This window comes from Taudactylus pleione, unplaced genomic scaffold, assembly GCF_031769625.1.
Source record: "Taudactylus pleione unplaced genomic scaffold, aTauple2 ptg000717l, whole genome shotgun sequence".
Taxonomy (NCBI): Eukaryota; Metazoa; Chordata; class Amphibia; order Anura; family Myobatrachidae; genus Taudactylus; species Taudactylus pleione.
This window is the reverse complement of record NW_028285119.1, coordinates 406,325-478,413: the sequence shown is the minus strand read 5'-3', so window position 1 is coordinate 478,413 and position 72,089 is coordinate 406,325. Positions and strand designations below refer to the sequence as shown.

The window sequence follows — 72,089 nt, the reverse complement described above, 5'->3', positions numbered from 1 at the left end:
TATCCGTCTCTTGCCGTTAGGCTTGTTTAAAAACTGAATGCCTGTGGCTGAGGGTGGGGTATATATGGAGGAGGACCAGTGCATGCTGGGAGCTCCAAAACTGTAGCTGCTAGTGCATTGGATCGCTCCAACTACATACCCCAAGGTAGTTCCTGTGGACCCTATGGACATAGAAGAAAAAGAGTTAACAAAGGTATGTTATACCATAATTCTTATTTTTCCCTACAGCTGTATGTACCTGAAATACAGCTCCACTACTGATAGCTGCTGCTGTACTTGTCCCCTGATCAGTGCTTACCACCTCCATCACACTACTTTGTCTCTGTGAAATTTTCCTGCTGCCTGGCCACTATTGTGATGTTAGGTGCTGGTTTGATAGAGTTTACCCAACAACTTATGTGAATTGGACAGGGAGCCCAGTCTCTGGCTATCACATGGCCTCCTTTAGCCTGTATGGCCCTCCAGCTGGCTGTTCTGCCCACCACTTCTGTTCCACCTACCACCTGCTGTCAATCACTGCCACTGGGTAATCTGCCGCTTAAAGCTGTCTGGCCACCAGACTATCCAGCGCCATCGGGCACGACCACTAGCAGCCATTCAAGCAGAGTGAGTGCCGGCTCCCATCATCTTCACAGCTCTTGCTGTGATAGGCTCCCTCACAGGCTCCACCCACCTGTGCTTGACAGCCTCTCCAGTACAGCCTCTCTGGCGTTTTACTCACAAACCCTATTACCTCCCACAAATGCTTCCTGTCTGTTAATCAATCTGCAACTTAAGTCCCCACTATGACTGCCATGTGTAATCTAAGTTGGCGCATGCGGTGTCAGAAAAAAAAAAATCGCTCAACTGCGCAAACCTTGGCGATGCGTCTGCCTCTGAATCAGACGTTTATTTTCCTAGTGGTTGTTCATTTTATGCCCACTAAGCTCCTGGGCCCCATTATAGTTATGTCCCTGGTCATCCCTTAGTTCATTGCATTATACACAGGCCCCCCTGTACATATAGCACCCATATTACATTGCATTATACACAGGCCCCCTCCCCATATTACCCCCAGTACACACAGCACCCATATTATAGTGCATTATACACAGGCCCCCTCCCCCATATTACCCCCTGTACATACAGCACCCATATTACATTGCATTATACACAGGCCCCTCCCCCATATTACCCCCTGTACATACAGCACCCATTGTACATTGCATTATACGCAGGCCCCCTCCCCCATATTACCTCCAGTACACACAGCACCCATATTACATTGCATTACACACAGGCCCCCCATCCCCATATTAACCCCAGTACACACAGCACCCATATTATATTGCATTATACACAGCCCCCCATATTACCTCCAGTACACACTGCATTACCATATTAGATTGCATTATACACTGCCCCCCATATTACCTCCAGTACACACTGCATTACCATATTAGATTGCATTATACACTGGCCTCCCTCCCCCATATTACCACCCAGTAAATACAGCCCCCATCTGGCTTTCTTGTTTCTTCCTGTGAAGGGCAGGGAGCTGGCCCGGACAGTGTGATGAAAGGAACTTATCAACAAATAAATATATAATCACCTGCACCCTCACACTGAAGGAAGGCTGCTCGTTCCTGAGTGATAAACACCAAAACACATAAACAGATATAGCAATAATAGAGGGTCCAAGCGCTCTATCTCAAAAAGGTACAATAAAACCCAATTTAATGGGTGAGAATCATAAATTTAGTGCGTCCAAAATTCCTAATACACAATAATATCAAATAAAAAGAAGATTAATATAAATAATAATAGTTGTTAAATAGTCACATGATTTGAAGAAAAACATTTTCTCTGGATGGTCTTCACGATGATGATTTAAACAATAGTCCAATAATAATAACAATAAAGAAGTCCAATAATAATCCAATCCTGAATCCTTCAATGTAAATAAAGTTTTTTCAACACTATGGCCCGTATTCAATTTGAGGCAAAAAGTCCAGACTTTTCGCCTGCTCAACTTTTCGCCTCCTTCGCCTGTTTTCCAGGCGGAAAAGTATCACGCGCGTGCCCCCGCTATTCCCCATATTAATTTCCAAAGTAGGCAAAAACGGGAACAGGCGGAACTTGGATCAGCAAAAAAATACAGGAATTTTTGGGAAATAATTGTAGGACCCCCCTAAAGATGTCCTGATCTGGGGGATCACTATGGGTACCACTGTTTTTGCCTGCAGTAGAAAGTCGGGTTTTTAAATAGCTGCAGCAGGTGTTTTTTTCCGGACTTTGAAGAAGTGATGCAGAGGAGCTCTTAGCTTTCTTTTTTGTTTTTAAAAGTGGTCCCATCAAATTTGGGCTACTTGAAAATGGGTACTAGCATATTTTTAAGTCCCTAAACTAATTTTTTTAACATTCTGCAAAAATGCACCTGCTGCTACTCTGTGCAATGAAGAAAACACCTGCCGCATGTAAGGGAACCCCTGTGGATTTAATTTGTCTATTTGTCTATTTTAGAAATGTTTTTTTTTTTCTTTGCACATTTCATTTTAAGGGGGCATTCCCAAAGGTGCAGGCTATTTTTTTAAGCCTGCACCCCTAAACCGCAAATCTGCACTTCTTTTCCCCTGCTGAAGGCAATTGAAAAATTATCTCTGTTTTATTTAAATTGACTGTTTGCACTATCTACGAACAAAATGGGAATTTTCGGGAAATATGCCTGGGACCCCCCTAAAGATGTCCAGACCTCAGGGATCACGATGGGTACCCCCGTTTTTGCCTGCCGAAGAAAGTCGGCTTTTTAAATAGATGCGGCGGGTGGTTATTTTTCCCGACATTGAAGAAGTGATGCAGAAGAGCACTTAGGTTTTTTTTTTCGTTTTTAAAAGTGGTCCCATCAAATTTGGGGTACATGAAAATGGGGGTAAGCATATTTTAAAGTCCCTAAAGGTAATTTTAAAAATTCTTCAAAAATACAGCTGACGCTACTTTGCCCAATGAAAAAAAAACACCTGCCACATACATGTTCTATTCCTGGACTTCCCTTTTAATTTATGATTGCCGTCACCTGTGGTGAAACACCTTTATTATCAGTTACTGTAACTTGCTCAACATAGGTGATGGCATTCATAGATTCAGAGGGATGTCCAAGAATAGAGCTTGTAATCCCTACTGGAATGGGTCATGTTGTTATATTAAGTACTGTATACTGTAACTACAGTAATACCCCTATCCTGGGCTATTTTTCTTGAAAAATAGGTTCAGGAATTGTGGGTGGAGCAACTGGGGGTGCAGCTATAGAAAAACCATTATACAGTATATACAATATATACATAAGCAAAACTAAGGGGTGGTCCTGGTGTGCACCAGACCACCCATTAGCCAGATCGCCATAAATTCTAATCAACCTCCGCCATTGCTGCCCGCCCTGGTCAGGACCGGGAGAACTAGCAGATCCCATCCTGACCTGAACTCCATCTCCCCTGCCTATGCCAGGCCAGTCTAAATCAATGGGCTTTTCACTATGTACACGCACGGCGTGACATGCTTCAATAGCAGCTGACAGCTCTGTGACTGCCACATTTATGGCACTGCTCTGAGCTGTGCCTGTGCGGCAGCAGAGTGGGACCATGTCTGTTGACTGGGCTGTGCAGCAGCACAGCACAGCCTCTGTGGCCTCAGCGCACAGCCCTTACCTCTCCTCACTGATGGCTCCTCCTCACAGTACAGTAGAAGCGGGACCCACTCCTCCTCCATGACGGCCACCCTGTGACTGTGGGAGCAGTGAGCACTAAGGGCTCTATTTATTAACATTATTTTTACTAAAATAAAGTGAAAAAGAGTGTTTTCAAACCCTTTTCACATTATTTTAGTTTCACCTAAATTTACTAAAGGGCAATTGGAGTAGAATTCACAAAATTCTACTCCAAGCCCTAATTATCACACATTTTTAGTAAGCAGATCACAATTCTCACAATTGTAAAGGGAAATGTGATCTGCCTAAGATTTACTAAGAATAAAATGTAAAAAAATACCGGGGAAAGCCCTGTGGTAATAACACCACCTGGAGGTGGCATTATCCAGGGTCTCCCCTGGTTACCGGACTCCTGCTCTGCTCTAACAGGCAGAGCAGAGATGGGAGCTGGGCTCCAGTGATCAGCTGTGTGGTCTAAACAGACCACAAGCTGATCACTGCTAACAAAATATAGCAATAAAAATAAAAGCTGATCACTGCAGAAAAAATATAGTAAAAAAAATAGAAAACTTACCTGAGTTCAGGGCCGGTGATCGGGGCTCTGGTGATCTCCTCCGGGGCTCCAGGCTCCTGCACTGCGACCCTGGTCAGCTGCTGCATAGAACAGCTGACCGGATCACAGTGCAGGATGGGAGACCAGCTGACCGGAGCCCCGGAGGGAGGACATCATGGAGCAGCCATGACCAGAGCTAAGTGAAATTAAGGGGGGGGGTTGGCGGTGGCCGGGTGGCGCATCCGTGGATCCTTGTAACTGTATTTTCTCCAAAATATACAGTGATAAGGCTGCGGAGGGGATGCGCAGCTTTATCGCAAGCTCTGTCCCTGCAAGGGATTTTTAATAAATCCCTGTGATATTGCCTGAATTTGCAATGTGAATTCAGTCATAAATATCACACTACAATCTGCATTCTAAATGCAGATTGTAGTAAATAGTGCCCTTAATGAGCACCAGCATGAAAAAGCTGGCTGGTAAGTGATCCTCTGGGGAGACTGCAGACTAGCAGTGTTAATAGGCAGGCAATGTTAATTTAATTATCCACTCTGAAAACACTGAAATGGGGTTATTTTTTTATTATTTTCAGTATAGGGTACTGTAGAGTGATAATTGAGGAGGAATAACACAGCTCCCAGCACACACTGATATGTAGAGAGGGGACTGTACACTGATATGTAGAGAGGGGACTGTACACTGATATGTAGAGAGGGGACTGTACACTGATATGTAGAGAGGGGACTGTACACTGATATGTAGAGAGGGGACTGTACACTGATATGTAGAGAGGGGACTGTACACTGATATGTAGAGAGGGGACTGTACACTGATATGTAGAGAGGGGACTGTACACTGATATGTAGAGAGGGGACTGTACACTGATATGTAGAGAGGGGACTGTACACTGATATGTAGAGAGGGGACTGTACACTGATATGTAGAGAGGGGACTGTACACTGATATGTAGAGAGGGGACTGTACACTGATATGTAGAGAGGGGACTGTACACTGATATGCAGAGAGGGGACTGTACACTGATAAATGAGGAGGAATAACACAGCTCTGATATGTGGGATTATTAGTATATTAGTATCTTGGACCCATCATTTGCTGGGTCACTAGATATTACAGGTTGTTTTCCTCTCTGCCCCTTCTCTCCATGCCTTGTTTCCCCTCCCATGACTCGCTCTCTCTCCTCGCCTCGATCTCCCCCCCATGCCTCGCTCTCTCTCCCCCCATGCCTCGCTCTCTCTCCCACCCATGCCTCGCTCTCCCCCCCCCACACCTTGCTTTTTCCCCCCAAGGCTCATGCTCTCTCCCCCCATGTCTTGCTCTCTCTCCCCCCACATCTTGCCCCTTCTCTTCTCTTCCCCCACGTCTCACTCTCTCTCACCTCCACATCTCCTGCTCTCTTCTATGTCTCTTTCACCCTGTCTTTCTCTCTGTAACCACATCTTTCTTTCCTCCATGTGTCTCCCCCAAATGTCTCTCTCTCCCCAATATCTTCCTTTCCCTGCCCCCCCTTCACAGCAGCAATCATGGCGACAGCACCCTGATCCTCTGTTAAGACTTTGTATCTTAGCCCCCTCTGAGTCTGTCACACAATCAGAGCAGGGTACTGAGTAAACGCACTGAGGTAACTTCAGTCACAACTCTCCTCAACTGAGGCTGCCAGGCAGAGGGTGGGAATTTACTGCATGGAGGTTAGATGATGGGGAATTAGAACCTGCGCTTAGAGATGCAGCTTTAGCATCTTGTGTTCCGGATTCTTTATGTCTCAGTGAGCGGCTGTCAGAAACTCCTATCCTGTTGTGTCAGCAGCACTGTGTGTAGGTAGTGCAAAATCAGTACTATTGTATTGAATTAATGCACATTGCCACTATGCAGTCACACTCAAAATCTTAATGGCATCTATTTCTGTGCAGGAGTGGCCACACAACTGTGCTTTGTCACTTCCACTCAATAGCAACTTGCAAGACCTGCAAGATTTCTCAGCAGCCCTAGGAGTTACACCTGGGACCACCCATTAGCAAAAGTCTAGTTTCACCTATGAATATATATACAGTACTTGTATATCTAATATATATAATATATATATATATATATATTATATAATATATATATCCGTATATAATAATATAACAATGAACATATAGTTAGAGAAAAAGGCACTGAAAACAACCTTTAAACTAAAACTTACAGTATCTTATGAAAAATAAATTTTGGCCTGTCATACTGTACTTACTGAGTGGTTCAGGAACTAAGTTCTTGCTGAAAAATAGCCCTGCCCCTTTCACACAGAAAATAGCAAAAAACCCTGTTTCTATCCTGCTTTTGAAGCACAGGTTTATTTGATGGTCCCACTTGGTACCCCATTTTCACACAGACATTCAAATTACTGGGTATACAGTAGCACTTTCACCAAGTGATTTGCAGATTAACACGAGAATTTATTCTGTGTGAAAAGGTCAACCCAAGTCGAAATTACTGGGTCTCCGACCCTGGTAAAAAGTAAGGTCGAAGTCTCAGGGTGACCCTTAAACATAGTAAAAATCTCTGTGTTCATCAGCAAGTTACCAGGTACAGTACAGTAAAGGTGCTTTACCCACTAATTTGCTTTTCTGTGTAAAAGGGGTATTACTGTAGCTGTATAGAGTAGCAGCACATTCTTGAAAGTTCAGCATATATAAGTACTGTAATTATTTACAGTGCTGTAATGTGAAAAATGTATATTTCCACTATTTTGCTTAATATTTACAGTGTCTTTATACTTGTGTATTTCAGAGCGCACTGAACAGTGAACATGGTGAAGAGTGGAGCTTTTTACATAGGGGGCCTCATCTCACCCACTTCCACTGAGCAAGAGACTGAGTGCACTAGTGTCATAAAAGTCTACAAGAAAACCACCCAAGAAGAAAGCAGGGAAGGAAAATGTATCTGTACCTGTCAATGAAAGGAAGAATGCAAAGGCAAAGTGCCTGGCTTTGCATCAGACAGAAGGAGATAATGAAATGGAGCATCCAATGATTGTGGAGACCCAGGAGGAAAGCTCAGTGATCGATGCACCAAACCACTGAATGAAGAATTGGACACCTTGGTGCCTCTGGAGTGTACACCCATGAAAGATGCATCCTATTCACCAACCCATTGAAAACTGGCATTTAAAGATCAGAATGCATACACATATGGTTGTGCTCAGATGGTGAGAGACCTCGTGGGAAAAGTGTGTCATCTGGAGGCAAAAATTTACACTTTGAAAGAAGGGCTGAAGGACACGCGTGCAGAAGCAATGAAGGAAGCCATCCGCAAACTAAAGAAGAATGGCAAGATGCTGCTGCCCAGCCTACCAGGAACAAACATGACCAGGCAGTACAGTATGATCTGGAAATGGTCACGCCTGATGAAATTGACTTTAAGGATTACAACTTGGAGATTGCACCATCATTCCATTTGCTAGACTTGGACAGTGGCAGCATCACACCACTTGAAAATTACATCCAGCCTGCCTTATTTGAGAGTACATCTGTTGTATTGTATCACCTGTCCAAACTGTCAGGTGATACAATGCAAGCTTACAACAATGCAAGCTTACCTGTACTTTCACCAGGAACACCTGTCATGTCTAGCACCCCAGCCACACAGACTGTATTTGGGACACCTTTGCCAGATATACCATTGGCTATAATCCGCACTGAGATGACAATAACTTTTACAAAGCATGCAATGGTGAGATGCATCATTATGCCCAATTCATCTTTCAAGACCATGTGCCCTGTGACCATTACTGTAATTGGGCCAAGTGTGTGAACTTTGATGGCAGTTGAAAGAAAGTACCAATCCCCAAGAATTTAAAAGATGTCCTCTCTAGATGTTGGGCAAGATACAGGATTGGAAAAGAGGAAATTAACCAGATAAAGGACACATTGAACGGGGTGCTGCGCATGCCAAGAAAACATGCATGGAGGACAGTCACATACCTACCAAGTGCAGATCATCAAGCAACAAACACGACTTGAGACTGGAAGGTGCATTGATGTGAGTATTGTACTGTGGTGGGTAATACTGTATAATGTGCTTACTGTGTAAAAATTTATATTGTACAGTAAGTCTTAAGCCGCATATCCACTACGCGACTAGGGAAAGACCGTATGATTACGACATCGCAATCATACCGTCATTCCCCATCCTCTGCAGTGCCTACACTGAATTATTAGTCATTCAGTGCAGACACCCTCCCTCATCCCCGAACATGGCCAATGTGTTGTTATCGGCAGATTGACCTGCATGTTCGGGTGATGATTGATGTTGGAAGCAGCCAGCGGGAGCACGCATCGCTGGTCGTTTCCGACATTATAGAGCATGATTTGTGCATGATTAATCAGAGATTGCATGATTACAATGTCGTAATCGTGCAATCGCTCATTAATATCACCTAGTGAATGTGCGCCTTTACAGATTGAATAACAGTAATGTTACTTAAAATGCATAGAAAAGTATCTCTCAAAATCATCAATTACAGTACTGTAATATTTACTTTGCTGTTAAAGTATTAAATCTACAGTATAACATCTGTCATCAATTAAAGTTTGCTTTACTATTATTAAATACTGGATGTACAATATTGTACAGTAATACTGTACAGCATGGTTACATTACTGTTATTCAATCTATCATATTTATAATGCAAGTCAGTTACAGAATTAATGTGTACTGTACTGTATGACAGTATTTTATACAGTATTCTGTCCTCAGAACACTTAACATTTCATTTCATGCTAGGGGTCCTAAGGACCAAGGACCTGATTCAGACCCTCTAGCGAGCCGCCGCTTGCTCGTTCCTGGCCGATGTTATGCAATAGCGCATGTGTATGCATCGTAGTGCGAGTGCGCGAACTAGTCTGAGCGATCGGGAAGTGCTCGCTCGCCCAGCAGAGACAGCCCAGCTGAATGATTCCTTGACAAAGGCCTTAACAGGCCGAAATGCATTGGAACCAGCACAGCCCACAATCATTTGCAACTTCAGCATTAAGCTATTTCTAAGTCTCCTTGGAATTTACACTGAGTGGAGCCGCTGCCAGCTTGCTGAGCCCGGGCACCGCGTGATCTCGTGAGATCACGACACCCGGAAGTCTCACCAACAGGCAGTGTGTACTACCAACTAGTCAGAGCTGCTGCCAGAACGCTGAGCCCGGGCGCCGTGAGATCGCGGCACCCAGAAGTCTTACACTCTGTAGGTGGTTCTATTGTAACTACTGTATACTGTAAATAATTATTTATGGGGGCGTGGCCTGGATGGGTTGGATGTAGGAGGCTGACTTCATAGCTCCTAGGCCCCAATATCTGGAAATTATCATCCTGTACCCCATGCCCGGTCCCTTACTTATAAGCATTCTCTTTCTACATTATTCTGGTTTGTGATAAAATGTCTCTGGACAATACTAGTTTCATGTTTATTTGCACCTAGGCACTCTCCAATTGCTAATATTGAGGTATCTATTTTATATTGTGATTTTTCTGGTCTGTTGTGTTGGGTGCCAGGGTGGGTAATTCTGCCTTGGGCCTGGAAGTTACTCCACCTTACGGTTTAGGTAAGACTAGCTCCCTTTCTCTTACCCCTTACATTAACGAGGGTTTGTAAGTTAATTAGCTATTTGGTTCCGGGTTTGTAGTTGGTAGGTTAGGGATCTAGGTATTCCGGGTTGGGATGGTTATATTGGGTTGGGGGCAGGGTATTTTTGGGGTTATTGTATGGGATTTTATTTTATGTTTCTATTTTATGCCATTGCCACGTTTTACTCAATACTGCCATGTCTTAATTTTTTTAATTCTCTTTTTCTATTGTGCTTTTTCTCTGCTGTGTCTGCCATAGCTTACTGGGTGCCTCCATCTGTGCTGTTCCAGGTGTCTGTATCTACTCTTCCCCCTGGTGTGTGGTTGACCCCATGATGTCTACTAGCTTGGCTCCCGCTCTTCAAGTTCTCTCCTGGAATGTCCAGGGCCTCAATGATTGGGTCAAGTGCTCTTTAGTTTTGAGTCAGGTGAAAAAGGCTCAGGCAGATATTATATGTTTGATGGAGATACACTTGGTGGGTCAGAAAGTCTTGTCATTGCGTAAGCCTTGGATAGGCTGGGCCTATCACTCCAGGCATTCCTCGTATTCCAGGGGAGTGTCAGTACTTGTCCGTAGATCCCTCAGTTTTGTGCTTGATGATGTTAGGATTGACCCCTTGGGTAGATATGTTTTTATTCAGGCATCTATTCACTCCTCCCCCCTTCATATTTTTGCTGTTTATAATCCCCCACCTTATACTAGGGAGGTTCTGAAAAAGTCTGCTGAATTTATTTCTTTGTCCCCTGATGCCCCAGTAATTTTTGTGTGGGGGTTTTTAATAATGTGTTACACCCTACACCCTAGGTGGCAAGAGAGTTCGGTTGTGTCTGGTCCCTCCCCCCATTCTTTTGCCAATTTAGTGGAGGAACTGGGTTTGGTGGATATTTGATGCGTTTGGCATGCTCCGATGGCTCGGTACTCTTGCTTCTTGGCCTCTCATCATTCCTTTTCTAGGATTGATATCACTCTGATATCTGGGAGGCTGGTCCCTCAGGTTGTTGAGGTGGAGTACCAGTCTCGTGGTGTGTCAGATCATACCCCTCTATTGATATTTCTGCCCCTCAAGGTCACTCTTTTTGGAAGTTCAATCCTTTTTGGCTCACATTGATGGGTGCTGGTTCGGAATTGGAATCCCATTGGTGTGATTTTTTTCTTTGAGAATACTGGTTCTGTTTCTTTTGATATTTTGTGTGGTGCCTTTAAGTCTGTTTTACGTGGTTCTTTAATTGGAAGTGTGATAAGTATCAAAACCTTTCATAGGAAAAAGGAAGTAGAACTTGAAAATCATTATAAAGTGCTTGAACAGCAATATCTGTCCTATGGTTCTACTATTGCTAGATCCTCATATATGGAGTCAGCTAAACAATTATCTGATTTCCTTTTAGATAAGTCCAGAAGACGCCTGCTATTTGTTAAGCATAGTCATTATTCAGATTCAGATAAATCTAGAGCTTTTTTGGCTTATCTTTCCAGGGAGGTTCGACCTGTTACAGTTGAAGCTCAAATTGGGACTCTTTAGGTAATTTGCACTCCTCTACCCCTGCTATTGTGAATGTGTTTTTTGAGTAGTTTGCTAGTCTTTATTGTTCCCAGGCTCACTATACTTTGGAAAAGTTACTTCAATTTTTGGGACATATTTCCCTCCCATCCATTTCCCTGGACAGTAGGGTATTCCTTGACTCCCCATTTACCATAGAGGAAATTGGGGTGGCTATTTCTTCATTTCTGGGGGGTAAGGCCCCAGGGATGGATGGGATTCTGATTGAGCTTTATAGGAAGCTGCACATTAATTGGGATAAGTCTTGAATTCTTCCTGTTTGTGGTCCCTCCTCTCCTGTTGGGGCTGTGAATACTCCCTTGGAATGGACCTCCAGGTTTAAATATTTGGGAATTTGGATAACATCATCTATGATGAAATTTATACCACGTAAAGTCCAGCCACAAGTTGACTTCTTGAAATCTAAGCTACACGTCTGGAGCAAACTTCCCTTGACCGTCACATGTTGGGTGAAATTGGTTAAAATTATATTTCTCCCTAAATTTTTGTATGTTTTTCAGCAGGCCCCTGTTTATATTTATTCTCATATTTTTCTACTAATAGATAGCTATCTTTCCTCCTTAGTCTGAGCAAATAAACAATCTCAAGTTAAGCTTAAGACTCTATGTAGGCCAACAGTGTTGGGTGGCCGGGCACTGCCAAATTTCCACCTTTATTATTTGGCCTCTCAGCTAGTACATCTGCAGGGTGGGTTTTGGGTGAGGAGAGCCAGGATTTGCCAACTCTCTTGGTACATACTGTTTCTATAAAATGTACCCCTTTACAGCTTTTACTTGACAACAGTTGTCCCAGGGGTGAGCTCCGCTGGTCACACAGGCATTGTGGAAACAGGCCCGTGCTTTAGTGGGGGTGGAAGGTTTTGACTCTGACCTGTCCTTATGGCATTCTTCCGCTCTTGGAGAACTGTCCCTATTTGATGCTAGGTCTTTATGGTCCAGGAGGGGGGGTCTTCTCCCTTGGGCATTTGAATAGTGATGGGGTTTTTATAACCTTTTACACTCTTAAGACTTAATTTGGGGATCCGAATTCTATGTTTTTTCGCTATTTACAGCTTCGTCATGCCCTATCCGTCCAGTTTCCTTCTGGCCCTCCACAATTTGTTCCTGATCCTGTTAAAGCTTTGTTGCAAGTAACTAGTGGTAGGAGATTGATTTCCAGAATTTACTCCTACCTCCTTACTGTTAACTCAGATGATGCCCTAGCACCGTTTAGACTTAAATGGGTGGAGAATTTGGGCCCATTAGAGGATGGAGAGTGGTCTTTAATGTTGAATAGCCCTCTATCTGCCACCTCTGCAATGCAGTACAGAAGCTTCTGATGAAGTACCTATTAAGGTCAGAAACGCGTTAAGCTTGGCTATAAGTCGTATGTGGTATCTGTGGTTATCGCTACTTGTCACCATTGGTAACTGGGAAGACAGACCTGTACCAGCATTTCCAGCCCTTACTTCCATCTGGGGAATCCAAAGAGGACATTGGATGCGGCGCTGCTTTGCCACAAATGATTTGTGTTACATGCTGTTTTTACTCCTTGATCTTGTAAGTGCGATGTGTTATTAAAATGTACCTTTTATCTTAAGGTTTTTCACTATCTTTTGTCTTTTTTTTTTGTGCCCCCCCATCCCTTTGCACGTGTTGCATATATGGGAGCCACACCTGTTGTCTCAGGATAAGGATACACCTGCCTGTGGAACAAATCCTTATTAGTGGTGGACTGACCAATAAAGAAGGACATTAACTGGATTATATGTAATGTGAACTTAATATTTTTTGTGAAGTTCAAACCTAGGCATAATCCTAATTCTGGGTCAAACTACGCCACCATGCAAAATTTGGTGGAGCTAGGTCCAAAAGTCTGGCCGTGCATAAAGTACAGACAGTCACGCTTTCTCGCTTATTATATTGATTTGTTGTTTTATTTTTCCTATTTTTTCTTACCACACATCTACGATGAGCATCTACTGAGGATCTAACCTTTTATTATTGTTCATGTGTACAATGCTGGGTGACGTATGTCAGATCCATATTGAAGTGTGCGGTCTGGGTTGCGCATGAGTGTATTTCCATTATTTGTTTAGTGTTTGTTTTGGTTTTTTAAGTTCAGTTGTACACTTAAACTTTGAAAAATAGTGCGATAGTAGTAGGGATCTTTTGTCTCTGTATATACTGTACATGTGTTGGATATCAATGGATAACCACTTTCGAGGTCCACGACTTGGCAATAATCTGGATAGTTAGAAGGTAATGTGGTAAATTTTTATATTTTTTCTTCTACTTGCATTTCTTGTTTTTTGTTTTTGCTTCTTGTTTTTGTGTTGTTAAATCCTAGTTTTCTTAATCGAAACCAGTTCTCCATACTTATATATAACATCCAGCGCTGTGTAATTTGGGTATATACTTTGCCTTATTAAAGTACTTTTTACTTCCCTCCCATTTAACTTTGTCTCTGAAGAATCGCAGAATAGGCATGAGACACATCACTGCTGGTGTTGAGTGCACACTCCATTTATCATCTATATGTGTTTTGTGTGGCTTTCAGCAATAAGGGCTCTATTCAGTAATAGTGACGATGTTGCCCAGAATATTATCGGGCAACATCAACACAATTTTTTATCAATTATTCAATTTTAAATCTGCTATCCAGCATTTTTTTATGCAGGGACAGCGGTTGTGTTAACACGCTGTCCCTGCGATGTTGCAGAAGGCAATGTTTTCGAGATTCCGAAAACAATACCTTCTGTTTCTTCCTCTGTGCATGCTCAGTCATGCGTTTGCGAATAGTGTCCGTCTCTGCTTTGTGGTGACCGCCAAAAGTAAGTCCAACTAGAGCTTGTCGAAACTATCCAAATTGATTGAAATGTATGCACAGGCTCTATATTAGTTTGTATACATTTATATTTATGTGCTTTTATATTTACATATTATATATATATTTTAAATATAAAAGCACATAAATATAGATGTATATACAGACTAATATAATTCCTGTGTAAACATTTCAATCAATTTATGTAGTATTGACAGGCTGGAGATGTAGTTCACAGTCAGCGGTCACCAGAAAGCAGGCACGGAGACTGGGTGGAGTTTCAAGATCCTGCAGGGATTTATGGGAAAATTTTCCTCTGTCCCTACAGTTTTCGGGACATTTAAGTATTTTCTTCATATAACGCGGTTCTGAGATGGTGTTATATAAAGTAAATATTTTTTGAGAAATTTAACGCTTTTTGCTTTCCTGAATAGCAATAGCGTTAAAGCACTGTAGAGCTCAATGGCTGATCCATACAGTGCGTTACTCTGCGAGAAGGGAATTAATGGAGAAGATAATTGCGTTATCTTCTCCATTAACCCATTGCTGAATAGTGGATTTACTTAAAAATTGTGGAAATGATAGTTTCCGCTTTTTTATGTTACAAAATCATTGCTGAATAGACCCCTAAATCATTTATCTGCTCTTCCAAATGCTGACATTCTTCCTTTCAAATCCAGCAATATAACCTTGAAAGTTCAGCTGTGTGCAATCTAATATCTTTTCCGAAGAATGTGAATTGTACTTGTATTGTGACTAGGGCCCTGATTCAGAGCCGGACGCTCGGACCAGAGCGCTCGCTCTGAATCAGGGCCCACCTCCATAACTATGGAGCGTCCTCCTGGACGCTCGTATAGCTGTGGGTCACCACCCACAGCCTATACGTGCGTGCAGGATGATGGTCGCGATGGTCTTGACCATCGCGACCATCGCCAGTGCGAGCAGAAGCCTGCGGTTGAGTTTCTCAACCGCAAGGCCAGGAGTGATTTTGGCTCTATCAGAGCCAAAATCACTCCCACTGACATCACTAGTGATGTCAGTGGGGCCGGCTTCTGACGGTAGGCGTTCCCTTGGGAACGCCTCCGTCTGGCAGGCATGCCCCCGGCACGCCCACCAAAGGGGGCGTGCTGTCAATCAACATCGACAGCACGCCCCCTTTGATCAGACACAACGAGCGAAGGAAAGTCCTTCGCTCGTCGCGTCTCGTGCATGCGCACGACGGAGCTCCCTCCGTCGTGCGCATGCGCAGTGCACACCATCGACCCACTTGCGAGCGGACAGCCGCTCGCGAGTGGGTCTGAATCAGGCCCTAGGAGCATTGTATATAGCAAATACTACTGTAGCAGTAAAAATTGTTAAATCATTGTGACTATAGACTTTTAAACTAGTTATACAAGTACTCCTGTAACCATAGCAGAATGAGTCATTGAGGAGAGGAGTGCCACATTCTTTAAATGATAAACTCTCACAGCCTTTTCCACAAGACGCAGAGATTATAGTAACAAAGCAACATGGCTCCTCAAACAGTCCTAATTACAGGATGCAACAGAGGAATTGGATTGGAACTTGTCTGTCGGCTCCTGGAGCAGCCGAATCCTCCTAAACAAATCTTTGCAACATGTCGTAATCCTGATTCTCCTCAGAATAAGGTAAAACTATATTTACATTTTAAAACTTACTGTATATTAATCAATGTAGGGGCATATTTACCAAGCAGTGGATTTTCAAAACCTCGGATCATGCAGATTCCTGCAATATTTAGAAAGGCAATAATAGTAAATGCAAAATCATGCTTGTTTGGCATTAAGTATTATTGCCCTTTTACTGTAAATATGACAGGAAAAATCTGTAATACTCAACAGTTTTAAAAATCCACTGCTTAGTAAATACAGTATGCCCTTAAATCTCTATTGTTTTTGGAAGCATCATAATTTTATATTTTGGCATATTTAAAACAAAAGTTCAGATTTGGGATTGCATGAAATATTGATTTTTAAGAACCAAGATGGTTAAATATTGATGGTTTTCACCATTAATGACAGAGATTAATAGTTCTCCCAAAATAACCTTGGCGCCTGATGGGGACCTGTGGTGAATAAACTCAGAAGGTACAGCTGCCAATTTGCAGAATTGGAGATTGCCTGTCTCCAATACAAAAAGAGAGCTAAACAGGGGAATACTGCAAAGGCGCTTATACCATCATAAAAAACACCAAATTAGTGCAAAATGTATAAAATTTAATGTAATATTAATACATATAAACAAAAACAAAACTAGTTGCTCCCGGGAGTAAATAAATAATAACACATAACAATCAATAATAAAAGCAGTTGTATGAGAGCTTGATAATTGGTAATAGCTAATAGCAAAAAAACCGGAGCAAGCAGATACAGCTGAACAGAGATCCTGCTTATAGAGACCCAGCGTGGCCCAGGACTCACTCGGGAGACCGGCGGTCAGCTGACCATGACCGTCTGGAGCTGACTTCCAGGACCCTCCACTTACGGCTCGGCAGTTACATCGCATCCTTTAGCCGTTGGAGCCAACACATTTAAACACTCAGACTGGAGCTGTTAAAGAGGACTATACTGGAGTGAGTATTTCTCCTATACATCACTACTTCAATTTTACTCCCAAAAAGGATTACCATCTCAGTGCATTTGCACTCTATTTAAACAGCTGTGGAACTCATAGTATATCTTTTCTATTACCATTAACACTGGAGACTTTGTTTCTATTTGAGACTATCATTTACCATCTAGTTTTGCCATCAGCATTACTGAGGTTTCAATACAAGTTTTTTTTTGCTATTAGCAATTATCAAGCTCTCATACAACTGCTTTAATTATTGATTGTTATGTGTTATTAGCAACTAGTTTTGTTTTTGTTTATATGTATTAATATTACAATAAATATTATACATTTTGCACTAATTTGGTGGGGGTTTTTTTATCATGGTATAAGCGCCTTTGCAGTATTCCCCTGTTTAATGGTTCTCTGCCTTCGATGACTGACTGGGAACCGATGGGTGTCTCTAATTCCTGACAGCACAGAGTTTAGCCCTGCCCACATTGGCCCACTAAGCCTTGTCCTCAAAGCTGATACGACCACAGAGGCCATTTTGGGTTGCAAACCCTCGATGGTTCACCGTAAATACTTTTTGTCTTTTATGCTCGATGGGCAGGCCACCAATGGCCATCCCTAGTTCAGATCATATGAATTTCCCCCATCCGCATAAAACTTTGTCCAGAGATAACTTGTAGAAAAAACATACAGCTATGGCCAAAAGTTTTGAGAATGACACAAGTATTGGTTTTCACAGTTTACTGCTTCAGTGTCTTTAGACCTTTTTGTCAGATGTTACTATGCTATACTGAAGTAAAATTACAAGCATTTCATAAGTGTCAAAGGCTTTTATTGACAATTACATTAAGTTTATGCAAAGAGTCAATATTTGCAGTGTTGACCCTTCTTTTTCAAGACCTCTGCAATTTGTCCTAGCATGCTGTCAATCAACTTCTGAGCCACATACTGACTGATGGCCACCCATTCTTGCCTAATCAATGCTTGGAGTTTGTCAGAATTTGTGGGTTTTTGTTTGCCCACCAGCCTCTAGAGCACAGGTTCTCAAACTCGGTCCTCAGGACCCCAAACAGTGCATGTTTTGCAGGTCTCCTCTCATAATTACTTGTGAAATAGTTAGCTGCACCTGTGGATCTTTTAAAACGTGTCAGTGAGTAATGAATACACCTGTGCACCTGCTGGGAGCCCTGGAAAACGTTAACTGTGTGGGGTCCTGAGGACCGAGTTTGAAAACCACTGCTCTAGAGGATTGACCACAAGTTATCAATGGGATTAAGGTCTGGGGGTTTCCTGGCCATGGACCCAAAATTTTGATGTTTTGTTCCCCGAGTCACTTAGTTATCACTTTTGCCTTATGGCAAGGTGCTCCCTCATCAGGGCCAGATTAAGGCTTGTGGGGGCCTCAGGGCAATTTAGCTGTGGGGGTCCCCTTCAAGCCACACAGAGCCGAGCCTACCCCCCCTCCCGAAAACCAAACGCAGAGACACCACTCACACATACACATAAACAGTATGCACACACTAACACATATATACACATGAACACATACATACACAGTATGCAGACCAACACATATGCACAATATCACATACATACATACTGTACATAAATATTGTACATACATACACACACTAAAACAGTACACTTACACTTGAAGCAGCAGCAGGTTGCAAAAGGACCCCGCCGGCACCTCCTCAAATTGTTAGGCTCCGCCCCCACGATTAATGACCCAATTCGCGTGAATATGGGGGCGGGACTTGATGATTGGCTCCGCCCCCAGTGCGGCCAGCTGAGGCTTCGGTGGGGGTCGGAGGATTTAATCACAGTAAGCTGGCCCTCTCTCTCTCCATTAGACAGCTGATGCAGCAGCACTGACTGTGCTGCTGCATGCAGTCTGTTGAACAGCGTGGCTCCAGAGCCTCTACCTGGGAACAGGTGCCGCTGGACACCTGTTCTTGGCAGGGTCACATTGACCCTGTGTGGGGGCCCCTCTGTATGTGGGAGCCCAGGGATGACCGCCCCTGATGCCCTCCCCTTAATCCGGCCCTGTCCGTCATGCTGGAAAAGGCATTGTTAGTCACCAAACTGTTCTTGGATGGTTGGGAGTAGTTGCTCTTGGAGGATGTTTTGGTACCATTCTTTATTCATGGCTGTGTTCTTAGGCAAAATTGTGAGTCAGCCCACTCCCTTTGCTGAGAAGTAACCCCACAGGATGCTTTACTGTTGGCATGACACAGGACTGATGGTAGCGCTCACCTTTCCTTCTCCGGACAAGTGTTTTTCCAGATGCCCCAAACAATCTAAAAGGTGATTCATCAGAGAAATTCACTTTACCCCAGTTCTCAGCAGTCCAATCCCTGTACCTTTTGCAGAATATCAGTCTGTCCCCGATGTTTTTCCTGGAGAGAAGTGGCTTCTTTGCTGTCCTTCTTGACACCAGGCCATCCTCCAAAAGTCTTCATCCACATTTTTCAGCTCCATACAGTAGTGTATAAAAACAACCCATTGCTAACCATATTTTATACGTCTACACTTATTGCCAGTTTATAGCACATAAATATCCAGTTTTGGATTTGAAATGTTTGTCCCTCAGGCTACTTATTCTGTGCTGCTGCACCTCGTATTACATTTATGCTCTATTGTTCGGTCTCCTACAGTGTCCCATATGTCTGACTATTGTATGAAAATAATTTAGAAGCCCTTTTATCAAACATTTTTTTTCATAAAATGATGTAGAAACAGCAGTTTCTGCATAAATATAGGCAACAGCCTACTGCAGATTTCACACAAATCTTCTGCAAAAGGATCATTAGCGCTGCAGGTTGCAGTCCCCATTATTATCAATGGTAACTACGATCTGACCCCTCGTTACCAAACTTTGGCAAGCTGGTTACACTATCCTCAGAAGGTGTTAACCGCTTTATGCCTATGGATGATATATTGCAAGAGAAGGATCACATCAACACTACTGCCATATTGACATGATTCACATTTCTCAATCACTTACGTCACTAATTTCTGATGCTGGAATTATGCCATTCAAATTGACTGACCATGCGGGGGTTTATATTTTGCTGGATTTATATAGGGCTCCACGGGGACTCATAAAATGGCGCTTAGATGATTCTCTTTTATTACATCCCTCTATGGTTCTGGAAACCAAAAATGCTTTGTCAAACTACTTTAAAGAAAATATTACCCCTGATATTTCTCCTGGAATCATTTGGGAGGCCCATAAGGCCACCATCCGAGGCCATCTAATTGCAAAGGCTTCTGCAGTCCGCAAAAAAGCAGCCCAAGAAATTCTTTCTTTAGAGTCCCAAATCTCCGCTCTTTTGGATCAACACAAACGCTCCCCTAGGGCTTCTCTCCTTGCCCATATTGAATGCCTAAAAGGGCAACTGAATACCCTTTTGTCCAACTGAGCTGCCGCTATTTTGTAGAAACTACATCAACAGTTTTATGACAAAGCTGATAAAATTGATACTCTTAGCAAATAAGCTGAGGCATAAGCAAGCCTCGAATACAATAGATAAATCGTTTTCTCACAGATTAGGTGCCCTTACATATGACCCTGAAGTGATCATGGAGGAGTTTAGGGACTTTTATAATTATCTCTATAATTTATCAGACCCTCCCCTTTCTTCTTCCACTGGTCCCGAGGGAGTACGCTGTCCAATATTTCTTTACCGAGTCTGTCGGAATCCCAACTTTCTGAACTTAATACAGAAATTTAATTAGAGGAGACGATAGCTGCTATCAAATCCATGAGGTCCTTTGCTGCCCCAGGTCCTGATGGCTTCACAGCTCAGTATTATAAGTAATTTGTGAAGTAGCTTGCCCTACACCTTACCTACCTTTTCAACAACGTTCTGGATGGTGCATCGTTTGCACCTGCCTCCACATTGGCTGATATCATGGTAATTCCAAAACCTGATAGAGACCCTACACAGTGCTCTAACTATAGACCAATTTCACTGCTCAATGTAGATATTAAAATATATACAAAAATTCTAGCCAACCGCCTAGCCCCACTTCTTACCCATCTACAGTAATACACCCAGATCAGGTAGGCTTTATCCCAGGACGTCAAGCATCTGACAATACTAGGAGAGCCATAGATTTAATTCATTCTATCCACACTCGAAAATTGCCATCAATAATTATGGCACTAGATGCTGAGAAGGCATTTGACCGTATTTCTTGGAATTTTGCTTTTGGGGTACATCAGAAAATGGGGTTTTCTGGAAATTATCTAGATAGTATTCTAGCCCTATACTGATCCCCAACTGCTACAGTTTCTGTCAATCGCATTACTTCGCTCCCTTTTGGAATTGCCAACGGTACCAGGCAGGAATGCCCGCTTTCTCCTATGATCTTTGCTCTGGTCATGAAACCCCTGGCGGGTTTTCTGCCATTATAAGTATAAAAGCTGGTTCCTCCAAACATAAAATTGCATTATATGCAGATGACATTATTATATCCCTTGGGAACCCTGCTCATTCACTGCAGCCACTCCCCTCTGAAATTGACCTTTATTCCGATTACTCGGGCTACAAAATTAATATGAGTAAAACAGAAGTGCTTGACTTCTATGTTCCTGGGCCAACAAAACTCCATTTGGAGGCATCTTTTCCATTTAATTGGCATAAACAAAAAGTGTAATATCTAGGTATATTCCTAACACATCGCCATCACCAGTTATTTCTGGCAAATTTTCCCCGCATTTTAGATCAAATAAAGTCGGATCTGAATTTTTGGTCTTGTTTCTTTATATCTTGGATAGGCAGAGTAAACTCTGTTAAAATGAATGTGCTCCCTCGGATACTTTACCTTTTTCAGACTCTCACGGTTTTTATTCCTCCCTATGTTTTTAAATTTCTACAGTTTCATACTTCACGATTCATATGGGCAAATAGACATCCCTGGATACTTTTGAAATTGTTACAACACCCTACACATAGTGGAGGGTTGGGTATCCATGACTTTAAAAGATACTATTTAGCTGCGCACCTTGCTCACTGTGTGCAGTGGTGTAATCCTGATGCTAGGAAGGTCTGGGTCGCTATTGAGGCTGCTGAGTTGGGTCTCTCTACGGTTTCCTCTCTGGTTTCCAAGGTCTCACAGACCTAAAAATTTAACTTCTCACCCAATTGTTTCCCGCTCATTATTGATATGGGATTATACTAATAGAAAATTTGAGCTGGCTCCTAGTCCTTCTCCCGTTATTCCAATTTTTCATAACCCTAGCTTCCCTCCAGCAAAAATAAAACATTTTTCTCCCCATGGAGAAAAAGGAAAAAAATTTATTTAAACGATATCACTAAAGATTAGAGTTTTCCCCAATTTTCTCAGATTCAGGAGACTATAGCTCATCCCTCTAATACTTTTTTCCAATATTTGCAACTTAGGCACTTCCACTCTAAAATGAAACACCTTTTAACTAATAGACCCCCTTCCAGCTTCGAGGCTTTATATTTAAGATGCTCCCCAACCAGAGGTTTCATTTCTTCTCTCTATACAATGCTCGTTGAGGGGTCATATCTGCAACGTGATTCTTATGAAAAGGCCTGGGAGGTGGATTTGGGTACCTCTTTAGATGATGAGGAATGGACAGAGTTTTGGGATAATGCTGCCTCTAGCTCAATCTGTGTTAAGATTAAAGAAAATACATACAAGCTACTATATAAGTGGTATTATGGCCCTCATTCAGCGCTCGCAAAATGCAAGCGCTCGTTCTGAATGTGGGTGGCCGCTTCTCTTTTGAAGTGTGGCCTCCAGGTCGCTAGCTAAGCTGTGGGTTACCACCCACAGCTTTAGCGACCGACCAGGTTGATGGCCGCGATGGTCAAGACCATCGCGACCATCGGGGCTTGCGACGAAACCCTAAGGTTGGGTCTCGGCAACCGCAAGCCCCAGGGAGCTTCCTCTGATCGAGCAGGAAGCTCCCCACTGACATCACTGCTGATGTCAATGCGGCCGCCCACAAAACGGCATGCGTTCCTTAAGGAACGCCTCCGTTTGTGAAACCACCTCCCTTATGCAGTGCCCCATGTAGTTGCCCCTCGTATGAAGTGCCCCCCCAGTATTGGTCCCCCTTATGCAGTGCCCCCAGCAGTAGTCCCCCCCGCAAGCAGTGCCCCCAGTAGTGGTCCCCCTTATGCAGGCCCCCAGCAGTAATCCCCCTATCCAGTGCCCCTTTTACAGTGCCCCCTGTAGTGGTCCTCCCTATTTAGTGCCCCCAGTAGTGGTCCCTCCAGTGCAGTTGCCCTAGTAGTAAGCCCTTTATATAGTGCCCCCAGCAGTAGTCCTCTCCCATGCAGTGCCCCCAGTAGTGGTCCCCCTTATGCAGGCCCTCAGTAGTGATCCCCCCTATCCAGTTAATATGGAAGCAACAGGAGGAAGGTGTTTCGGGAGTTTATCCAGTGCTATTTCTGTACATTGAATATAGAGAAATGGTCATGGGGATGAATGACCCCAGAGTGGGTCAGTGAGTGACAACAAACATAAAGTACACTTGCCACCAGTGGTTGACATTAAATGGATCCTGTAAATCTGTGTGCAGGACTCAGAAAATGTCAGCTGTTGCATAGCTTACTACTGTTAGAAATAGCTCAAGGATAAGGATATGTTATGAGGAAATACTTATCTGTATGTGTTACATAATGACAGTTATTTGTCATGCAGACAGTTATAACAAAAACAGATATGATTTAATGTAAAGAATGGTAGGAGTGACACTACTGTAGCCCTCAGGTAAGCTTTACAGCTGTTTTATTCATTCAATAATTACCTTATGCCTTTATTTTCACAGAAGCTGAATGACCTTGCAGCTAAGCATTCAAGTGTGGTGGTGATTAAATTAGGTATGTGATCCAGTGATTTCTGTTCTTATAATTTACATTTCACTAGCATTTCACTAACTTATCTTCAATAAGAATAACATGTTTAGACCTATGGTGGCCATACACCTGCACAATTTCGGGCCGATTGCCCGATTTTCGACGAGTCATATGATGGATATTGTGAAAATAGTGTATTATTTTAGTAAGATAAGATCCGATGTGCGCTCCCGCAGCTCCTTAAATTGGATCTTATGATCAGATGTGCAGATATGTTTCATTGTATCGTGTGCAGATCATGCTGTTTATTTTGTTCATGCGATCCATCATACGCTAATTCAAGTAATTTCAATGACTGTTTCCCTAATGAGTGCGTGAGATACAGGATCAATCATACGACAGATCCTGTGCTAAGAAAAACAACAGACATGCTGCCGGGACTGCCAGGGAGCTCCGGGGAGTCGGATGGTGAATTGGATCTGATGCTGGTCGTGCAGGTGTATGGCCAGCACTAGTCACCATCAGGGCCAGATTTAGGACTGTGGGACCACAGGCAACAAGAGTTAATCCCATAAATACAGTAGGAACATTATTTTTATATTGACCAACTACTTACACTTTGGGAATGTGTTTCATCAGCCAGGATAGTATTGAGAAATTTTTAAAGTAAAATGTACAAATATGTTTGATGATGTATGTGCAACACAAATCCTGAGCTGCGGTGCTGTGTTGTGTAAAGCACAAAGCATGCATCTTACATTGTATTTAACATGTTGAATGTATATGTAAAGCCTATTTGCCGACCTTTTGGCTGCCTTGTCTGGGAGAAGGCAGCCGGGTCGGCACTGCAGGTTTGGGGGCATGACAACACAATCATGTGATTGTAGTCCTGGCCCCTGCAATGCAATGCCGAAAATTACCAGCATTATGGTGCGGAGGCAGAGCCACGATGATGCGATTTTACGCAAATTGCATCATTGCCAACTTGTGCCGCCCAATTCACTTGGAAAGTGGGCGGCTGAGGCCAGGTAGCCCTCAGCCCCGGAAGACTTGTAAACCTTTCTGGCCAGGAGTGCCACCCAATTTTTGGGATCCTCCCGACCATTCCGGTAAGGTAGACAGATATGATTTAAAGTAAGAAATGCACTAACCCTTTTCCTGGTGGTCTACGTAGAATCTGGAGCACTCAGTGGGCTGCTGGTTACCCCTGTCTTCCTCTGCAGACTTATGCCTCAAAGTGAGATTGAGGAGTGCAGAAAGAGCTGGCCAGCTAATTGTTTCCATAGAGCTCCAAAGAGCTCAAACTTGGTGGCCAGGAGACTGCTGCCTGAAGATTTTTTTCTCCCTGCCTCTGGAGCCCAAATTCAACCAGAGAAGGTTATAAGGTCCCCAGGCATAATCCTGGAAGTAAAGTTTTGGAGGAAATTATCCCCCCACTCCAGATTTGCCAGCACCAGGATGGCAGTTATCTGTCGAGGTGGTCTAAGACCACTCCCCAATGTCCATTAGGGACAAAGTTAAATGTGTGCATGCACAGCACATGCACTTAGCTTGATTGGTTAAGGGACCCTTGTGGTATTGTGTGTTAGAACCAGTGGTGTAACTAAGCCCCCGCAGAATACGCAGTGGCTTGGGGGCACGCAGGCTTGTGGGGTGCGGTGGCTTGGTGGATGCAGATTCCATGCGGACTTGCCATCCGCATGAAATCTGTTGAAAATGAGGCACGGCATATGGGCACAACTACAGGGGACACAGCATATGGGTTCAGCTACAGGGGGCATGGCATATGGGCTCAGCTACAGGGGACACAGCATATGGGCTCAGCTACATGGGGCATGGCATATGGGCTCAGCTACAGGGGACACAGCATATGGACTCAGCTACATGGGGCATGGCATATGGGCTCAGCTACAGGGGACACGGCATATGAGCACAACTATAGGGGACATGACATATGGGCCCAACTAAGGGGGGCATGTCATATGGGCTCAACTACAGGGGGCATGGCATGGGCTCAGTTACAGGGGCTTGGCATATGGGCTCAGCTACAGGGGACACGGAATATGGGCTCAACTACAGGGGACATGGTATATGGGCAGAACTACAGGGGGCATTGCATGGGCTCAGCTACAGGGGACACAGCATATGGGCACAAATACAGGGGGAAATGCATAAGGGGTACTACTACAGGGGGCATTGTATAAGGGACACTGCTACAGGGGGCACTGCTACAGGGGGGCCTGCATAATGGGCACTGCTACAGGGGGCCTGCATACTGGGCACTACTACAGGGGCATTGCATAAGAGACACTACTACAGAGGGCATTGCATAAGGGGCACAACTACAGGAGGACTACTACAGGGGGCACTGTATAAGGGGCACGGTGTTGCATAATTTGTTGTAAGGGCATTACTGTGTTATCTGTAGCATTATTTTGTGGCATAATGTGCATCATCTTTGTGTGTGTTTGTTTTATGGCTGGGGGGGCGGCGTCTGAATCTTTTTTGGCTGGGGGAGCAAAATTTATAGGTACGCTACTGGTTAGAACTGTATAAAAAGAGGGCCTGTGTACCTTGACTCTTGAAATCCTCTGATTCTCAGAGATGACTGTACTTTTGAAGACTATCTGTATGCTGTGGAATAATTTTTTTTTAAAGACATTTGAGCAATAAACATCAGTGTTAAGATCTGCTTGTATTCTGTGACCACCAAAATAGAGCAAAATGCTATGTCATTCTTTTATGGATTGAACCCAGTGTCTCCAAGCTGAACTCATCTACCAGCTTACAGTAGCCTGCAGACTGGTCCAGAGTATTGCTGGATACGCACCTTAGCAATGGATTGGCTGCCCATCCGATGGGTTGGCCAATCCAACGATTGGTAAGTGGTATGCACAAATGATATTGTGCATACGCACTTGCCAATATGCCGCTCAACATGTCTGGCCACAGAAACAGGTAATGATGTCCTTGTTGGTAGTTCCTGGGCCACCATATGGGTTGGTCGGCAGATTGCCCGTACAGTCATCCAGATGTACTAGTATATCTACAAGATATATTAGCATTGGCTGTGCTGCAGAGCCAATGTGATATATCTGTGAACCATGTCATTCACAGATATATCGTTTACACACACAAACAGATGTACTTGATGATTTGTCATTCGTCGGATGATTGAACAACATATCGCATAGAGCAGAGGTTCCCAAACATGGTCCTCAAGGCACTCCCACAGTTCAGGTTTTGGAGATATCAATGGTTGAGCACAAGTGATTAAATCAAATTGACTGAGGTACTAATTAAGTCACCTGTGGTCAACCATGGATATCTCTAAAACCTGATATGTTGGGGTTCCTTAAGGAACTACACAGAGGGAGAAGTCTATAACAGGCGGTTACTGACAGTGAGAGAGAATCACTTTTCCACTTCACTGAACAATCTCTCAGAAGTAGTCAGACACTTTAATAAATAGTTATTTAAAAAAAATGCATCTCCCCTCCCCCTTCCCAACTTATAACCAGACTTCAGCCCAGTCTTGGCTACTCCAAAATCATGGGAAAAAAAGTGTGATGTCCCCCCTATGGGGATAACCAGCTCTGGTCATTGCCAGCCTGGGCTGCTGGAACCATAGAGCGGGTTCCTGGAGTGTGGTGGTCCCCAACCATGATTCCAGACAGCCATAGGCCAGTTAGCACCAGGGCTGGCTATCCCGAAAAAATGCATGAAGTCCCCCCAGTATAACCAGCCATTGCTCATCACTGTACTCCAGGGGAAAATTATATAATTACAGTTAGATAAAATGTGATTTGTCTGTGGAGAACTACAGGTCTCAGCATGGCCTGTCAGATAGGCAAGTAGTTCCAGGACCTACCTGCTGGAACAATTTTGCCTATTTCGACCGCTGCGTGCGGTCTTTTTTGTTTTAAAATTTTATTTTATTTAAGTATTGCAATTGTCTGCACTAAAAATTTTTTTTATTATATAATTAATTCATCCAGGACATTAGTTATGTTTTTTTATGCCATTAATAAAAAAAAAATAATAATCTCTGTTTACATTTATACTAGGTCATTCCTATATAATATATAATACTGTATATAATATATTTCACTGTGTGAATAAAGGTTGATCATTATATTGGGTGAAGCTGAGATACTTATCAGGACAGTCCCAGAACTCTGCATAGCTCTGGTTTTAGGAAAGTAAGGGACAGTCTAGTCACAGCTCTGTGTCTCAGATACATTTTATCAGGTTATATAACCAAAATTATTGCTATATCCTCCTCCAGTGCTGGAGATATTCCTCGTCCTTCCTGCTATTCTATATAGTTGGATGGGAATTCTTCTCTTCTTAGACTGCAGGAGTAAAGGTGCATATCCACTGCACGATGAAAGAACGATTGACGATAACGACATTATCATTCAATCGTTTATTATACTGTGCAGTGGATAATGTGCCCACACTGAACGATATGTCATTTAGTGCAGGCACCCTCCCTCATCCCCGAACATGCACATCCTGACAATATTGTCAGGTTGGGCAGTATGTTCAGGCAATGACAGATTCCAACAACGACCAGCGGGAGCGCACATCGCTGGTCGTTGCCGCCATATTCACTACACGATTAATGAACGGCTGAACGATAACGATGTTGTTATCATTCAATCGTCCATTTATATTGTGTAGTGGATATGCGCCTTTTGCTATTGGAGCAGCCAGACATTCCCCATTCCCTACATAAGGTTGATCTGGCAACTTTGAAACAAATGTTTTTTTTGTTTGTATTTTCACTAACAAATTCAAGAAAAGTCTTTATGACCTGGACAAAATGCCTTATGAATATAGGATTTCAGCAGGATTCTAATCCTTGTACCTCCCATGTCTGTTCTACTTCTAATGTAAACCTTTTGAGATTGTTCTAATGTCCTGTAATGAGTACAGTGGGAGCTGTTTTTGCATAATAAAAAATAATCACAAATATGAAATAAAATATTTAATACAATTGTGCTAATTTTAAAGTTAGAACCATTTAGTGACTAAAGATGTGTCCTCACTAATCTATCCTCACGTAGAGCTCAAATAGCACTGTTTGGTGCACCACAAATAAAGGCCCCCATACATCAACAATTGATTGCAGCAATCGTGCAATTTGCAATCGATTGTGTATAAAAATCTTTCCCTTTTCAATCGATTGTGGCAATTCTGCAATCTGCAATCGATTGAAAATGGGAAAGATTTTTATACACAATCGATTGCAAATTGCACGACTGCTGCAATCATTTGCTGATGTATGGGGGCCTTAAGACTAAACTGAGACTAAACTGAGCCATGTGTGTCCCCTTGCTCAGTGTTTTTAGTGAATGTACGTCTTTTTCACACTGCTACTGTGCTAAAAGCAACCAACACATGCACCCTCACACCTCTAGTGGTTGTGTGTGCTACACCAGTGAGGCAAGGATGCTAATCTGAAAAAGGCAAGAGATTGGGGATAACTGAACTACAGTATGCCATGTTTCCTGCTACATAGTGTGAATGTGCACTGCCACAATTGTGAGAAAAGTACCAAATTCTAAATCCTTAGCACAGTACAATCCTGTTTTATGTGCTGTTGTGGTGCAAAAAAGACACTAAAGAAAGTCCAACACTAGCTATTTGTGGTGCAGTGTCTAAAGCTGGCCATACATGGTGTGATATGCACGGTGCGATTCGATGGGGGATCCGACGTCCGAAATATCGGGCAGGCCTCACACACGGTGCGATCGGGTGGCCGACTGCCCGATATGCTGGCTCCCCCCTCCCCCACCCACCTAGCGCTGCATAGGGATTGCTCATCGCATCCCCAGATCAACTGAACCCGCAGTAAGATCTGGGGGTGCGATGTACAACCCGCTCACGAACGCTAGCAAGCGGGTCGATGTTGGCCAGTGCGCATGCGCACGAGGTAGCCGGCTCCATCGTGCGCATGTGCGAGACCCGGATAGCGACGGCCAAGCTGTCGCTCCCGGTCTCGCTACAAAGGGGGCATGCTGTCGATGGTGAGTGACAGCACGCCACTCTTTGGCAGGCGTGCCGGGGGCATGGCTGCCCAGATGGAGGCATTCCTATGGGAACGCCTACCATTTGGGGCCGGCCCCACTGACATCACAAGTGATGTCAGTGGGAGTGCTTTTGGCTCTGATAGAGCCAAAAGTACTCCAGGGCTTGCGGCAACAAGACCCTACCACAAGGGTCTCGTCACAAGCCCGATGGTCACGATGGTCTTGACCATCGCGACCATCTTTTTGGCCGCTCGCTATAGCTGTGGGTGGTCACCCACAGCTATGCAAGCGGCCAGGAGACCGCTCTAAAATTAAGAAGGACGGCCCTGATTCAGAGCGAGCTCTCTGTCAGAGCGTCCGGCTCTGAATCAGGGCCTCTGTCCGATATAATGCCCATACATGGTACGATAGAGCAGCCAAATCGTACCAATCCATCGGATCGGCTGCTTTATCGCATCATGTATGGGCACCTTAAGTCATGCCATGCATCTCTTGCCATATAACACAAGAGGACACATCTGTATAAGCACCTGCACGTATCTGCCCTGGGGAACCTGGAGTAAATACAATGCATTTATCTGCATATAGCAGTCAGCGTAAATGCTGTAAACGGTGCTGAAAAACTTTAAAACCACTGTCTGTACAGTATATGCAGAAAAATCCAGCATACTTGCACTGGATTCATATTGCCCATTTTTCTCTAACCTTAAGGTGCATACACACGGGACGATATATCGTTACAATATGAACGATAACGATTTCGTTCAACGATATATCATTCATATCTGTAATTTTTTTATTCAGTGAAAGACCAACGATGCACGTTCCCGCATGAACGATAGCGATATCTATGATCGTCCGTACATGCAGGCAAATCTGGACGATATCGTCAACTTTACCTGTTCAGAGATGTGGCAGGATGACTCACTGAAAGATATCTTTGAAGTCGTTGGTGGCACAGATCGTACCGTGTGTATGCACCTTTAGTTTGTTTTATTTGCAGTTCTTAATCATTTTACTTTGCATCCATAGAAACAACAGATGACAAAAGTATCAAAGAGGCCACCCAGGAGGTTGAAAAGCATTTAAAAGGAGCTGGGCTGAATTTATTGATTAATAATGCTGGGATCATGCCAGAGAGCTCCCTGGAGTCTGCAGATGCTGAGGACTTTTTACATGTTTACAACACAAATGTAGTTGGACCACTATTGGTGGCAATGGTAAAAAAAACATACACAATACAAATGACCTAAGTTACAGTAGGTGTTATGATACATGAAGACAACTCCGCTCACATTTTAGGTCTTTTATTATTAGCAAATGTATGAGATGCAGGGCCAGGTGCAAGTATGATGTTATACATGTAGTTTGACATTTATTCAATTACTGATACGCACATTGTTTCCCACAGTCCCCCCAGCCATCACTACACAGTTTCAATTAGCTCCATGCAGTGTTATATGCACTTGGTTAATCAGGCTGCAGCACACTGTGGAGACAACACTGTAATCAAACTCATGTCCCACAATGCCATGCTTCTGGGCTGGCAATTAATTGACTGATATTTGTGTTGTGGGGCCTCTGACAAGATAATGTTTATACTGGGGGGGTCACTTATTTACTGGCTATTTGTAACTAGATATCTGGAATGAGGGTCATACCTCCCAGCTGAACAGACTTACAGTAAGCAGTCATTCCTGACTTAAAGACAGATGAAACAGAGCCCCCATCAGGACGGCTTTGTATTGATTGGGCTGTAAGTTGTGAGGTATGACCCAGATATTGCTGCTCTGCATAAGAAAAGCAATGATTATTTGGTGCCGTGTGCGTGCCATGGTCTGTGGGCCATTGATGGGGAAGAGAACAGGACAGGGGGATGGTCCAGTGCGTCAGATGTGGTGGTGTTCATGTGTCCGGTGATATGTAATAATGAAGTGACCATAATTGGGGGTTTATTAGTATGAGGACCTCAAATATTATTTTTATATAGGATATTTCTGTAGTGGCGATTATATTCTGTACATAGACTATGTAATTACTCACATCATTCTTGCTGCATTGGAGCTTATAGTCTAACTCCCTGCATACAAAAGATACAAAGCGCCTTGGTTGAAATGGTACCCATGTTCCAGCAATATGAGGCAGCAATGCTTAATCACTGTGTCATATACAAGTCTGACAGCAAGAAGAAGGTATTTTTGGATTGTGTTGGTTTAAAAAAACAAAACGTGGCACATATAATCTAAAAAATCTGTTGGCATATGTAAATGAAGATGACGTTGGAAGAGGGGTGGTTGATCCTTAATTATTTTAAATAATATTCTATTCTAATGATTTTGATCATATATAACTGACGAAGGTTTACATCTTGATAAAAATAACAATGTAGATTTTGATAGTAAAGTTATACATTATAACAAAGCAACCTTTGTAGAACTACACTGCCACTCATGAAAACACAAACAGAAATGTTACTAGTAGCTATGCCTAAGAACACACAGTAATAATTATTGCATGAAAATACCACTGACCAGTCTAATTATAATAAAAGGGCAGTTGTTTATGTGAGTGTATGTGATAACTCAAATGCTGTAAATAACAAATCCTATATGATTTATACTAAGGCTGCTAGAAATTATGTGGCAATCTAATTTACTCACAGAGCAAACATATTACATTGATTTAAATAAATACCTTAAAAATAACTATAGTTAATGAATATTTCAAAATAAACAGGTATAATATAATAAAGTGGTCAAGGTAAATTAGAAATGATCGCTAGAGATTATTAACAAATATATTAGTATATATACACACAACACAGTGGAATATGCAAGGGGGGTTTCTGAGTATCCAGAACTCCCCCGATGGAGCACATTTTTTTTCAGAGATGGAGGCAGCCTTGACTTTGCCTCTACATTGGCCACAAGCCACCCCACCCCACCACAAACATACTAGCAATATATTACTTTAGTTTCTTCTGATCTTGAATAAATGATGTCTTTTTTTATACATTACTTACCTAGATAATAGTTGGTGAATGTGGGACAAGCCATTACATTTGTTATGTTGCTTATCTTCCTCTGTACTAGAGATTGTTCTTACAGTACCATGTGTATGAAATAATTCTATATAGATGTAAGTTAAACTTGCATTTATGGTAAATTTGCAAAGACTATAAAAGATCTACAACATAGATAACTATTCTCATTGTCTCTTCCTCTCAGGCTTTTCTACCACTCTTGAAAAAGGCTGCAGCAAAAAATCCGCAGAAAGCTTTTGGTTGCAGCAAATCTGCTTTGATAAATGTTTCAACATTATTGGGATCCATCGAAAAAACACCAGAGACCTTTGTGTACTTCCCTATGCTCTCCTACCGCTGCAGCAAGGTATCCCACATACCAAGACTTGTAATAGTGCATGTGTACCATGGGGTTGGCTAAATGGTCAAATAACCCCCTTTAGTTTAAAAATGTTCTCGATTTCATAAAGTGTGAATTTTTTGGGGGGTGTACTGGAGATGTCCACTCTTTTCTCAAATTCACAATGCTTTCTTTTGCCTGAAAAAAATGTACTGGTATTCATAGAAAGGGAATTAGTGCTCACCTAAAGTTACAAGTTGATACAAGAATTATAGAACATTCCATACGCTGGAATAATCTTCAGATGCTTGTTTTTTTTCTGGATAGATTTCACTTATTTTTTACTGTTCCTAGAGTTGGTTCCAGGAATTAAAAATGATGCCAATAAAATGTAAAAGCAACATGTTGATGGTTTAGCAAAATTCAAATACTTTGTTTATAATGAAGTAAAATAATTCTTGTGGCAGCCAGTCTTTCTCTGTTGTAGTGGATATAGAAAGAGGTCTGCAACATCTACATTTACAAGTCACGCTCACTTTAGTCAGGTTAGTTGAATTAAGGGCGTCCATGTACATATTATACAAAATGTTATCCTTTGCTTTATTTCCATATATTGCAGAAAAAAAAGCCAATGCTATACATAGAGTATGTCAATTGAATAAATAGTGCTCACCAGTAAAAAAAATAATATATATGGTGGAGACAATCAACAATGTGTTGCACACAAACTCTGAATGTGGCATGGTCATATAAATGGAGGGGCACCAGAAACTAAGCATTTGCACCTCCCTAAATAAAAGACCTAGGGCCTGATTCAGAGCCGGTCGCTATTTGTGGTCGTTCGTTCAAAAAAAAGGGGTGGCTATTCAAATGAACCGTTCGCTCTTTGCGGTCTGTTCACGCCTCTAGGTCTGAACGAGCGAACAAAACTTGCGGTCGTTTTTTGGGAAACTACGCCCCCTGGCCGCTCGCATCCTACGTCATGTCCGCTATTTATTAGATTAATCGAGTACATCAACCAGCGTATGAACTGCTCGCTATTCTTGTGGTTGGTTTTTGCTACCACAATTTTGCGAGCAGTTCTGGCTATAAAATAACCCAGTGACGTGCTCAATGACGCTGCTGTTTTAATTATGCACACCCACAAAACGCCCGTTTTGACCTTTAAGCACGCCTGCGATCGGATCTCCACTCCCCGTTTTCAAGCACCTTCCCCTGTTACCTCCCACATACGCCTCTTTCTGTCACTCAAATTATCAGGCATTCGCTAGTTTGCGAGCACATGAATTTCGGCCGCACTGACTGGTTTGCGCATGCGTATAATGATCCGTACGCATGCGCAGTTGGGCAAACATCGCTTGGAGCGAACGAGCGGCCGCTTACAAGCGGCTCTGAATCAGGCCCCTAATCACTAATACACTTTTTTTATTGTAGCAATAAAAAAATGCATATGGTCTGCATTTACCAGATAGTATCAGTCAGCTGAGTAATAGGACGGACACTAATAGTAACTTACTGTTAAGCCAGGAGAGTCAAAGTAGTTGTGTGCATCAGCTGATACAGTATGCTGCTTTTCGCCTTCATTTCCATTGTTATAAAACTTAAAATAAAGTATAAAAAGAAACACATAGGGGCCAAAGCATCAATGCCAGCATTTATCCTTAAATGTCACAGCAATAAAAAATTATGTGTTCTCCATATATTCAGGGGTGCTAAGAGGGGGGGGGTACTAAGGATTTCATCCCCTTTTTTTTCTAATTGCACGTGGCCAGTCCTCCCGCGATTAGGCTATGCCCTCTCCCTGGGCCGGCTCTTAACGGTCCTGAATATATTCATGCAGGATTCTGACAGAATCCGTCCCTGCCAACTGTTTTTACACGATCACTTAGTTTCTGGGTTTGGACCCAGCAGGGCTGTGCATAAGGGCAAAAATGGGTTGGGTATGAGATCCCGGCGGTTGGGCTGCCGCTGGTCAGAATACTGACAGCAGCACCCCAACAGTCAGAGGCCCTCATTCAGAGCCGTACGCTCTGAGCAGAGCGCACGCTCTGCATGAGGGCCGGGCTCCTTTTTCATGGAGCGTCCTCCTGGACGCTCGTATAGCTGTGGGTCACCACCCACAGGCTATACGAGCGTGCATTTTGATGGCCGCGATGGTCGTGACCATCGCGACCATCGAAATTGCGAGCCGGAGCCTGCGGTTGAGGTTTTCAACCGCAAGCTCCGGAGTGATTTTGGCTCTATCAGAGCCAAAATCACTCCCACTGACATCACTAGTGATGTCAGTGGGCCGGCTTCTGACGGGAGGCGTTCCCGTGGGAACGCCCCCGTCAGGGAGGCACGCCCCCGGCACGCCCACCAAAGGGGGCGTGCTGTCAATCAACATTGACAGCACGCCCCCTTTGATCGGACACAACGAGCGAAGGAAAGTCCTTCGCTCGTCGTGTCTGGCGCATGCGCACGACGGAGCTCCCTCCGTCGTGCGCATGCTCAGTGCAGACCATCGACCCACTTGCGAGCGTACAGCCGCTCGCGAGTGGGTCTGAATCAGGCCCAGAATCCCAACACCCTTAAGGAAAGAAGGAAAGAGTAACCCTTACCCCTACCTCTATCCCTAACCCTCCCACCCTCCCTTCCCGGGGCCTATCCATAACCTACCTTCTTAGTGCCAAAACCTAACCTCCACCTTCACGCACCCAGAATCTAACCCAGGGCCGCAACTAGGGGGGGGGCTGGAGGTACACGTGCCCCAGGTGCGCCGCTGCACCCGACGCCAGTGTCCTCCAAGATGGGCGGTCGCTGAGACTTTATTACCAGCGGGTGCCCATCTCCTTCCCTGCAGCACCGTGGTAGCCGGAGGCTGGAGTTCTCTCCTGAACTCCAGGTTTCAGCTCTCCCCACGGGCACTATGATGTCTCTCCCATTGTTCCGAGGAGCAGCCAGGCAGACTGGATGGCGGCGGATGTAGGAGCGGGGTTTAAGGTAAGGATTAGGTCTAGAATAGGGTGCTGCAAGGGACCTGTGATATCACACCCACTTGACCCGCGATCAAAGGGGGAGCTGCAAGGATGAGAACAAATGGCCAAAAGTGTCCCCTCATAGGCTCGCTAAGCTCGCCATGCTTCGGGCACCGTGGCTTGTTACGCTCCCCACAAAAATGTATTCCCCCTCTTTGCCCACGTGGATGGTAACACTGGAGTGGTCCGGCCCTTCTGCAGCGGTCACTTAGTTGCAACATCACAGAAGTCCTTTCTCCACATAGGATCTAGCAGCAACCTTAAGGTATTTTTTTTTGTGTAAGCGGCACTACAGGGGCATTACAATATGGGCACTACTATAGGGGCATTACTATAGGGGCATTGTCATATGGGCACTACTAAAGGGGCATTACTATATGGGCACTACTACAGGGGCATTACTATGGGGGCATTACTATATGGACACTACTACAGGGGCATTACTATGGGGCATTACTATATGGGCACTGCTACAGGAGCATTACTATGGGGGCATTACTATATGGGCACTACTACAGGGGCATTACTATGGGGGGCATTACTATATGGGCACTACTACAGGGGCATTACTATGGGGGCATTACCATATGGGCACTACTACAGGGGCATTACTATGGGGGCATTACTATATGGGCACTACTACAGGGGTATTAGTATAGGTGCACTGCTGAAGGGGGCATTACTATAAGGGCACTGCTGCAGGAGGCATTACTATGGGGGAATTACCAGGGGGGGCGCCACATTACTGTTTTGCCCCGGGTGACAAAAATCCTAGTTTCGGCCCTGCCTAACCCTAGTGCCTAACCATAACCCCACACCCTAACCCTCCCCATAACGCCTGATACTTACCTTAGGAATGTCAGCAGTCGGGATTCTGGTGCCAGGATCCCGATGCTGTTGAGATTTCGGTGCCGGTATTTCCACGGTTGGCATCCCACACACCGGAATGCTGACTACATCCCGGCAAAAATATTGTATATTGTAACTTTTAGGCTAAAACTGCTAACATGAAAAGATGTACTGGCTGTCGGGAGGCAAGCTTGATACATTTAGCCTGATTACAGTTCCTATAAACTAGGGTTTTCAAAAATACGAACCCCCCCGATCTGAGCCGGGAACCGAGTTCGGCTCGAGTTTTCCCGCCAGACTTGGTTCCCGAAACGAGGCAAAATGTCATCACCCTGGTGTTGGATTCTCGCAAGGCCCAGACTTTGCACATTTCGCGCCTCCCGCCCCGCCATTTTCACTCCAGGCCTGGAGAGTGTAGTGAGAGGACGTGTAGTGTACTAGTGTAGTGTAGTGTCTGTGGGAAAGTGGCTCTGGTGTATCAGCCTGTTCTGCAGTATCAGTCCAGTCCAGTGGTGCTGTGCTGCTCTATCAGTCTGGGGTGGGGGTGACCTGCTCTGCTGTATCAGTCCAGTTCAGTGGTGCTGTGCTGCTGTATCAGCCTCTGGGGGAGACCTGCTCTGCTGTGTCAGTCCAGTCCAGAGGTGCTGTGCTGCCACTAGTCATGACATAGACGATGAAATGCCATCAACATCATCATAGTAGAGGGCATATAAAATCCAAAAAGCCAAAGTTCAGTAAAATGATCCAAAAAAATAAATTTAAATCGTCTGAGGAGTAACATAAACTTGCCAATATGCCATTTACGACAAGGAGAGGCATGGAGTGGCTAAGGTCCTGGCCTATGTTCATGACTAGTGGTTCAGCTTCACATGACCATGGAAGACCTCCTCCCGCTAGAAAAATGAAAAGAGTTAAGCTGGCAAAAGCACAGCAAAAAACTGTGCTTTCTAAGAAGCACAAATCCCCAAGGAGAGCCCAAGTGTGGCTGTGGTTGCGATGCCTGACCTTCCCAACACTGGACGGGAAGAGGTGGCTCCTTCCACCATATGCACGCCCTCTGCAAGTGCTGGAAGGAGCACCCACAGTCCAGTTGCTGATATTCAAATTGAAGATGTCACTGTTGAAGTACAACAGAATGACGATATTGGTGTAGCTGGCACTGAGGAGGAAGTTGACGAGGAGGATTCTGATGGTGATGTGGTTTGTTTAAATCAAGCACCAAAGGAAAGAGTTGTCATCCGTGGGATGAAAAATCCCATCGTCATGCATGGGCAGAAGACCAAACATTCCACCTCTTTAGTCTAGACATATTTCTATCCAAACCTGGACAACAACTGTCTTGCCATATGTAGCATATGCAAAGGTGTAATAAGTAGGGGTAAGGTTGTTAACCACCTAGGAACATCCTCCCTTATACATCACCTGCAGTGCATTCATAAAAAGTTACTGTCCAGTTCATAAACTGTGGCTAAGACAGGGACACCTAAATCCCTTTGTCCTGTTGTATCCAAGCACCTGCAAACCACACCGTCAACTCCCTTATCATCAATTTCCTCCTCAATCAGGATCAGAAGTAGCCTGCAGGCCATGTTACTGGCATGGCTGACTCCTCTCCTATCCGGGATTCCTCCGGAGGATCTTGCATTGCTATGCCCACTGCTGCTGCTGCTGTTGCTGCTGCTGGGAGTCGTTCATCATCCCAGAGAGGAAGTTGGAACACGACTACTTCTTTTATTAAACAATTGACCCTCCAACAGTCCTTAGTGGAGAGGATGAAGTACGACAGCAGTCATCCTGTTGCAAAGCGGATAACTGAAGCCTTGACAGCTATGTTGGTGATTATACATGCATCCATTATCCGCCATTAGTGCAGTTGGATTTAGACAATTGATGGAGGTAGTGTGTCCCCGGTACCAAATCTCATCTAGATTCCACTTCACTAGGCAGGCGATACCGAGAATGTAAAGAGATGTCAGAAAAAGTGTCCTCAGTGTCCTAAAAAATGCAGTTATACCCAATGTCCACTTAACCAAAGACATGTGGACAAGTGGAATAGGGCAGACTAAGGACTACATGACTGTGACAGCCCACTGGGTAGATGTATCGCATTATGCAGCAACAACAGCAGCGTCACCAGTAGCAGCATTTCAGAAACACCAGCTCATTCCAAGGCAGGCTACGCTGTGTATCATCGGTTTCAGTAAGAGGCACAATGCTGACAACCTCTTAGAGAAACTGAGGGAAATCATCGCCCAATGGCTTACCCCACTTAAACTCTCCTGGGGATTTGTGATATCTGACAACATCACCAATATTGTGCGGGCAGTACATTTGGGCAAATTCCAGCATGTCCCATGTTTTGCTCACACAATAAATTTGGTGGTGTAGAATTTTTAAAAAAATGACAGGGGCATGCAGGAGACGCTTTGGGTGGCCCAAAAAATGTCCGGCCACTTTCGCTATTCAGCGACTGCGTCAATCTTGAACCTGCCCTGCCATCACCTGAAGCAAGAGGTTGTAACGTGGTGGAACTCAACCCTCTATATGCTTCACAGCCTATACATCCACCTATGACATATGCACCTGACTCAAGCACAGTGGAGAATGATTTCCGTGTTGTGCAAGGTTCTCCAGCCCTTTGAACTTGCCACACGTGAAGTCAGTTCAGACAGTGCCAGCTTGAGTCAGGTCATTCCCCTCATCAGGCTTTTGCAGAAGCAGCTGGAGAAAGTGAAGGAGGAGCTAAGATGGAGCAATTCCACTTGCATGTGGGACTTGTGGATGAAGCCCTCCATTTGCTTTCCCAGGATTCGAGGGTGGTCAATCTGTTGCAATCAGACCACTACATTTTGGCCACCGTGCTCGATCCTAGGTTTAAAGCCTACGTGGTGTCTCTCTGTCCAGCGGACACAAGCCTGCAGAGGTGCAAAGACCTGCTGGTGAAAACACTGTCAGGTGAAGTGGAACGTGACACGGCAACAGCTCCTTCTTCATTTTCTCCCGCAACTGGGGCTACAAAGAAACAACTTAGATATCCTAACCAACCTGCTGGCGGTGATGCAGGGCAGGCAGGACCAAGTTTGGACATCTGGTCCGGACTGAAGGACCTGCCAACAATTTCTGACATGTGTACTGTCATTGCATATGATACTGTCACCATTGAAAGAATGGTGGAGTATTACATCGGTGACAGCATCCAAGTAGGCATATCAGACAGTCCGTACCTGTACTGGCAGGAAAAAGAGGCAATTTGGAGGCCTGTACAAACTGGCTCTATTTTACCTAAGTTGCCCCCCCCTCCAGTGTGTACTCCGAAAGAGTTTTTAGTGCAGCCGGGAACCTTGTAAGCGAAAGGCGTAGGAGGTTGCTTCCACAAAATGTGGAGAAGATAATGTTCATCAAAATTAATTATCAATTCTTCCAGGAAGACTAGCCTCCAAAAAGTACAGAGAGACCTGTGGTAGTAGATTCCAGCAGGGACTCTGTGAGGATGAGGATGTACACAACACTGAAGAGGGTGAGGAACTGGTGGATGAGGATGAGGATGACATCTTGCCTCTGTAGAGCCAGTTTGTGCAGGGACAGATTAATTGCCAGCTTGTCTTGTGGGGGCCCAAACGAACCAATAATTTCAACCACAGTCGTGTGGCAGACGCTGGCGCTGAAATGATTGGTTTGTTAAAGTGTGCATGTCCTGTTTATACAACATAAGGGTGGGTGGGAGGGCCCAAGGACAATTCCATCTTGCACCTCTTTTTTTTCTCTGCATTATGTACTCTTTGGGGCCTAGTTTTTCAAACTGCCATCCTGTCTGCCACTGCAGTGCCACGTGTTTGTGCCGCTCACTTGTGTCACTTAGCATAGACATCCAGCTAACTCGGTGCAACCTTTTGGCCTAAAAACAATATTGTGAGGAGTGAGGTGTTCAGAATAGACTGGAAATGAATGGAAATTAGTGTTATTGAGGTTAATAATAGCGTAGGAACAAAAAAAAAAACAAATTCTGTGATTTTAGCTGTTTTTATGCTTTTTCCCAAAAAATACAGAATGAAAACCAAAACACAAAACCCGGAAGGGTGGTTTTGGCAAAATACGAAGAAAGATCCAGATCCAAAACCAAAACACAAAACACGAAAAGTGGCCGGTGCACACCCCTACCATAAACTGCTATGGGTACTACTGTGTCAAATGAAATTGGAGCAGCAAATTTCACAGTATCCGCTAGTACATAAGGGGGACGATTATTGTGGAAATTCTCCGTAAACTTCACTTTTCTGCGTATTTTCTGTAGAAATTAGCCCCTTTGGGTAAAAGCACGGCGCATAAGTAGTACTATTCATAAAATGGTCTCTCCTGTGTGAATGGAATTTTGTTTGATACCACATTATTTTTCTTATTACTTGCTGCACAATACAGTGTAATCTCGGTGTCATCTCAATAATATGTGTGCCCAGCTAGAGCAATACTTCTTCCTTGAATGTCTGCATTCAGTGTTAAATTGTGCTAACCTATTCTCTGAGTATTATTATTATCCTTTATTTATATGGCGCCACAAGGTTCCGCAGCGCCTTACATAGTACATAAACAGTGCACAAACATAGTACATAGACATAGTACATAAACAGTTGAGCAGAACAAGAAAACAGTGTCATACAGTTTAAGACACTACAAGACAAGTACATGGTATATAAACACTGCTGCAACAGAAGCAGGAATCACGGGTTAGGTGCTTTTGAGTATAGTCCAGAAAGCAAGAAGAAAGTGGTCCCTATATAGGAATGCATCTGAGGTTGCTTATCTTGTTATAAAATGTAACCTTTATTAAATATAATTAAAAATATATAAATTCAAAATAGTTTCAGCGAAATAAAATTGGGTATAGATAAGTAGGAAAAGAAGTTAAAATAAATGCTGTCATCATCAATATGTCCCGTTATTTCATGTGCTATTGATAAAGAGAAAAATGTTTCTGATCAATAAATGGATACAGTTGTATAATAGAAACTAAACACACCAGAAAATTGGAAGTCTGTGAATGTCCTCACACGTATTAGAGTGTATTACACGATCTCATATATCATTCTCATAAGTTACTAAAACAATGTGTCTAAATATAGCTTGTATTGCACTTGTTCAATGTGCAAATTATTTCACCACATTATTGTTTCAGTTTTATCTTTCATGTATTTTCTCCTACCATATAGAATAATAGATGAGGGAACTCAATTTATTATTTAAGTGCTATCATTTGTGTATGTAGCCACGTAAATGAGAATTACATCAAAGTAATGAGATTAAAGAGAGTGTAACGTTTCATCTGGTTAAACAGCTACATATAACAACTGTTTTAAAGGAATTGCAAAATAAATAAATAAATAAATAAATAAGCTGGAGCTGCTGTATCAATACCAACTTTCCAGTGAGATACAGTCTAATTTAAATGAATTATCACCAGCTTCAATCTCTCAAGTATATAATAGGCATAACTAACCCACCTCTAGATTAAATAGACTAATAACATAGTACTTCACATAATATGTATTTATAGGTGTTACATTCACCCTTTTAACATGATAGTACAGTTAATATGACCCGCAGAGACCTGTAGCAGTATTATTCAATCGCCGCGTGTCTCATATCACTAAGTCCGGCTAAATTAAATGTAACTGTATCACGGAAATGTAAATGCCCGATCGGGATCAGTGTGTCATGCACTGACAATCAATGCGATTCTACACTTTACAGCCGTGATTAATGTGACACGCATATATTTTTAAAGGTGTTTCATTCGTTCTTTTAACACGAAGGTACAGTTAGTGTAAATAGCAAGACACTGCAGCAGTAATTCAATCTCCGTGTATCTCATATCACTGAACCCGGCTAGGTTAGATGTATCTATGTCACTTTAATGTGAGTGCCCAGTCGGGATCAGTGTATAATTCACTGACAGACGCTACGGGTCTGCTCTTGCAGCCGTGGTTAGTATAACATGCACTTGAGAGTGCTTGCCATCCTTAGGTCAGTAACATATCTAGAATAGCACATATATTCAGTCGGGCATAATTATAGATGATCACAGCTAAACGCCGACGCGCGTTTCGCTGTAGCTTTATCAAAGAGGCAAACTTTATTATTATCCTTTATTTATATGGCGCCACAAGAGTTCTGCAGCGCCTTACATAGTACATAAACAGTGCACAAACATAGTACATAGACATAGTACATAAACAGTTGAGCAGAACAAGAAAACAGTGTCATACAGTTTAAGACACTACAAGACAAGTACATGGTATATAAACACTGCTGCAACAGAAGCAGGAATCACAGGTTAGGTGCTTTGAGTATAGAGCAGATAATATAAGTAAAGAAAGGATAAGCACAAGAGGAAAGAGGGCCCTGCTCGTGAGAGCTTACATTCTAGAGGGGATGGGCAAACAGACAGGGGTGACACGGATGGGGTAGACAGTGAGCATGGGACAGAGGGTTAGGATGACAGATGGCTGGATTCCTATTTTACAGTATGTGTGGAAGTCATTTGAATTAAGATTTATGCCACTGACATTCTACTTTAAGAGGCAGTATTTGTAGGTGTCTGTGGAAAGCCATGGCTGTTATATCAGTTTACGTGAAGTCTGACGGGTAGCTGAAGCCACTTCATGAAGGGCTATTTAGAGAGTTTGGTTAACGCGTGAACCAGCAGTCTCAGGTAAATGTAGAAATTGGTAAAAGTAGTTATTGTAAAGAGATGTTCAGATGTAAAATAATAAGTTGTGATCAAGTGTGAATTCTATAAGGCACAGTTATTGATTAGGAGGGTGATGGGAGACATGTGAGGTTTGCAGGATATTTATTCCATAGTATATCCGCTGTCCGTGTGTGGGGCCTGGATTTGGTGATATGTCACCAGATAATAAAAGCAGAAGAATGGAGAAGTAGATAGAGTTGTAGGTGTGTAAAAAAAATTTATAGTGACACAATGAGGCTGTAATAGTCAATTTTTGATGAAAAGAAAGCTCATTAGTTTTTAGAGGAGGTGAGTGACTCAATAGGGCGGCAGTGTGCCCAGAGAGGTGAGATGCAGGGAGAGTTAGGGATGTTATATCCTTAGAGAAAATACAAAGGAGGGAGTTGAAAAAAAGAAATGTGTAGTACATGGTGAGTTTTAGGTATGTTTTTTTTAGACAAATTTTAAAGTAATCAGTATCTTAATCTGAAATTACCTTAGATGTTGGTCAATGTTTGTTCAACTGTTTGATTAACTGTTATGTAATCACACTTGGTGCTTTTAACCCCAGCTGCAAACAGCCCCAGCTGCCCCTAGACTGAATATAAGGAGTGGTATCCCTTGATTAAGACAGGCTACAACTGACTCAATTGGCCTGCTGATCAAAGGAGATAACTTGCTCTAAGTTGGAGCAAAAACCAGGCCAGATATATACCATAAACTATGCTTCACTGACCAATACAGACTATACAGGAAGAGAAAAAAAAAATCTATGCAAGAGATACAGTCACATACATTTGAATCCACACACGATTGCAAGCATGAGGTTCTATGCAGAATATCGGTGCAATAAGCAGGATGAGACAGTCACATACATTTGAATCCACACACGATTGCAAGCATGAGGTTCTATGCAGAATATCGGTGCAATAAGCAGGATGAGACAGTCACATACATTTGAATCCACACACGATTGCAAGCATGAGGTTCTATGCAGAATATCGGTGCAATAAGCAGGATGAGACAGTCACATACATTTGAATCCACACACGATTGCAAGCATGAGGTTCTATGCAGAATATCGGTGCAATAAGCAGGATGAGACAGTCACATACATTTGAATCCACACACGATTGCAAGCATGAGGTTCTATGCAGAATATTGGTGCAATAAGCAGGATGAGACAGTCACATACATTTGAATCCACACACGATTGCAAGCATGAGGTTCTATGCAGAATATCGGTGCAATAAGCAGGATGAGACAGTCACATACATTTGAATCCACACACGATTGCAAGCATGAGGTTCTATGCAGAATATCGGTGTAATAAGCAGGATGAGATAGTAACATACATTTGAATCCACACACGATTGCAAGCATGAGGTTCTATGCAGAATATCGGTGCAATAAGCAGGATGAGACAGTCACATACATTTGAATCCACACACGATTGCAAGCATGAGGTTCTATGCAGAATATCGGTGCAATAAGCAGGATGAGACAGTCACATACCTGAGGGATGAAATTAAATAGATGATTAGTCCATATTCATGCAGGATAAATGTTTGATTAACTGTAATGTAATCAAACTTTGTGCATTTAACACTTGGTGTTTTTAACCCCAGCTGCAAACAGCCCCAGCTGCCCCTACACCAGTATACCAGCTTCTCGGATCTCACCCTCTTCCCCAGTGAAGTGGGTGGTCCAAGGGCTCGATAAGATGATTTGTGGTGAAATGCATCAATGAGGCACTGGCCCTGCTGCTGAATGACAATCTGCAGCATCAGAGCCGGCCCTAACCAATTTGGTACCCTAGGCAAGATTTTGGATGGTACCCCCTAGCAGATAATCCCACCATACTACACTCTGCAGACACTCTCCCCCACCTCTTCATCCAGCACCTCACATCCAGAATAGCTCCCCTGGCCTCATTATGCACCCCTTATCCAGCTGTTGGCACCCCTTATTCATTATGTACCCCTTTCCCAGAAAAGCACCCCTCATTCATATAATGCAGAATGCGTCACAGTGAGGCCATATAATGCAGAGTGCATCACAGTGAGGGCCATATAATGCAGAGTGCATCACAGTGAGGACATATAATGCAGAGTGCATCACAGTGAGGGCCATATCATACAGAGTGCGTCACAGTGAGGGCCATATAATACAGAGTGCGTCACAGTGAGGGACATATAATACAGAGAGCATCACAGTGAGGACATATAATGCAGAGTGTGTCACAGTGAGGGCCATATAAAGCAGAGAGCATCACAATGAGGGACATATAATGCAAAGTGCGTCACAGTGAGGGACATATAGTGCACAGTGCGTCACAGTGAGGGCCATATAATGCAGAGAGCATCACAGTGAGGGCCATATAATGCAGAGAGCATCACAGTGACTTACGTATAACGCAGAGTGCATCACAGTGAGGGCCATATAACGCAGAGTGCGTCACAGTGAGGGCCAAATAATGCAGAGTGCGTCACAGTGAGGGCCACATAATACAGAGTGCATCACAGTGAAGGACATATATTGCAGAGAGCATCAAGGTGAGGACAAATAATACAGAGTGCGTCACAGTGAGGGACATACAACGCAGAGAGCATCACAGTGAGGGCCACATAATGCAGAGTGCGTCACAGTGAGAGACATATAATGCAGAGTGCATCACAGTGAGGGACATATAATGCAGAGAGTGTCACAGTGAGGTACATATAATGCAGAGAGTGTCACAGAGAGGGACATATAATGCAGAGTGCGTCACAGTGAGGGCCATATAATGCAGAGTGCATCACAGTGAGGGCCATATAATGCAGAGAGCATCCCAGTGAGGGCCATATAATGCAGAGTGTGTCACAGTGACTGACATATAATGTAGAGTGCGTCACATGAGTGCCATATAATGCAGAGTGCATCACAGTGAGAGACATATAATGCAGAGTGCGTCACAGTAAGGGCCATATAATGCAGAGTGTGTCACAGTGACTGACATATAATGCAGAGTGCGTCACAGTGAGGGCCATATAATGCAGAGTGCGTCACAGTGAGGGACATATAACGCAGAGTGCATCACAGTGAGTGCCATATAATGCAGAGTGCGTCGCAGTGAGGGCCATATAATAGAGTGCGTCACAGTGAGGGCCATATAATGTAGAGAGCGTCACAGTGAGGGACATATAATGCAAAGTGCGTCACAGTGAGGGCCATATAATGCAGAGTGCATCACAGTGAGGGCCATATAATGCAGAGAGCGTCACAGTGAGGGCCATATAATTCAGAGTGTGTCACAGTGACAGACATATAATGCAGAGTGCGTCACAGTGAGGGACATATATTGCAGAGAGCATCAAGGTGAGGACATATAATGCAGTGTGTCACAGTGAGGGCCATATAATGTAGAGAGCATCACAGTGAGAGACATATAATGCAAAATGCGTCACAGTGAGGGCCATATAATGCAGAGTGCATCACAGTGAGGGCCATATAATGCAGAGTGCATCACAGTGAGGGCCATATAATGCAGAGTGCATCACAGTGAGAGACATATAATGCAAAGTGCATCACAGTGACTGACATATAATGCAGAGTGTGTCACAGTGACTGACATATAATGCAGAGTGCATCACAGTGAGGGCCATATAACGCAGAGTGCGTCACAGTGAGGGCCATATAATGTAGAGTGCGTCGCTGTGAGGGCCATATAATACAGAGTGCATCACAGTGAGGGACATATATTGCAGACAGCATCAAGGTGAGGACATATAATACAGAGTGCGTCACAGTGAGGGACATATAACGCAGAGTGCATCACAGAGAGGGCCATATAATGCAGAGTGTGTCTCAGTGACTGACAAATAACGCAGAGTGCCTCACAGTGAGGGCCATATAATGCAGAATGTGTCATAGTGAGGGCCATATAATGCAGAGTGCGTCATAGTGAGGGCCAAATAATGCAGAGGGCATCACAGTGAGAGACATACAACGCAGAGGGCATCACAGTGAGAAACATATAATGCAGAGTGTGTCACAGTGAGGGACATATAATGCAGAGTGCGTCACAGTGAGAGACATATAATGCAGAGCGCGTCATAGTGAGACATATATAATGCAGAGCGCGTCACAGTGAGGGACATAATACAGAGAGTGTCACAGTGAGGTACATATAATGCAGAGTGTGTCATAGTGAGGGCCATATAATGCAGAGTGCGTCACAGTGAGGGCCATATAATGCAGAGTGCGTCATAGTGAGGGCCATATAATGCACAGAGCGTCACAGTGAGGGACATATAATGCAGAGTGCGTCACAGTGAGAGACATATAATGCAGAGCGCGTCACAGTGAGAGACATATAATGCAGAGTGCATCACAGTGAGGGACATATAATACAGAGAGTGTCACAGTGAGGGACATATAATGCAGAGTGCATCACAGTGAGGGCCATATAATGCAGAGTGCATCACAGTGAGGGCCATATAATGCAGAGAGCATCACAGTGAGGGCCATTTAATGCAGAGCGTGTCACAGTGACTGACATATAATGCAGAGTGCATCACAGTGAGGGCCATATAATGCAGAGTGCATCACAGTGAGAGACATATAATGCAAAGTGCATCACAGTGACTGACATAAAATGCAGAGTGTGTCACAGTGACTGACATATAATGCAGAGTGCATCACAGTGAGGGCCATATAACGCAGAGTGCGTCACAGTGAGGGCCATATAATGCAGAGTGCGTTGCAGTGAGGGCCATATAATACAGAGTGCATCACAGTGAGGGACATATATTGCAGAGAGCATCAAGGTGAGGACATATAATACAGAGTGCATCACAGTGAGGGCCATATAATGCAGAGTGCGTCACAGTGAGTGCCATATAATGCAGAGAGCGTCACAGTGTTGGCCATATAATGCAGAGTGCATCACAGTGAGGGCCATATAACAGAGTGCGCGTCACAGTGAGGGACATATAACGCAGAGTGCATCACAGTGAGGGCCATATAACACAGAGTGCATCACAGTGACTGACATATAATGCTGAGTGCATCACCGTGAGTGCCATATAATGCAGAGTTTGTCATAGTGAGGGCCATATAATGCAGAGTGCATCACAGTGAGAGACATATAATGCAGAGTGCGTCACAGTGAGGGACATATAATGCAGAGTACGTCATAGTGAGAGACATATAATGCTGAGTGCATCACAGTGAGGGACATATAATGCAGAGAGTGTCACAGTGAGGTACATATAATGCAGAGAGTGTCACAGTGAGGGACATATAATGCAGAGTGCGTCACAGTGAGGGACATATAATGCAGAGTGCATCACAGTGAGAGACATATAATGCAGAGTGCGTCACATTGAGAGACATATAATGCAGAGTGCATCACAGTGAGGACCATATAGTGCAGCAGTAAGGGCCTTAAAACACAGAGAACAGTGATCAGTGATCCATATTTAGTTTATAACACAGATAATATAAACACCCCCTGACACACATACACATAAATGAATACACACACACACACACTACATTAATACACCACAACCACCCACCACAGAAAGTAATACACACTCCAACTCTCCCCTTCCAAGAAAAAAAAAAAAATACACCCCTCCCCATTGCATACCTGATACCACCCCCCTAGATGACACTGGCACTTACCTGTCCTGGAAGAGGATGTGTGGTCCCTGCTGGGGCTGGGCTCCATGTCACAGGATAGGAGAGGAAGAGCCTGTGAGATGATGGTAGAGAAGAGACTTGAGAGGAAGGGGTGGGGCCCGGGGTTAGGGGGCAGGGTCTCGGGCAGAAAAAGCAGTGTGCATGTAGAATAGACAGAGGGCGGAGACCTGAGGTTAGGGGGCGTGGTTTCAGGCAGGGAAACTAGTGGGCATGTAGACTAGACAGGAGGGGATGGGGACTCGGGGGGAGGGGATGGTCTCAGGCATAGCGATAGCCTGGTCAGAGCCCCCTCCTCCTCCTCCCACAGTCAGACTGCCCGAGGCCAGCCGCAGCGCACAGTACTGTAATAATGAGTCAGTGTGTGACTCATTATCAGTACTGCCGGCTGCCGGCTGCAGGCCCCTTCATTGACGTGGGACCCAGTGCATTGCACCTGCCGCACCGCTAACAGTTCTGAGCCGAGGGATGCCCCTTAGGAATTCCAGATGCCCCAGGCATTTGCCTGGAATGCCTATGCCTAGGGCCAACTCTGTGCAGCATTAAACAGAGGACGGGGCTGTGCTCACATGATTCCCTGTATCATAATTTCAGTCCCTCTCTCCTGGACCTCTGCTCCAAGAAATATCAGAAGGGATAACTGAAATGCTGACAACAGAAGTATACTATAATGTGAATTTAAGCTGTCATGCTTTGAAACGTGCAGGTTTTTTTGTCATTTTTGGTATTTGAAAATATTCAAGTTATTACAACTGTTTTTCAGGCTGCTCTCAACATGCTCACCCAGTGCCAGTCAGTTGGTTACAAGGAATATGGTATATTGTGCACTGCCATCCACCCGGGATGGGTTCAGACTGACCTAGGAGGCCCAAATGTGAGTAGCTCAGACTGCTAATGTGCAGAATAATGGCAACTGTAACATTTACTAAATATTTTTGACTACTGTATATCCTCCATGACCTTGTTCCAGCTACATGTGTCCATAGTAGTAATCAGCGGCTTGATTGTTGATCTTCACCAAATTATCTTTGACTGAACTAAACATGCTAAACTGTACTGTATGTCCATATCACTGTTGGTGGAAACGCATGTGCTATAACTTACACAGAAGCTGTGTACAAAGGGCCTGATTTCGGGATTTACACTAACACAATCATAACTGAATTCTCTCACGGATCACAGTTGGTAAAATATGCTAAAGCCCACAGCTGCCTTCTCATATCCGCTCAACAATGTGCAACAGTATAAACATCGTTACGATCGACGCCAGTCAGGCAGTCATGTAGCATGTAAGTCAAGTATGACCAGCAGCAAACACTGCAGCTCATCTGACACGCAGAGCGCTCTCATGCTGTGAAGGAGATCACAATGACTAATTTATGCATGCCCATGAAACAGTCAGATATGCCTGCATATGGCACTGCTGCGTTTCTCATACCTCCCTACCTGTTACCACCCCCAAACGCTGACTACCTGTCACTCACTTTGCAAGTGGTTCCTCTGAGCGAGTGTAATTGCAATGCAATCACTGCCCGTGCACAGTGCGACTTTCCCGCATGCCCAATAGGAGTCAAACCATCTACGAAAATATCAGCTTTATGAGAATCTCTGAATCAGGCCTCAAATACAGAAAAGAAGGTTTTACTTTAGGCCAGATACAGACAGAGTTGCAACTAGACATCTGTTGGCCCCATAGTAAAATTTGGAAAGGGTCCCCAAATAAATGAAGCAATTTCTCGCCTCCGCAAACTTAGAACATCTCCCTCTAAAGTTCAGTCTGTAGCAGATTTATAGCAAACAGTAGTAGCCAATAGGTACAAGAATACAGGCTACAGTATTAACAAATCACAGGCTTTCCCATGGTTAGTACAGGCTGCTATTAATTACATAATGAATCCCTCCTCCTCTTTCTCTCTGAAGGTAGGGGCGATACAGACTATTACTCAGGGGTGGTTTAAGAATGTAGGCAGCCTGTGTACAGTCTCCATGCAGGCCTGGCCCCTCTCAATGGTGCAGTAGCAGAGTAGACCCTGGCACTGTTCCAGAGTCTACAGTGCATGCACAGGTCTCCAGGAACATGGCGTTCAAGCGCTAATTGTAACCATATACAAAGCTGCAACGAACAACATATGTGACATCTGCCAATAGTAGCATACAGTATGCATCTTGTTTACACCAGGGAAACCTCACATACACTTATGGCCCACTTGCCCCTCATATTTGCTGTTGCAGCTTTTCAACCATTTACATTTTTACAATCTCCATGAACTGTAGTTTATTTTAACAGAAAATAAAATGGCAATGTGCCGTACACTAGTGGTGAAGCAGTGCCAGAAACAATGGAAAGGTGTTTGTAACAGAGAGGTGTTGGGACAGCCTAGCGCTTCATAGGTGCTAGACGTGCCCATCTCAAGCAAGTTAAATGTTTGAAGGATTGAAACTATGAATATAATAATTTATTACCACAACTTGCGCTGCTCAGGAGGATTTGCAGGGTGCGGCAGGGTCATGTTTAGGGTGCCAGGGGTCCCAGGGCAAGCAATAGAGGAGCAAGAAATATAGGCAGGGCTGCTGTGTGATTTTCCGGCCAGGCTGTGCAGGTGTCATTCGCTCCATTGTAGCGTAGGCTCTGTGGGTGATTGCTGTGGAGCAGTGATTCCCAACCTCGGTCCTCAAGGTACACTAACTGTCCTGGTTTTAGTGATATCTGTGATTGCGCACAGATGGTTAAATCAAGATAACTGAGGTACTAATTAAGTCACTTGTGCTCAAGTATGGCTATCCCTAAAACCTGGACTGTTAGTATGCCTTGAGGACCATGGTTGGAAACCCCTACTGTAGAGGCTGTGGCAATCACCTGACGTGCTTCCTTGTGGCTTCACCCATGGTGTTTATGCTATGGGGGAGCACATGTCAGGGGTCACTTTCTCCTAGTTGACTCAGCATTACTGCAGCTAGGTGAGCTACCAAAATTAAGACTGCGAGCTACTGGTTGCTCGCGAGCTACAGGTTGGAGACCATTGATCTAGATTAAGGGTGGTAAAATATGGCCCACAGGCCATATGTGACCCACCACAGAATTTGGCCTGGCCAATTGTCTCTTATCTATCTACACACTCTATGTTGCCTGCAGAGCATTTTATTATGTCACAGCTTTCTCTCTTCTTACTCGGGTTGCCAACTGCACTGGATCAGAGATCCATTTCTATGTTCTTATAGCTTTCACTCTCTGATCAGATGCGAACAGACTGTAGTGTTTACCTAACTCTAACTGCACATGGCTGAGTGTTCCCGATTCCCCTAGGTAGTAAAGCATGCAGCAGCAGAGCCAGAACTAGACATTTTGGTGGCCTATGCCAGAAAGAGCATTGATGCACCTCTCCCCATCATTTAAATAGGGACAGCACCCACCCAAAAAGGGACATGGTCTTGTGGGGAAGGAGCGTGGCCCCACAATAGTACCCCCAATTCAAATTACACCATGCACTAATACAACCTTATTCCCATTACACTGCCTAGTAGTGTCCTTTATTCACGTTACACCACACAGTAGAGCCCCTTATACACATAATGTCATACAGTAGTGCCACTTACACACTGCACCACACAGAAGAGCCCCTTATACACATTTTGCCACACAGTAGTGCTCCTTACACATTAAGCCACACAGTAATGCCCCTTACACAGTAGTACCCCTTACAAATTACGCCACATGGTAGTGTCCCTTATACATTATGCCACATAGCAATGCCCCTTACACATTATGCCACACTGTAATGCCCCTTACACATTATTCCACACATTAGTAGTGCCCTTATGCACATTATGCCACACAGTAATGCCCCTTACACATTTTGCCACATTAATATCCTTTACATATTATTCCACAAGTTATCATCCCCCCAATCCCCTCCCTATGTCTATTAATAAATCATGATTTCATTAATTCCAGCCCCAGCACCCAGTGTCACTTCCAGCCCCAGCCCCCAATGGCACTTCCAGTACCAGCATCTCTTCCAGCTCCAGCCCAGTCAGTGTTTCTTCCAGCCCCCAACACTTATCTTAATCTGGCCACCCACTTGCAGGTCGACGGCTCCTTTGCTGGAGAGATGTGATGTCATGATATCTCTCCATCTCGTCCTGCAGACACTGTGGGAGATGAAGCACAGAAGACCCTCTGTCCGCTCCAATGTGGTATTAATAGCCGAACACCCAGCAGTGAAGGAACTAGGTGCACCACTACTAATATGCATTGCAGCGGGCACTAGGCAGTATGGGCACTTACAGACCAATGTTGGTGGCGGCAAGTTCCGCCCACAGGACATCTGCCCTCTGTGTGGTGGCACCGGCCGCACCACCAGCAGACTGAAGTTGTTGAAACCTGTAGTAATCTTTTATCAGTAGAAGTCAGGCTATGCACATAGCAGAGCGGGATACTGTAATTGAAGGTCTAAATGTGACTTTCGTGACATGACTGACATAATCATACAGTATGTTACCCTTGGTAGGGGTTACTAGGATGAGTTAAACATATGTTATATGTATAGGGTAAATTGTTAAAAAATATATATAAAATGATGAGGTAAAATATGATTGTAATTTATATATGTACACTGGAGTGATAAGAAGTTTATATCATCTGGTAGATGAGAAATCACTACAACCATATACATATAACCAAGTGCAAAGAAAATTCCCTAATTTGAATATCTCAATATTTGAATATTTACAGATACAAAGTTATTTGCAGAAAGTAATAAGGTCAATGACCGAAATGGAAAAATATAATAAATTTGATAGCATGGTTAGATCAGGAGTGGTGGAAGCAATACCCTCTTTAAAAATGTATACATTCATAAGACCTATGATAAATTTTTATACTATTACGGGTGGAATAGCACAATGGAAAAATGATTTCCCTAATATAGATTTAGTATATATGGTGAAAACAACTAAGCAAATGAATAGAACATTAATATCAATGGGGTATGCGGAAATGAATTACAAGATTTTGCACAGAGCCTACTGCACACCAAAAATTTTATTTTTAGATTTTATACTTACCCCAGAGTGGGCAATTTGGAATAAATTGTACATAGTGAGTAAGGAAAAGTAAAAATAAATGAAAGGATACTTTTGGTAAAAATTAATGCGGTAGTAAAAAAAACTATATTGTCAAAGTTGATAGAAACTGAAGCACCAACAATTGTAGAAGTGATACCAAGAATGGCACATTTATTTAATATGGAATGGATTAATACAACAATAAATAAAGAAATACTAACAGATAGTTTCTTTGAAATTTGACTCCCATATGTACTGACACTATCTGAAAATATGAAAATAAGCTTGAAAAAAAGCTTCCAAGATACTGTATGGTACAATAATAAGGTTTTAGACGGAAATGTACCCTTTTGAACAAGTTAGGGTCAAAAAAAGGGATTTTTGAATTTAGAAAGAAAAATGGTATAAGAGGTAACAATAGTAAAATACTAAGAAGAATAGGAAGAAAAAGAAAAGAAAAATGAGAAGGGAATAGGGAATTAAGAAAGAAAGTAGAGATATCAGAAGAAAGAAATAAGGGAAAGAATATAAGATGTCGGTGAATATGACTCTGTATTATGGAAAATGTAATATTGGAAGGTGCAATGTTTAAATAATGTATTTATATGTCTTTTTGCAAAATAAAATATTAAAAAAAAGAAAAAGAAAAGAAGTTTATGTAATTAATTTTATACACTGTGATAATAATACATATATATTCAATTATAATAATAAGACTAAGGGGCCTATTCATTAAACCTAAAAATTCTCTGGAGATAATTAGCTATAACTCTCATGGAGTTCTAGCTAATTATAGGTGGAATTCATCATTCCACCTCTCCATAAGTATCTATTCCGAAAAGCTGTCATTTTTGCGATGACAGCTTTTCGGGAAATAGATACTTTTCCCTGCCTACACTACCTTATCGCATCTGGAAACAGTGCTGCGCATGCGCTGTTACATCTGTAAAACCAGCGCATGCGCAGCACTGCCTACCGATGCGTTAAGTTTGTGTACCCCCCCCGACCCCCCTTCCCCCTCCGCTCACCTCCCCCCCCGACTTACCTGTCCGCGCAGCAGCCTCCGGCTCCGTCCTGCTGGTCTGTCATGTGGTTTCCCAGAAGACCACATGACAGATTAGAAAAAAAAAAAGAGCCTGAGGACGGAGCAGAGCGCCGGAGGGACTTGTCGGGGGACTTGCACACGCGGATACAGGAAAGTCGATTCTGCTATTCGCCACCTCACAGTGGCGAATAGTAACTGCATCAAATTCCGAAAATTCATAATTTTCGGAATTTGATGAATACCACAATTTCCACATCCCCATACTAATGTACCTATACTAATGTACTAATGTATGGGGAGTGTGGAAATTAACGCAGGGGGACTTAGCAAGGAGATATCTGTCATATCTCCTGTGCTAAGTCTGTTCATGAATACCAAAATAACATTATTTAGGAAAATGTCCTTAAAAACATTATTTTAGTGTTGATGAATAGGCCCCTAAGGGTTCTATGTATTAATAATCGTGGTACTGCAGCCATTAATAACGGTCCAATTCACCGGAGAAATTGTAATTTTTAATAAAAATATCCTGGCTACTGTATATACCACTGGTTACTCGCAGCGACAGCAGTTGTGGTAACCACTGTCCCTGCGCGTTATATCCCCAGCATTTAGGAGAAGTCTTTCACAGAAATGAGACTTCCCCTGGGGAAGCTGACACTGCGCATGCACACATTGTCAGCTTCCCGAACTGGCCGGGAGCTGAGGGGGAGAGATCTAAAGATCTCTCTCCTTCCCCTGGAGTCCCCATAGGCAAACAACAGTTTACACCATCTGAAGATGGTGGAAACTGCTGGTGCTAAACTCCGAAAAGCTTAGCTTTTTGGAGTTTAGTACATAGGGGTCAAATCTATGTATTGTGCTATTATTACATAGGATCGATACATAAAATTATGCAGAAACTGCTGTCTGTCACAGTCCGCTACAAGGGATTCCTAAGTTGGAGGATTGGAAGCCAGGAGGTTAGGGTGGCTGGGAAGCAACTGATGGTGTGTCAGTAATAATGTCCTCTTTATTGGTCAAACCCAGGTGTTGCCTCAACTTGACCAGAGGCGTGGAGTCTAACCCACATGGTGGTCTTCACCAGTGACTCCTCCTATTGGGATTTGGGTTTCACCACACCAAGTGAGCAGGCCGCAGCCCTCTGATCAGGTACCTGGGAGTGATGAGGAGACCAGTAGATGACACTTGAAAAAAGATGACTGAGAGCTTGCGTATGCTGTGTAATGATATGGAGCAGAGATGAGTATGCAGGATATTGAATGCAGAGAATACTGAGTTCGTACACTGGACTACAATAAAGGATATTGAAACGTGAGAACACTGGAGATCCCAGCAAAGACTAGCACTAGAGAGTATCTCTGGTGATCCTGACATGGGACTGTAGCGTTCCCGCTAGGCTGTTTTAGCGGGGCGCGGCGCCCTGCCCTCCTTCTGGAGGGCAAAAAGCACCCTGCCCTCCAGGTGGAGGGCAAAAAGCGCCCTGCCCTCACAGCCTGCTGGTGCCGTTCTCACCCGCGGGACGCAGTGTCCCACGGGTGGAGAAACATGCGGTGACCCGGTCACCGCCGGAGAATAGACGCCGGGCGCATGTGCCCGGCATCTATTCTCCCTTTCTGCAGCGCTTGGGGACTGCCCGGCATGTCCGTAAGCGCCGGGCACGCCCCCAAGTATGACGAAAAGGGGACGCGTCTTATAGACAAGCCCCTTTTCATGACCACACCCCCGTTGCCCTCTCTAGCTCCAGTGCCCTGCCTGCCGCTGGAGCTAGAGTGAACACTAGGACTGGTATAGATGAGTGGCACTAGGAGTCAGTACTCGGATGCTGTACTGAATATATACATTGGTGATCCAGACGCAGGACTGGTGCAGGAGAATGGCACTAGAAGTTAGTATACAGATGCTGTACTGAGTACACACACTGGTGATCCAGACGCAGAACTGATGCAGGAGAATGACACTAGGGGGTAAATTTACTAAGAATTGAGTTTTGGTGAGTTTGCAAACTCGCAAATTTACTAATGTGAAACTCGGGAGAGAGATCTCATTTGCTACGGGAAAATACTGGAGAGTTAGCAAATGCTCTTCAATTCACCATCGGCAAAACTCAAGAACCTTTTCACTAGTGAAGATAGGATTCGGGAATTTACCAAGCAGAGAGTTTCTAAACTCTCATGAGATTGGACAACTCTCCTGTAAAAACTCGTGAAAAAAAAATCACTTGCCTGTGATCTGCGAGCTTGGCAGAAACATACACAGATCACTGTGATCCATGTATGTTTCTGCCTGTAAATAGGTTAAAAACAGGTTAAATGTTAAAAAAACAAATGACATAGGGTCTCCACCCAAAAGCTTAACCAGCCTTGGACTTGCCAGCCAGTCCTGGTTTCTAAAATTATGGGGAACAACATGAGTAGGGTTCCACCATAATTAGAAACCAACACCAGGCAGCAGGGCCAGTCCTGGTTTTAATTATAGGGGAAAAACAATTGGGTAGAGGTCCCCCTATAATTAAAACCAGCACTGGACCCTTTCTAGTGGTGGTCTGATGCCACAGCCAGGGGAGCCCTTTCACTGGGCCCCCCAGCTGCAGCATCAGTCCTGACCACTAGTCAGTCCAGGCCAGGGGTCCCTGGGGAGTTGGGGACCCCCAATAAAGGGGGCCCCCTCTCCAGGGCACCCCCGGCCTAGGCTGATAGCCTGAAGCTATCCCCGCCACCCCTGGGCGGTGGGTGGTGGGTTGATAGTGTATGTAACACCACAGAACACAAGCAGCTTACACATTTCTGACTGATATGTGCAGGCTGTTTGCTCGGGGGAGTTTTTCAGAGAGACAACACTGCAAGCTCGGGTGAGTAATCTCCTGCAAAACATGCTACTCGGGGGAGATATCTCGTTCTGCTTCACCATCGAACATTTCACTTTCAGCTAAACTCACTTCTTGGTAAATTTGAGAGTTTCAGGAGCCTCAAATCACCTGAGTTTTGGTGAAGCTAATCGAGTTTAAAAAAAAGCAAACTCATCCAGACTCGATTCTTAGTAAATTTACCCCTAGAAGTCAGTTCACGGATGCTGTTCTGATTACACACGCTGGTGATCCAGACGCAGATTACACTGAAGGTTATAGCTAGAGTTTCAGCACACAGACAGGTGCTGAAGTAGTCACTGGAGAAATTTGATGCTGATTAGAGCCGAAGTTGTTTTAACTGGAGTTTAGCACAAGTACTGTACTGGTGAAATTACTAGAGAAGTCTGACACTGATTAGTGCTGAAGTTTTTTAACTGGAGCTTAGACAAGGACTGAAAAAATCACTGGAGACATCAGATGCTGATTAGCACTGGAAGGAGTCACTGAAAATAAATAGCATAAAGCCAGGAGCAAATCCAGACACTAGTATATAACACTGGTAGGAAAGAACGTGGAACCTGGAAAGCTGCAACAGCTAGTAATCACTGGTAGTAGCGGGTCGAACAGCAACTTCCTGTTCCTGGAGTCAGACTAAATACCCTAAGGTAGTGGTCCATTGGAGGATAGTGTCAGCTGACAGCAACCAACTTGGGTGAAGGGCCGATCAGGTGATGTAGACTGTCATGGCTGCGTCCATGATGGTAACCGCAGGAACCGAATCACAGAGCAACACATGGATGTCCTAGCAAACCCCAAGTATAATCCTCAGCGCATAACTCGCCGCTGCATCTGGTGTCTGACCCCTTTAGAGGTCAGGGGAAGCCAGCGCTGAGGTAAGTAACGGCCAATCCCAGGCCACATCCAGACACAGTTTCTGCATAATTATGTAAAAATCAGCTTGATATATATGCCCCTAAACCTTAAAATATGTTTTTATGCAACTGTTATGTTGATGTATTACAGTAAGTACAGTATATTTGGACGAGAGTACTGGGTGCCCATTTTATTACTGTGTCAGGTGTAGGTAATAGTGCTGCATGCTGCACATATACATTTCACAGACATTGGTGACAGTTGCAGAAGGGTATGGAGTGATACAGCTGGGCGTGATGTATATAAGAGAGGTGAGCAGTGCCCACAGGCAGACGGCAGTTCCCCCTCATCCAGAGCACACCTCCCTGTGGCCGCTGCTGCCTAGCTATAGTCAGAGCTGAAAACAGCAGCAGTTAGGCACAGGGGAGAATGTAGCCCATTAGGGAGTCCAGGTCCTATCTATTAATTAGGGACTAGCTGAGGACATTCTGGACAGCCAGCCAGTCATTGTCTTTATCAGCTCCATGGAGGGCAGTAATTTAGAAGCCAGCTGATATATAAGAAAGCACACACCTGTACACAGTGGGCCTGATTCAGAGCCGCTCGCGAGATATGATCGCTCGCACGATGTGTATGCACATTGCGTTAGCAGTGCTACCACACAGCAATACATTAGCACGCCCAGTATTTCTTAGACAGCGATCACATAGTGTATGCAGACACCCACCAGTCTTTTTTAAGACGTCCACTTGTGGAAGTCATGTCCAGAAGTGTATGCAACCATCGGTACATTGGATGCTATCGCAGCGCTTGATGTTGACTATACCCTACCGCAAGCACTGCGAGCACTTCAGTGTAAAAACAAGCCAGGTGACGTGTACTATGATGGTGTCTTTTAATTATGCACACCTCTAAAACACCGTTGAGATGCTCAGGCACCCCTGCGTTTGCACCTCCACTCCCCCTTTTTTAATGGCCAGCTCCTGTTACCACCTACAAATGGCTTCCCCTGTTACTCACTCTGCTGGGCTGTCTATGCGCAGCGAACGAGTGCATTGTGAACTTTCGCTAAGGTATGCATATACGCACTGCGATGCATGCGCACAATGCATACACACTGCAAACCATCAATAGCAGCAAGAGTATGCATCTTCGCGAACGGGTCTGAATCAGGCCCAGTGTGAGGTTCCCCACTGGCCACCAATGACGGCTCAAATATAAAAAGCTGGGGGAGTGATAGCTAAAATGATTCACAGGCAGCCAATTGTTGGAAAACTGTACTGGTAGGTTAAGACAAATATTGACAGCACTGCACATACTACAAGCAGCACTTGAATGAAGCAGGCTAGTATTGGCTCCATTTATTCATAGAGCCGATGTACAAATTAATAGACAATTAATGTGACTTCTTCTGGAGTATAACCTGCATATACTGTACTGTACTATCCAAAATGCTTGGGACCAGGGATATTTTGGAATATTCTGTATTTTGGAATACTTGCATACCATAATAAAATATCTTGTGAATGGGACCCAAATCTAAACACAGAATGCATTTATGTTTTATATACACCTTATTCACACAGCCTGCAGGTAATTTTATACAATATTTACAATCATTTTGTGGCTCAAACAAAGTTTGTGTACATTGAACCATCAGACAGCAAAGGTTTTACTATCTCAGTCATGCTAGAAAAAAATCTGTATTTTGGAATATTTGAATATGGGAGATTCAACCTGTCTGTAAATATATATATATATATATATATATATATATATATTTACAAAGAAAAAAGACATATGGGGGTGCTCCATAGTGCATAAAAGTATTTAATCAAAAACAGAAAAACAATCCCAGTAAGTATCACAAGGTGTGGACTTGTACCAATGTGCAAAACGGGGTGAGCTGGTTACCACATGGTAAGAACAAAACCAGCCAGGCAATATACCACTCGTCCTCCGGAACACCAGCAGGATTCCACACACCACGCCGCTGACCACCGCAGATGGACACAATGTGCCAAGACCAACACAGGAAACAGGAGCCGGGGGTGACGCTGGAAGGAGCGGGATGACGTCACTAGGCCACGCCTAATGCATTTCGTCAATAGACTTCATCAGAGGGCTGGCCTAAGTGACGTTGATGGGCAGTATTTATGTAAGGAGGCCACCAATCAACAGAAATACAGGGTGGGTGTAGGGATATAAACAAACACCGCCTCCTGATCGCGTGGCTCAAGGTTAGAAGCTCCAGATATAATTTAAAAGACAGGGGACATAGTTATGCCTGTGTTGCTGATATTCCCATGTACAGAACACATAACAAAACATAATAAATAGATGATAGTTATGCTTAAAATACATTCAGAAATGTAATTATATACAATTATAATATAAACTGGTTGCACCATAATTGGCATGCAATCCAGTACATATATAGACATCATGAGACTGCTATGCATGCCTGCAAATACAACATTGATTTTAGCACACACATAAAAAATATATACAGTATATGGCTAACATCAATAATCAAACTAAGCAAGAATTAAAAACATTAATCACATTATACAGATAAATTCACCCACATATGTACTGTATGGGACCATTGTAAAACAGGTCAACAATACACAAAAATAGAATAGATTTGTGAATAAAAACATACATATAAAATGTAATCAAATAAACATGTATAATAATAATAATAATAATAATAATAATAATAATAAAAAATTAATAATAATTGATCCTTAGTGAATGAATGGCATAATTTCATACCCTTCATTTAGTCCATTAGGGACCTGGGTATCGAGATTGATAATCCAAAATGTTTCACGTTTTAATAGAGCTTTATCCCGATTACCTCCCCTTTTGTCAGGTAGGACTAGCTCTACCCCTTTACACCTTAGACCCTTAGGATCACTATTATAACAGAGCTTGAAGTGTTTGGGGACACTGTGATTGGTAACACCATTTTTATGTGTCTGAGGTGTTTCAGAATTCTTATTTTCAAGCACCTGTTGGTCTTGCCAATATATCTAAGCCCACACGGGCAAATAAGCATATATACTACATATGTTGAATTGAATTACAATTAATAAAATATATAATATTTCTATCCCCTTTATTCTCCAATCTATCACTTATCAAATTGCCTTTTTCCACATGTGGACAAATTTACAACTTCCACACTGGAAGCACCCTTTAATAACTAAAAAGGTGGTAGAACCTCCATTAGTTTTTTGGTATTGGAACAAGCTGGCTTTTAGACAATATAGATTTCATATTTCTCGCTTTCTTATATACAATACTTGGATGTTTAGGCAAATGTTCCACAAGAACTGTATCCAATTTAAGTATATGCCAATTTTTCTTCAAAATCTTGGTTACTTGTCTATCTGAACTGGAATATTGTGTAATGAACTTACAGTCTCTTACTAAACTTCTATCTCTCTTATTGGCTTGTTTATATTCCAACAGTTCAGATCGATTTTTATCTCTAGCTCTTTGTAAGGACGATTCAATAATGTTGGCAGGGTATCCTCTCTTATGAAACCGATCAACATAGATTTTTGATTGTTCATCAAATTTGTCTATGTTCGTACAGTTTCTCCTCAGCCTGAGGAACTGTGAGAAAGGTATGTTGTCTTTCCACATAGAAAAATGGCAGCTATCATAGTCAAGATAGCCATTGCTATCGACTGATTTGAAGTGAGTGAAACTTTCGATAATAGATATCTCAGGGAACCTTTCTGTGGTGAGTACTAGATCCAAAAACTCGATGGAAGTAACTTTGAAATTGGAAGTGAATTTTAGATTAAAGGAATTAATATTGATTTCATCCACAAATTCATTAAATTCTTCCTCAGATCCCTTCCAAATTATGAGGAAGTCGTCAATATAGCGCTTGCGCTTTAAAAAAAACTATATTCTAATATTTCTCATCCTTCAACATATCCATCTCCCACATACCCATATATAGGTTCACCAGACTAGGTGCGCAAATCGCCACCATAGCCGTACCACACCGCTGTAGAAACCACTCCCCCAAAATTCAAAGTAATTATATTTTAAAACAAAATGTAAACATTCACAAATAAAGTCAATCAGCAATTTAGACAAATTATTGTCTATCTGTAGGGAGCAACGAACTGCTTCAATTCCTAAATGATGTGGGAATGCTGTATACAGGGACTGAACATCTATGGATCCCCATTTGAAGTCAGTTTCCCACTGTATCTCACTCATAATCTGAAGCAAGTGTGTGGAATCCTTAACATAAGTGTTTAGGCTAGGAACATATTTCTTAATAAAAACATCCACATACTCCCTAGAGGTTAAACACCCTATCCCCGCCATGATCGGGAGACCTGGTGGCTGTAATAAAGTCTTATGAATTTTTGGTATGTGGTAAAATACCGCCATAATAGGTGAATCATTAAAAGACAGTACTTACTGGGATTGTTTTACTGTGTTTGATTAAATACTTTTATGCACTATGGAGCGCCCCCATATGTCTTTTTTTCTTTTAGATCACACATGTCCTGAGGGATCCAGGATTTATTCGCTATACATAAGGAGAGCAGCGGTCCCAGCTACATAGAGGACTTTAGTGCAAAAGACTTTTATGAGTCTTGATGCAGTGAGCTGCTTGGACGCTCACTGAATTGTTTTATACAGAGATAGATTTGTAGCGCCGGTCATTATTTTGTTATATATATATTGTGACAGGGTCATCATAATTCCACATGAAGCATAATGTAAGCATAATGCCAGCATAATTCCACAGGTTTGGCAGGGCAAAGGCATTAGGATTGTCTAAATGTCCAGTTCAGGTGTTGCCTCAATCAGTGCCTGGAAAGGCAGCTGATTACAGACACCTGTGAGAAGCTGGTTTAAGAACTGCAGAGACACCGGGGAAACTGAGCCTAACGGTGAAATGGTCGCCCAGCTTATAGGCCTGGGGATGACTAGTGTTAGGGTTCCAGGACCTGCAAGTCCACTGAAGAAATATTTCTGTATTGGAAGACTTTGTATGACATCTTGCCTGTGAAACTGCCATATTCTGTGTACCTGCCTGTGGTGAGCAATAAAAGCTACTGATGGATTTTGGGATCGGTATGGAATACCGCCGGACGGATCTGATCCCGACGGCGGAAGACCGGCAGTGAAGATCCCGACAGGTAAGTATTTTAACTATTATTAACCTAATCACCACCCTAACCTTCCCTTAGAGGTGCGTAACCCTAACCTCCCCTCCAAGTGCCTAACCCTAACCTCTCCTGTAAGTGCCTAAACCTAACCACCCTTCGTTGCAGCCTAAACCTAAGTCTCCGGGGGGTGCCTAACCCTAACCTCCCCCCGGGGGTGCCTAACCCTAACACCCCTTACCCTAGCCTAAACCTAACACTCCCAGGGGGGATGCCTATCCCTAAGTCCCCCCCAAGAGCCCCTAACCTACAGTAACCCTCTCCCCCCGCGGCTATCCGGGCCCGGCGCCTGGCTTACATTCGATCGGTATGCCGGGTGTCGGGCTCTCGGCGTAGGTAAAATGACAGGCATCAGGATTTTGATGCCTGTCATTAGACCCCTGCCGGGATTAGACAGTCGAGAAACCGGCGGTCGGCGTTTGACCGTCGGCTTCCTGACTGCATCCCAAGGATTTCACCCGGTCTATGTGATTCTTGTCACATTATAAATATATTATACTTTCGATTTACATTTCTAACCCACCAAGATCAACCCATCTATGGACTAGAACTCCATTTTTAATATCAATGAAAAATATTTATTCATATATATATTTAACTACACCTATAGTATTGATAAGTAATTCTGGTACAACTGAATACAAAAGACACAGTTATATGCACTTTATGGTATAATATTAGTGAATGTCTAATTGTATTGCATGGCTCAGTTATTAGACATACAGTAGGTACACCTTGTGTCTCTGAATCTCTACGGTGATACTGGGGGTAAATACATACAAGAAGTGTTATTTGGCTATGTAATGTGTGTTTTCTTATGTTTTCATGTTTTCTTATGCAATGTGTTTGTGAAATCTGCCTAATGGTGACAAAGAAATAAAATTTACCATCTGATGAACCATACACAGAATATGGTGTAAGTGGTAACTAAGGGGTCTATTATTTACTAAGCAGTGTTAGGAGACAGAGTGAAAAGTGATAAGGTGCCCATCCACTAGGCGATTAGATTGAACGATAATGACATCGTTATCGTTCAATTGTTCATTAATCGTTTGAAGATCGTTCACTCAAATGTCTGGTCGTTTTAGACCACCTGTCATCATGCAAACATGCTGGTCAACCTGATGACAACATGTTAGCAGATGATTGATGTTCCTACATTGAACGACTGCTCGTTCAGTGTAGGCACATCACATAATAAACAGACAGACAAACGACTGCATGATTACAATGTCTATAATCGTGCAGTCTTTTGCCTGTCTTCTAGTGGATGGGCAGCAATAACGTACCAGCCAATCCGCTCCTAACTGCCATATCACAGGCTGTGTTTGAAAAATGACAGTTGGGAGCTGATTGGCTGGCACCTTATCACTTTTCACTCTGTCTCCTAACACTGCTTAGTAAATAGACCCCTAAAATATACACAAGTGTAGGTGTCATATAGCGGTCAAAGTATAATTACCATCACTCCTACATTGTAAGAGAGTTTTCCCAAGTAGACCCATTACCATATACCAATACTTGGGTGGAGAAACTGATATAAAGTGTAAAAAAGTGAGGGGCTCAAAGTGCTGCCTTATGGGACAGCAGCTTATGACAAAATAAAGGTCTACCCAAGACCAACAGGATACCGTGATGTGAACAAAAGTAATGGTTTCCTAGGTGCTATCCGGGGGCACATCTCAAAGACAGGTGATGGGGCTGTCATCTTTTTCAAGGACCAGATGTCCTGAAACACGTTGGAAGCAAGGAGGAACAGGTGACACCCCATCAAGACTCTAGAGGACAGCATCAGCAGAGTGGTAACTTCGGATCTCCCTCTGTTTATACTGTATATCATCGCCTGTCTTTGACTGAAATCTGCCCCCATGGGTAGCACCTAGGAAATCATCACCTTTGTTCACATCACTGATATAAATATGTATACCACTTAAAGGGAGGTTAAGAGTGGGTACATTTTAGATACCAAGGTAACCTAGAGTCACTTTAGAGGTTACATGGCCGAAACTAGGATTTTTGTCACCTGGGGCAAGGCCATAATTTGGCGCCCCTCCAAAAAATACAAAATAGTAGATGAAATGGGTGTGTGGTTTTGTGATACAGTAATGCCCCTTATAACACATTATACCACACATTAATGACCCTTACAACACATTATGCCACAGTAATGCCCCTAACAATACATTATGCCACAGTAATGCTCCTTACAACACATTCTGCCACAGTAAGGAACCTAACAATACATTATGCCACAGTAATGCCCCTTATACATTAAGCCACAATAATGCCCCATATATATGATGCCACAGTAAGGCCCCCTTTACATTATGGCACAGTAAAGCCCCCTTTACATTATGCCACACAGTAAGGCCCCTTACACATTATGCCACAGTATGGCCTCTTTTACATTAAGCCACAGTAAGGCCCCATCCCCTTCACTTTCCTGCCAGGGCCATGCGGTTGGTGAGCTCGGGTGGCGCGGGATGGGACTGCCACATGCTAGGAAACTGTCAGTACTGCCGTTATTGTAATGTGGCGCTGCTCACGAACCAATTGGAGCAGCCTCTGCTGATTGGCTGCTGGTCGCCAGCACTGATTGAATTGCGACCGGCTCCACGTTAGACTGACGGTGTCTCTGTGCCTCTCAAGAACAGGATGTGGCTCCAAACCACTAGAGGAGCAACCTAGCCTCCCAGCAGCCTCTCCCCGGCACCCCCTCAAGTCTGTCACCCGGGTCACATGCCCCCTTAGCCCCCCTAGATGCAGCCCTGAAAGGGGGTGGTATTTCCTCTAAATGCAATATAGATCATAGGGACTTTTACATTACATTAATTAAAAGTGGTGCAGGAGCAAGAACATTAATGAGCAAGATACACTGTACACTTACAGTATGATAACAACAGTCACAGTGAAAGTCAATTAACACTTAGTAGCCTACTCTCACATTTGGGATAGTCCTGTATTCTGGGTACCTGTAGTTCTTTCAGTCTCTTGGGAGAGGAAATGTGCTGCAATAGGTCTTATTTGAAATGCAGGCACAACCCGCGATGCTCTGGCCATGGCATACTGTAGGTATGGCACACATGACCAGAAAACATCCTGAACACTTAGGTGCCTAGCACCGAAAACCAAGCAGTCTGGACACATACGGGCAATACAAGGGCTGTGCGAAGTTAATGTTGGGTGAATGTTCCTCGTTGAACAAAATAATTACTATATAAGTATAATGGTTGTAAAGGTTCACAAACTTCCTCTGGTGCATTACTTCAGCAGATGATGAATGTATTTGATTAGACTCATTACTCCAGCAGCATGATATTCTAAAAGGTTTCAATTATTACTTCCACATCCCTGTTCCTTTATTATTGTGGCCTCATTGAAGCAGCCTTCTCCCCCTGCCAGCACCTGAGACCACCTCTGGTGCCTTGGGTCTCGGCTACGATGGCTGACTCCTCCCAGGCTCAGAAGACCAGTTTTATTGACTCAGGATTCCTGTCTGCAACAGAGGTGATTTTGAACCATGGCTATAGTCCACCCTCACCGTAGTGAAATGGCTAGTCAGCAAGCAAGCCTTATTTTGTTGCTGACTTCCTGGTGACTGACAGCTGATATCCCTGGGTGATGTGTCCAAATCTGACAGACCCCATGGCTCAAAGTGCACTGTCAATTCACCTGGTGAAGTAGGTGGGGTGAGGACTTTATAATACAACTCACTGCAAAATTGTGTTAGCATGGCCTGTCCACCACTGCCTGAAGTGCAATCACAGCTTTGTGCAGCAGGAGCATGGCCATGGTGCAAGTTACATCGCCACAGCACTTATCACTTCTCTATTGGATCTTCCAGATGGGTGGTCTCAAAAGTAGGCAAGTAAGAATGAAATTAAATTACAGGTACAATGTGAAATGTAAGCTGTATAGTAGTGTCCATAAAAAGTACATGACAAAACACAAAATAGACAGGCTAGGCTAAAGTCACAGGCAGTTATTGCATAGCACTTGCGCAAATCCGTAGTTGGTGTCTGTGGGGTCTATTTCCTAAGCCTTGGGTGGAGATAAAGTGAATGGAGATAAAGTACCAGCCAATCAGCACCTAACTGCCATGTCACAGACTGCGTTTGAAAAAAGACAGTTAGGAGATGATTGGCTGGGACTTTATCTCTGTTTACTTTGGGCCTGATTCAGAGCCATTCGCTATTTGCGGTCGTTCGTTCAAAAACAAGGGGTGGCTATTCAAATGATCCGTTCGCAAATTGCAGTCTGTTCACACCTCTAAGTCTGAACGAGCGAGCAAAACATACGCTCGTTTATTTGTTAAAAACGCCCCCTGGCCGCTCGCACCATACGTCATGTCCGCTATTTATTAGATTAATCGAGTACATCGACCAGCGTATGAACTGCTCGCTATTCTTGTGGTTGGTGTTTGCTACCACAATCTTGCGAGCAGTTCTGGCTATAAAATAACCCAGTGACGTGGTCAATGACGCTGCTGTATTAATTATGCACACCCATAAAACGCCCGTTTTGACCTTTAAGCACGCCTGCGTTCTGATCTCCACTCCCCATTTTCAAGCACCTTCCCCTGTTACCACCCACATACGCCTCATTCTGTCACTCAAAATAGCAGGCATTCGCTATATTGCGAGCACATGAATTTCGGCCGCACTGACTGGTTCGCGCATGCGTATAACGATCCGTACGCATGCGCAGATGTGCGAACATCGCTCGGAACGAGCGTACTGCCGCTAGCGAGTGGCTCTGAATGAGGGCCTTTATCTCCATCCAATGTTTAGTAAATAGACTACACAGAGAGAATATATTCAGAGCAGTTTGTCCCATCTAGAACTGCAGTACTGGTTTTATGGTCTCTCCAGATTTTATAATATAAAAAGCTAAAGTTATTACTATTAATTCCAATTGCATTTAAATATTAATTTATAGATGGCTATACTGAGGTACCTGTGGGACACTTAGGGGTATATTTACTAAAGTGCGGGTTTTAAGAAGTGGAGTTGTTGCCCATAGCATCCAATCAGCTTGTTCTTATCATTTATTTGGCACTTTCTAGAAGATGGGCCCGCACTTTAGTAAAAATACTACTTAATCCTACAGGAAAAGTGTAAACACCAAGGACCTCATTCAGAGGCAGTCGTTAGATGCAAGCGGACGCACTGAATCAGGGTGGCCGCTTGCATCCTGAACGCCTCCTTGTCGATCGTTAAGCTGTTGGTTACCACCCACAGCTTAATGACCGACCAGGTTGATGGTCACGATGGTGATCACCATCGCGACCATCGGGGCTTACGACCAGACCCTAAGGTTGGGTCTGGGCACTCGTAAGCCCCAGGGAGCTTTCTGCTCTGATGGAGCAGGAAGCTCCCCACTGACATCACTGATGATGTCAGTGCGGCTGCCCACAAAACGGTAGGCGTTCGTAAAGGAACGCCTCCGTTTTGGAAACCACCCCCGGGCCCGTCTACCAAACAGGGGCAGCTGTCGATCAACATCGACAGCATCCCCTTTGGTAGCGAGCTTTGGAGCGACAGAGTTTCTCTGTCGCTCCGGGGCTTGCGCACTCACAGTGCGGCCGCTCCTCGTGCGCAGACATAACCATCGAGTCGTTTACGAGCGCATCGGCGCTCGCGACCGACTCTGAATAAGGTCCCAAGTGCTTTGAGTTCTTTTGGAGAAAAGTGCTATATAAATATTATTCTTATGTCTTCTATTAACAATTGTACATTGCACTAGTAGGTGTTCCTCACTTATATAGTACCTCACTGATTTGCATAATTTGTCTCAAAGAAATTTGCTCCCGCTATATAAAATGTGAACGGGTACAGTAAAAGTGGTAACACAGTTATTTTGACAGCATCCAGTTAGCATTATTTATGTCACATTTTCTGACCTGTCCCCTAATCATATGTCATTTGTGTAATTTCTATCCCTATGTTATGGAATTGTGTAAGGATTATCAGCCGGTATATGTTTATAACGTCGACATTCACCATTGGCACATTCACAATGGGGACATTGTTAATGTTGACACATATTTGCCAACAATCAGCTCCCTCCATCCGGGAGAAAGCTGATTGTCTGCTAACAGCAGGGGGCGTATCCGGACAACTGTGACACAATGGGGGCGGGGCCGTACAATAACATCATCGCGGTCCTGCCCCCTCTTCACAATCCCGTTATTTTCGGCACTGTGAAGCAGGGGGCGGGGCCACGATGACGCGATTCTGCTGCGGGGATTTCTAGTGTATTCTGGGGGGGAGGTCGGGAGGGTTGTGGAATGTCGGGAGACTTGCCTGCCTTTCCGGGGGGCCGGGAACGGCTCAAGATATTTGGGAGGCTCCCGGCCAAATCGGGAGGGTAGGCAAGCCTGTGTTGACAGAATGTTTTTCTTATTCTAATATTTTAGGATTTTGCTACATGATTGATGTGCTGACTGTTAACATTTACAGTGTCAACACTATGCCAATATTGATATCAAGAATATGAACATTTCACATGTAAACCTCCCATCCATGTTGACACATTCTACCACACCCTATCTGACATGAAAGATTGATACTACTTTTAAAAACACTATTACAGTATGTAACAGATAAAAATAATGGTACTACTGTATGCTGAATGCAAGTCTCTGCAAGCTGATCTAGCAATACCTTCACAGAAAATACATAAACTTCTATATTCAACAAATTATTATACATTTATTCCTAAATAGCTCTAATAGACAAATGTAGCATAAAAAAGCATTTAAAGCTTCCACTTCATAAAAATCACTCTCTCCCACCCTATCTATTGCCAGGGAAAAGGAGGACAACCCCTTTGAATACAAATTACTCCTTAAATTATAAAATTGTCTGTTAATCTATGAGCATACTTACAGTATTTTAGTGATTTTCAGCCATGGTGATTGACTTTTATATATATCTTGTTTCCAGGCTACCCTCACGGTCGAGCAGAGCGTAAATGGGATAATGAAGGTGCTGGACAGTCTTACTGAGAAACATTTTGGAATTGTTTTGGATTGGGAGGGAAATGTTGTTGCATGGTAAAATAAATAAGCAAGGAGTTGCGGTTGATTACTTATGGCATTTAAGTTCCATTTATTTTTAGGTGGACTTTACTTTCTTTTCTCTGAAATATTAAAGGCATTTACATATAATACAATCTGACATTAGTCTGTATTCAAAATGTTTTTAAGTTAAAAAAACAAATTCTGTATTTTGGATTATGCCATAGGTTTTCAAATTTGGTCCTCAGGGCCCCAAACGCTACATGTTTTCAAGGTCTCCTCACAGAATCGCAAGTGAAATAATTAGCTCCACCTGTGGATCTTTTAAAATGTGTCAGTAAGTAATGAGTACACCTGTGTACCTGCTCGGTGACCTGGAAAACGTGAACTGTGTGGGGTCCTGAGGACCAAGTTTGAGAACCACTGGATTATGCTATAAAAATGTCTTAATAAAATACATCAGTGGTTCTCCAACTCAATCCTCAAGACCCCACACAGGTCACGTTTTCCATGTCACCCATACTCACTAACACATTTTAAAAGATCCACAGGTGGTTATAATTATTTAACTTTTGATTCTGTGAAGAGACCTGGAAAACTTGCACTGTGTGAAGTCCTGAGGAAAAAGTTTGAGATCCTCTGCAATACATGTAACCCCCCTTTTACCCTCTCTAGGGTCACCAGGTTACTAATGCCCTTGTTATCCAATGTACCCACCCTTC

The 72,089-nt window shown here is 43.5% G+C and overlaps 1 protein-coding gene across 1 annotated transcript; it reads left to right on the top strand.

The window, feature by feature from the left end:
- The first annotated feature begins 15,682 nt into the window (after positions 1-15,682).
- Positions 15,683-71,522, top strand: LOC148477420 (uncharacterized). The gene is made up of 6 exons (XM_088456774.1): positions 15,683-15,855; positions 23,604-23,655; positions 30,702-30,889; positions 32,897-33,058; positions 50,070-50,180; positions 71,294-71,522. The coding sequence occupies exons 1-6, from the start codon at positions 15,718-15,720 to the stop codon at positions 71,405-71,407; spliced, it is 765 nt and encodes a 254-aa protein (XP_088312900.1). The 5' UTR covers positions 15,683-15,717; the 3' UTR covers positions 71,408-71,522.
- Positions 71,523-72,089: the final 567 nt, after the last annotated feature.

Coding starts and splice junctions, on each gene's coding strand:
- LOC148477420 (XM_088456774.1), top strand. CDS start 15,718: ATGGCTCCTCAAACAGTCCTAATTACAGGATGCAACAGAGGAATTGGA. Junction 15,856..23,603: donor CTGATTCTCCTCAGAATAAG/GTAAAACTATAT, acceptor TTATTTTCACAG/AAGCTGAATGACCTTGCAGC. Junction 50,181..71,293: donor CTGACCTAGGAGGCCCAAAT/GTGAGTAGCTCA, acceptor TCTTGTTTCCAG/GCTACCCTCACGGTCGAGCA.